The sequence below is a fragment of the Podarcis liolepis genome (assembly GCF_965112155.1).
Source record: "Podarcis liolepis genome assembly, chromosome: 9".
In the NCBI taxonomy this organism is placed as follows: domain Eukaryota; kingdom Metazoa; phylum Chordata; class Lepidosauria; order Squamata; family Lacertidae; genus Podarcis; species Podarcis liolepis.
In genome coordinates this window covers 43,839,056-43,900,003 of record NC_139564.1, presented here as the reverse complement: position 1 = coordinate 43,900,003, position 60,948 = coordinate 43,839,056, and the positions used below count along the sequence as shown (strand labels likewise).

Genomic DNA, 60,948 nt, shown 5'->3' with positions numbered 1-60,948 from the left:
TGTTCACTTGTGTTCCTTTGGTGGTGAGAGAGGTTGGGGGTTGGCCTAGGGTGTGATTGTTCGCTTGTGATTGGCTGTGGTGATCTTTGTTTTCGTGTGTGAGTGAGGTGGGTGGGTGTTTTGGATCAGGTTAGCCATATTGATTTGTATGCTTTTGGTGGATTATTATCATTGGCCTGTTGGGCTGTGTATGTGATAAAGGGGAGCCATACCGGGGTGAAGGCGTCTTCTGTTTGTCCCCGTGTCAGTTTCAGTTTATTAGTTAATTTTTCTAGTAGGGCTGTTTCCCATACTATTTGGTACCAGTGGTCCATGCTTACTCCTGACAGGTCTCTCCAGTGTTTGGTTATGGTGTTTCTGGCTGCTGAAAGTAGGTGGGTTATGAGTTCTTTGTGGTGTAAATGTAGGGGGCAATTATAAATGAGAAATAAATGAGAAATACTGCACGGCGGCTGCATGCTCACCTGCTTCTCCTAATATCGAAGGATCGCAGCCTCTGCTCACGGGGTTTACTACCAAGGAAAGCTGGGCATAAGACGGCAGCTTTCTGATGCAGCTTAGCTCCCCTGCCTCGCGCTCCAAAATAAACCTAGAAGTAATGTTTGGTATTGTTTTCGGTTCATACAACTCCCCCTTCCTTTTGCTGGAGAAAAATTCAGATTATTTTTTTAATGGTACATGCGGAATCGCTTTCACATTTCCCTTTTTTTTAACTGCCCATTTCATTGCTGTAACCCAGCTTGGGACCTTATGGTAGGGGGCAATTATAAATGATAAATAAATGAGAAAATCCCGAATCCCATAGGTGGTTTGGTTCCTCTTGGCAGTGCTGGATTTATGTACAAGCTACAGCTTAAGGCCTCACTCTCTTGGGTCCCCCCAAAAAAAATTTAAAGGAAAAAACACCTGGATGTACATTTCCAAAATATAATATATAAAACAAATAAAATTAAACCAGCAAGAGTATTTTGTGTTGTGTAAGCTCCTATGATGTAAGTAATGGGCTTCGCCTGCTAGCCTGCTCCCTAAAGTATCACATATAAAGGGCCCTATCATCAAACCTAAATCTGGCCTTGCCTCTTGGGGCTTGGTCCTAAGTACTGGCAAGTGCTTCAGATTGCAGCTTTTCTTGTTCAACAACAAACACAAGTTTGGTTACCTTATTCTCTGCTTTATGCCAGGAATCTACTGCTATCTTCCACATGCAATCAGTGAGGCCAGCAACTGGCATTTATATATTATAAATATAGCAATCATTCAGTAGTTTGCAAATATTTATTTATGAACATTAACTATATTGACACAGTTAATTTAGTAAAAGAATAGAAAGGCTCATCCCAGCAGATTAAGAAGAAGGGGAGAAAAAAAGCTTCCTCTCTCAGATCTAATTTTTTTCTAACACCAGACTAAGAAAGGACTTTTTAAAGGAAACAACTATTAACATGTGCAAATACTCTTCCACCAGTATTTTTGCTCCCAAGGAAGTTCTACTCAGCAGCTTATTAAACCAATTTTTATGGGTATGCTTCAGAAGAAACAACTTCATATATCCAAATACTTTACAAACAGTTCTATCCAACTCTAATGGAAACTTTATTCTTTTACAAACTTTGAATTCTAAATGGATACATTGTTCTTTACAAACATTCAAATTTGTGGCCTTCATCTTTAACCTTTACTTAAATATATATGCTTCACTTGCGTATAAAATAGAAAATGCATTCATTTTAGGAAGATAGGGCCATTTCCTCTAGCACACAGCGACGGCCCAGCAGGCTTGTTCTTGGGCTCCAGTTAAAAGCATCATATAGCTTTGAATTTGCAGAGGGTGTTAAATCTTCTAGGCTTAATCAAATGTATATGGTAGTTATGTGCATTTGTCAAGTGCTCCTCCTTATATTTCTGCTGGGAAATTTATTTGGTTTTCTTTTCCACCATGCACTCTTGTTTCTCCAATTTCTCTCTGTAAGAATTGTACTGCGAGTCGGTACCAAACAGTTTATCCCACCACGTGAAGATTGAAGCATAGTTGTCAGTTGAGTTCATATGGTGGAAGTCATGGAATCGAGCCCCGGTATAGAAAGGCACCAAATGCAATGGATTCAGAGGAATGTCGTAGCCGCTAAGGAGAGAGAGAGAGAGAGAGAGAGAGAGAGAGAGGAGAATTTACAATACAGATACGGAAGAGACTGCTCGCATTTCCATTCAAGTGAAGCATTGCTAAAATCAGAAGCAAGTCCCACTGAGTTTAGTGGGGCTTACTCTCTTGTAAGTGGGTATAGGACTACAACCATAGACATTTACCAGTTTCCATATTAACTTGGTTGAAAAACCCCTGAAGTTCCTGGACTATTCAACTGGACAACATACTTCTGAAGCTGTAGAAGTAACATCCGTCACGTGGTATTTAAAATGTGTTTCTTACTTCTGTACTGATGATACATGCTTTATATATAGTTCCTGCAAGGAGGTCATGTAAATATCTCAGCACAACATGTCCACAACACTATGCCAAACAGAGGAATGAAAAAGTTGAAAAATGTGGGCTCTCTCTCTCCCCCCCCCCCCACACAGTCTGGATTCATAGCTAGATTTTGCTGGGAAAGTATTCAGTGAATTGGGGTGGCCAACCTATGGCTCTCCAAATGTTGTTGGACAACAACTCCCATCAACCAAAAATTATGGTTAAATGTTCTCTCTAACCCTAATTTGTTTCACTTGTTCGACATCACAAGGAATTCTAGTTAGCTTAACATTAAAAAGCTTTCTATCTGTAATAAATAAATAAATAAATAAAATAAAATATTTCATTTATATCCTTCCCATCTGGCTGGGTTGCCCCAGCCACTCTGTACAGTGGTGCCCCGCAAGACGAAAAACCCGCTAGACAAACGGGTTCTCCGTTTTTCGATGCCCTTCGCAAGACGAATTTCCCTATGGGCTTGCTTCTCTAGACGAAAAAGTCTTGCGATTTTTTTCGCTCCCCCCCCCCTTTTTCTAAGCCGCTAATAGCCTTTTAGCCGCTAAGCCCTTAATAGCCGCTAATAGCGCTAATCCGCTAAGCGGGTTGCTTCGCAAGACGAAAAAACCGCTAGACGAAGAGACTCGCAGAACGGATTATTTTCGTCTTGCGAGGCACCACTGTATCTATCTTTGACATGTGAAAATAGAGGGGAAGAGGGAGCATGTGAGCCTAAGGCTCATTTAGGTAGCATAGTTTCCAGTTATATTTTATCATTTCTAGTTACATCTTAAGCATACTTAATAGAGCAGCTTTTATGTGGAACTTAAGGTGACCCTACTTGCTCAAAGAGTATCAAATTAGTTTGTAAGCTTGTCATCTAAAGAATCATGTGCAGTAGAATCCTCTGAATGTTTATGCAAGCTCTGCTAAAGTCACTGAAACTTACTCTAAGGTAGGAATGCACAGGATTTCAGTCTTAAATACATGCACTTAGAATAAGGACATTTAGAGGAAATCCCGAATAGTTAATACATTTTTTTAAAAAAATGGTCACTTGTCTAGATTTTACCTGGTGACTTGGGTGGTATTCAACAAAGTGTGACTTAAGAGTACACCTAGATGACTAATTTAGGTCTAATAATTTTACTATGTCTACCCCAAGTAACACTTTGTTGAATACAACCCTCTATATTTCTGATGAATATGACCAGACTGAACAGCGAAAGTAGATTACCTGTGGACGTCAACGATCTCCAACAAGCGACAGATCATACATGCCCACAGAAGAATCACGTGATTGCAAAACACCATTATCCCAATGAAAAACCCAGTTCCAATGATAAGGGTTTCCAGAGGGTGTACATATTCAGCTTGCATTCCAAACGGAGCCTATGAAAGGAGGAAGAGGGGAAAAAAGAACGCTCTTTTGTATGCCAAGACATAAATATACCAGTACTTTACGGCTAATCTGAAATGTATACAGTGGGTTGCGAACTTAATTCGTTCCGGAGGTCCGTTCTTAACCTGAAACTGTTCTTAACCTGAGGTACCACTTTAGCTAATGGGGCCTCCTGCCGCTGCTGCACGATTTCTGTTCTCATCCTGAGGTATAGTTCTTAACCCGAAGTACTACTTCCGGGTTAGTGGAGTTTGTAACCCGAAGCGTTTGTAACCCGAGATGCGACAGTACTTCCTGCATGGCCAGGTTGTTCTAGCAGAATTCTCCCCCTCTCGCACTCAGATCCTGGTTTTAATGTTACATACAGCTAACAGAGGAATGAGTGAACTGCATTTAGCTCCACTCCAACTCTTTATGACTACAAATTCTGGACTGCCCCTGAAACACTATAATCTCAACTGGTAGCATAGAACGATGATTACTTAAGACGACAGAATAAGAACCCCTTGTAAAATATTCAGAATGGAAGCAAATCATAGCTTATATGAAAACTTTACAGTGATGCTTTCCTCACCTTCAGATCCCCCTGAAGGTTTTCCTGAGTCTTTAGTCTATGCTCCCTACTGAGTATTATTTCAGTAATAGAACTAGCTATTCAAAAAAGCAATTGGAGGGTGGTTGTTAGGGAAACCATCCAATGTAGGTTACAGGTGGGCTTTAGCTCAGTAGTATAGCACAGTGATGCAGAAAGACTAAAGTTCAGTCACTGGTCTCTCTGTTTAATAGGACCTCAGTAAGTCAGGAGACTGGAGAATTGCTGCTGGTCAGACTTCACTACAAATATACTAGGTCAAAGTGGGTTATGTTCCTAACCTACATAATCATTATCAGAATAACAGACAGAGATCATTTGTAGGGGAAACCAGCTGAAGGGATTTTTGTATTTTATAGCCAGTCATTGGTGGGTAAGAAGTTAGACATATTCAGAGCACAGCATTTAAAATGGCGAACTACAGTTGTACCTTGGGTTAGGTACTTAATTCCTTCCGGAGGTCGTTCTTAACCTGAAACTGTTCTTAACCTGAAGCACCACTTTAGCTAATGGGGCCTCCCACTGCCGCCGCGCCGCTGGAGCATGATTTCTGTTCTCATCCTGAAGCAAAGTTCTTAACCCAAAGTACTATTTCTGGGTTAGCGGGGTCTGTAACCTGAAGCGCATGTAACCCAAGGTACCACTGTATTTTGAGTAATCAGTTTCAAAGTCTGTCCAGCTATAGCAATATTATACTCTTGATGAAAACAGTTTGGTAAGCATGCTGTTTTCTCTTCTCCGTTTTTAAAAAAGAATAGCTAATGTACACCTAGTGCTTTTATATGCTCACAGCATTACCTAGGTAACGTTCACCAAGAATTTAAGGCAATACATACCACAAACTCATGATGCACTTTGTGGATATACTTATATATTCTCTTGTGATGCAGCAGCCTATGCAGAAAATAATGCCAGGCATCATCAATCACAGCACATCCAAAACATTGAGAAAGTAGCACATACCTGGGGGGGGGGGCAGGGAAAGAGAAGCATTTGTTAAGACAAGTATAATAGATTAGGATACCCTGTCTCCCAACACAATTTTTGCTTTTGCAGTTCTATACTGACTATAAAACCAGTTTTTTTGTGTTGGAGAAACATGTTATCCAATAGCTTGCAAGGCAGCAGCAGTCTACAAAGAATTGGCAAAAGTATATTTTACCATACACATAACCTTTGTACACAACAACTTTATTATATAGGGAGGATAAGAGTGGCTTAAGAGACACCGCTGTTGTGTATAATGCAATACACAAGGTTGTATTGTTTGTCAAGCAACATTAATCTTAGAATGTAATTTAAATTGCTATAGCTGTGACCTACTTGGTATTGAGCATAAGATTAGTAAGATTGATAATTTATTATCAATACAAAGTAGGTCACAACTATAGCAATTTAAATTATTCTAAGATTATTGGTGCTTGACACACAACACAGCCTTGTGTATTGCATCATACGCAACAGCGTATTGCTGACAACCAAAGTAGGTCACAACTATAGCAATTTTTAAAAACCTATAAAGAAGGCATGCAAGTAGAAACCAAGCTACCATGTACAATAGATATGGGGATAAAAATATAGCCTAAGTTGTAACATATGGGAAGATTCATAGTTGCTGGTGAGATATTTTGCTACTTTCCCCCCTAAAGAATTAGTGAGAAATGTTTCAAATACAATATAGATGGGGGAAAGGTGTATGCTGTATTCTGTTTGCTAATGAATGAAAAAAATTAAAGTTGGAATTGTCAACTCTGGTGACATTGCTGGAAGCAAATGAGTTGTAATTTGTTGTTGTTTTTCCAAAAAGTTTTATTAGTTTTCCAAATTTATAACAAACATATCAACAAACAAAAAAGAAAAACATCAAAAAACAAGCAAACAAACAAACATATATCCTAACTGTAGAAATTCCTCTTTTGTTATCATTGTTAGGTGACTTTCTCTTTTTTTATATAAAATTTTTATTAGGGTTTTCAAAAAATTTTTGACAAACACAAAAACATACAAACACAAAGACACACATAACAGATATAATTTTAAAACCTTAATTTCTTAGCCACTTTCCCCGACTTCCCCCACCTCCCCTTCTTGCATCCCTATTCTAATAATTAACTCAGCAAGTTCCTATCCCCAAATTATCCCTTATTAACATTTTACTTAAATCTTCTTAGTTAACCAAATTTAAACTTCTAAACCTCATTTTAATACATACCATTTACCCCTTTTTCTAAGGTCGACCCAAGTTCCCTTTCACGAGTTTTCCAATTTTTATAATTATTACCAAACAACTTATCCAATAAAAACATATAATTATACCCCTTTGGATTCCAAAATTTCCCCCCCTTCTCCGGTTTTAAACCCCGAAAATTGTCTTTCAGACTATCCATTCTCAGCCTGGGTCTATCACGTCCGAGGCCCTTAAGTCTCTTTCAGTCCCTTTCAGCCAGTTTTGTTGACAATCCTTCATGTTGAACATCAAGTCTCGGAGCAGCTTTGACCCACTTGGGTCAATATTTTTTCCAACCAGGTGTTGTTAGGTGACTTTCTCAAATCCCCCTGGCTGAGTTTCTATATAAATCATTGTAGCAGTTTTCTAAAACTAATTTCACATAAAATTTACTTAATCCATTAACATCTTTCTTTCTTGCAAATCAGTTGTAATTTGTAATGATAAGAACGCTTTATAGGGAAAGCTCAGCTTGAAAATGACTGACTATTAGAAACTTAGTATTATTTTTCTGTGCAGAACTTTTAGAAATCTTCCATATGCTGAAGTGCAGTGCTTGGTCATAACAGGATTTGAGAAACACTGCATTTATTGAAGTACTTAACTGCACAGAGCTGTTTAAGTGAAATCCATCTATTTACCATCTTGGCATGCTTTCCCAGTCATAAGGAATATTAAAATATTCTGTGAAGTAATAGGTACCAAATATCAGAGGAAACTGAATAAAAAAGTGATTGAACATAAGTGCCTTGAAACACTTCCATTGTCTTTCCCAGGTTTCTGGCTTATCCTGTAAACAAGAAATAAAAGTATTTTATAAATAGATATTACTGAAGATGTGATACATGGGAATAAGTACTAAATTAACAGTACTTCATACTATAATAGAAGAATACCTAAATTAAAGGTAATGGAATATCAGCTTTGTCTTATCTGACACTGTTTCAACTGATATTGCCCCAAAATGCAGCAACACTGCTGCCTGCGATGATCAATGTTTCCATTAATATCAGATATACATTTCAATGTTGATTCCCTGTCAATTATCATCCTACTCCAGGTGTACTTGGGGTAAGGCGAGAGATAAATATTAAAGTAGTGTTAGAATGCTCAGATTTTGTCTTTCAGCCTGGGAACAGTACTGCCATTTGGTCTGAATTTATTGTGAATGAATCAAGATTACAAATGCTATTTTCAAGTCAAAAGGAAACAGTTATGGTATGCATAGATCACAGCATCTATGGCATCAGAGCAGGGATGAGTAACCTGTGACCTTCCAAACATTGTTGAACTCCAGATTCTGTCAGCCCCAGCCGGCAGAGCCCACGGTCAGGAATGAGCGGAGCTCATATATCTGGAAGGCCACAGGTTTCCCCACCCCTGAATTAGTTTGGAGCCTGTACATTGTTTGAAGAAGGCTGCAGGAAATCAGCACAGTAAAATAATCATGGTTTTATAACAGACTGGGCTCCGGATCTCATTAGGAAGCAGGATACTATGATCTATCTACCTTTTTAGTAGAAACTGGATTGAGAAGGCACCAGAATTATATACGATACAAATTTCACTGACTTATTATTCAATACTGTGGTACCTTGGGTTACAGACGCTTCAGGTTCTGCTAACCCAGAAATAGTACCTTGGGTTAAGAACTTTGCTTCAGGATGAGAACAGAAATCGTGCTCTGGCAGCGCAGCAGCAGCAGGAGGCCCCATTAGCTAAAGTGGTGCTTCAGGTTAAGAACGGACCTCCAGAACAAATTAAGTACTTAACCCGAGGTACCAGTGTATTGCAATACTCCAAGCTTTATGTTATTACATATATACCATTCAGGTATCAGGGTGTATGTCACTCAAGCGAATTTCACACACGGTTACTATTAAAAACAAGAGTGCCCAGGACTGATGCTATATACAGGGGCCATGTTCTAGCTTAGTGATGGATAGCCTGAAGCTTTGCAGACTGCTCCAACTCCCATCAGCCCTTGCCAGCATTGCCAATGGTCAGAGATGACAGGACAATTTGGGGGACCACTGGTTCCCACCTCTGTTCTAGCCACTCTACAGCTTCTGTGGGGGAAACTAGCATCTGTACAATGTTATCTCCGTTCTTCATTTACTGGCTGAACAATGCAATCCTATGCATTGCTTAAGATACAATCCTACACCAACTAACCTGTGAGTAAGCCACAGTGACAATCACATCTGAGCAACTGTCACTGTGGCTTACTCACAGGTAAGTCCGTGTAGCGTTCCAGCTTAAATACATTTTTAACATTACCTCTTGTCTTTTGGGGTAGCGTTCAGGATAACAGTAAATATCTAGCAAATAATACTGTTGGCAAACTTGTTCAGATGTTCCACTTGCTACAATAGCATATCAACACATACACAAACACCCTATTTACTTGAAAGCCTGCAAGTTAGAGGCCAGAAGTCAGCAATACGTACTCACAGATAGCTAAACTAAATATTTATATAAGAAATTAACCAAAATATGCATAATCATTATACAAGCACATAAATAAGTGTAAATGGTTCCATGTTTGTTATAAAGGCAGAGTAAAGCATAAGATCGGTTTTTTCCTATCCTCTGAAAGAGGCTGCTCACAAAAATGTCACCAGTCGCAAGCTGGCAGAATATGGGAAGTGAACTCATGATCTGGGGAGCTCCAAAGTTATGCCACTTGTTGGAGCCATGTATGACACCAGAGCTGGAATTTTTCATACTAGACAACACTCCATCTTACCTGTTGTATTTTATACTTTTGCATGTAAGGTATAAACTGAAAGATAAATCCAGGCAAACATATTAAAAAGTAGGAAAGTTCATGCATGAGAAGTGATCCCCAGGTTATAATCTGGTATTTGGTGTAGTTATTCAGCATATATGTCCAAGCATTTTTAAATGGCTGTTGTAGCGGATTCTCAGGCAAGAAAGAGTCTATATATTCTACAGCCAGGTAGGCAGAATTCAGTATGCCAACACTGTCGTTAGTTGCCATCGTTCAGTTCTGGAACATCACACCTGTAGATTCTCTGCAGGATTCTAGGAACAGTAAATAGACATCATGGTAAAGACACCATAACCAAAATGACATCGGCCAGCAACACAGCGTGCAGCTGTTGACTTGCATAAAAATAGTAGAGGACAAGATCTATCCATTTCCATAGTAGACAACAGAGTTAAACAGATGTCGCTGCTTGCCCTTTGTCCTTGTCCGGTAGGAGAAGAGATTAATTAATACCTACTTGCACTGTATACATTGACAGAATCTCCTCTACCGCCTGACAAGAAGGAAATGTGCTGCTGCTTAATTAGGATGCCTTGGCCATAAATTGATCGATCATGCTAGTTATCTGTTACATAATAAAAAGTAAATTGAAAGCCCTGCATGAAACTACTAGGATTTACCTCGAGAGAGCATCCAAGGATTAACTACAAAAACAATTACAGTGGTACCTCATGTTACGTACCGTCCCCCTTACGAATGCTGCGGGTTACGTGCTCCACTAACCCGGAAGTAGATCTCCTTTGTGCGACCCTTGCCCCTGGATGCAAGCGGAAGTCACGCTCTGGCGACTTGGCAGCAGCAGGAGGTACCATTAGGGAAAGTGTGCCTCATGCTATGAGCAGTTTCAGGTTACAAACGTACCTCTGGAACGGATTAAGTATGCAACACAAGGTACCACTGTATCATCTTTCCCTTCCTGATATGAACAAAGGACAGGTGCCAATGTTTACATACCAATTTCAGTCCAAACCAATTCTTACCTGTATGGCATTGCTAATGCATCAGATTGAACAAAGTTTTTATAAGCATTCAATATCGGAGGTATAAGATCAAATTACATGCTTCCGGGTCATGTGGCCAGTATGACTAAGCCGCTTCTGGCGAACCAGAGCAGTGCACGGAAATGCCGTTTACCTTCCTGCTGGAGCGGTACCTATTTATCTACTTGCACTTTGACATGCTTTCGAACTGTTATGTTGGCAGGAGCAGGGACTGAGCAACGGGAGCTCACCCCGTCATGGGGATTCGAACCACCGACCTTCTGATTGGCAAGTCCTAGGCTCTGTGGTTTAACCCACAGCGCCACCCGCATCCCTCAAGCATTCATATACATGCTTTCAAATGTATATGTGTAAGTTTGCTTAACCTGATGCAATAAAGTAACTCTTAATAAAGAGGAATTAAATGCTGTGCTCTTCTAATTATTCAGTCAGAGCAAGAATTCAGGCTTGCCAAATAGACCAATCCTGACCCTCCAGAGTGGCCAATGGTCAAAGATGACAGGAGTTGTAGTCCAGCAACATTTGAGAGCCAGAGGCTAGCCATCCCCAATATGTGTGAAAATCAGCTAACATTAAGAGTGCCACGACAAGAGAATCCCAATCCCACCTTGGCAATCAAACCTGACCAGGGGGGTGAAATCCTTATAATGGCCACTCTGCCTTTCTGTACCTCAAGCCTTACTTTGTGCTGCACTTGATATTCAGGTGAATCTATTTGGAGGAAGTTTATACCTCTCTCTTTGTCCAGCCAGGTATCAGATATACAGACCAGACTGGCAAGTTACTAAATCTGAAATGATTGAGGTCTATTATTTATTTATTGCACACTTTTTTTTTACATAAAAAGTAAACTCAAAGTGAATTGCAATGTAGCAAATAACTTACCCAATCTATCTGCTATAATTATGCAAATTTCAACCTCCTAACAGTATCAGTAATCTATTCTTCTACCCATATTACACGTTAAAGGGAGCAGGTGGTGTTGTGGTCTAAACCACTGAGCCTCTTGGGCTTGCCGATTGGAAGGTCGGCGGTTTGAATCCCCGCAACGGGGTGAGCTCCCATTGCTCTGTCCCAGCTTCTGCCAACATAGCAGTTCAAAAGCATGCCAGTGCAAGTAGATAAATAGGTACTGTGTGACAACAAAGTAAACGGCATTTCTGTCACGGTGTTCCATTGCACCAGAAGCAGTTTAGTTATGCTGGCCATATCACCCAGAAAAGCTGTCTGTGGACAAACGCCGATTCCCTCGGCCTGAAGCAAGATGAGTGCCACAACCCCATAGTCACCTTTGACTGTACTTAACTGTCCATGGGGCCCTTTACCTTTTTGTTATTACAAGTTAAATAAAAGATAAGACAGCTCTGTTTGCAAGTTTGCTTTCCAACAGCGCAACTCAATAGGGAAAAGTAATGGGGAGGCATGAAAAGCAAGCACTGGAGCAGTTATTCCTTTACTGGCAGACTGAGGGGGCCAGGCTGGTCTTCCTCTTGGTCTTCCTAGTTGCCCTGTGTACCCCTGCTAGTGACAGAGGCCAGAGCATGCCACCCACTGGCATGGGTGTACTGGTTCCTGTACAACGCAAGACTATGACTGAAAGCAGATAGACCCTAGCTCTGTGAAGCAAGACATAAGCATGCAAAATGATGAAACCTTATAGCACAATCTCAAGGATGTTTACTCCGCAGCACATTTATCTAATTAAACTGGGCTAATATTGTAGGATACAGTGGCTCGAGCATCAGACTAGGCCAACTCCCTGCTCAGCCACAAAGTACATTTGATGTTCTTGGTCTAGTCATTGTATTTTACTTATTATACCATAAATCTTCTATACTGCTTAATTATAGGTGGGAACCACTAAAGTGGTTTCCCACTATCCATCCTAACCCACCTATCCCAAAGTTTGGTTAGGAACAAGTTGCAGGAGGAGAATGCCTTCAGCTTCTTGGAGAAGAGCCGGTAAATAACACTGGTCAACAACAAATTTGTTGTCTGGGTTTTTTCTGTTGATTTAGGACGAATCTGATGAGCTGAATCCAAAAATCACATTGGTTTTGCTCAATCAGGTCAAGTTTTTGAGCTATGGCCACATGTCTTTTTTTACATTTTTGTTCACATGTACGCTTGTGTGGAGCATTTTAGAAGACGTTGGTGGGGGTAAAATGCCATGTCGAATAATTGTTTTGATTGGAAATGATTATTTTAATGACAAGAAGTATTCAGGTCCAATAGTTCTGGGTGATTATGTCAAAAAGGGATCAGTTTGAAGTCATAAAACCTCAAAATCTTCCATAAATTGGTGCGGCAAAGCATAAAGTTGGGGGATCAAAACTAAGTTAATGGGGCAGCTACCCCACGAAGAATTGTCAAAGGACTCTGCCAAACTGTTGGCATCCAGGTTGAAGGAAAAAAACCTCCTCTCTGACAGTGCTTGCATCAGCTTCTTGCACAACAGGCATCAAGAGTACCTCTGTTTTTTCTCGGAAGAGAAGGACTTGGTGTACTATGCAGATATTGCGCAGCTTCTGCTCAAGCTTGGAGTGCCACAGTACAAACCCAAAGATTGGAGACTGTTCATTGACAGTAGCAAGCGATCACTGAAATGTGTTCTGCTACACAACGGCAACCAGTTTGCCTCTATACCCCTGGCTCACTCGACTACACTGAAGGAGAACTATGAAGCGCTGAAGTATGTGCTGGAAAAAATTGGTTATGATAAGCATAAGTGGTTTATTTGTGTTGACCTAAAGATGGTGAACTTTTTGTTGGGACAATAGTCTGGCTTCACCAAGTACCCATGTTTTCTGTGCATGTGGGATAGTAGGGACCGTGCTCAGCATTACAGGAAGGAGGACTGGCCCATGCGGGAGGAATTGGTGCCTTGCAGAGAAAGGAACGTCATCAACGACCCTCTGGTGGACAGAGACAGAATACTCTTCCCACCGCTGCACATCAAGCTCGGTTTAATCAAGCAGTTCACCAAGGCTCTGGACAAGGATGGTGACTGCTTCACTTACTTGTGCCAGGCTTTTCCAGGATTGACCATGGAGAAGTTGAAAGCTGGCATCTTTGACGGTTCTCAGATCCGTCAGCTCATCAGAGATCCAGAGTTCGGAAACTCAATGAACGAAGTGGAACTGGAAGCGTGGAAGGCATTTGTTCTGGTAGTGAAGAACTTTCTTGGCAACAATAAGGCCAGAAACTACGCAGAACTTGTCAACAACATGCTGACTGCTTTCAGAAACCTGGGCTGTAACATGAGTGTCAAGATGCACTAGCTATTTTCACATATGGACTGGTTTCCTGAGAACCTGGGTTCAATGAGTGACAAGCAGGGGGAGAGAGTCCATCAGGACATGATAGAGATGGAGACCAGGTATCAGGGTCGCTGGGACACAGTCATGATGGCTGACTACTGTTGGACTCTGAAGAGAGACCTCCCTGCCGCTGAGCATTCCAGAGGTTCCAAGAAACGGACGTTCAAGCCCTGAAGTTTGAAAAATGGTGAAGCAACATGCAATTTACGTGTACTTACTTTTATCAATGCCCACCATTCAGTATACAGTAATCGATGTTTCTATCAGGTAATCAATATATGTTGTTGGAAAAACATTTTTTTCTCTTAAAAACATATTTAGGATGATATGTGTTGACAAAAATCAGCTGATAATGCCACAAAAATGTAATTGATTTTGTCACAAAATCTGATTTTTTTTTCAAATACACAGCAGAAAAACCTGACCTGATGGAGAGAAACGGATGCCATTTCCTGATTCAGCAGTGCAAAAATACCCTAAATCAGTTGTAGAAATGTAGACAACATTCAAAAAGTAAAAAATTGTTGCCCAGTGTAATTCTTAAAACATGCTACCTCATCCATCTTTAAAAAGTTACATAAAAACTAGACAGTCCATCAGTCAGGCCTGGCCAAGCTCATCAACCACAACAAACTAATAATAAAAACTTTAGAATTTCAAGCTATGGTTTGCTTTCTTGTTCTACCAGGCAAGCAGCACTAGGCGTATCAAAACAGCGAAAATCGAAAACAGGCACCAGGAGAAAGAAGTGCCTTCTCCTATAACTCACAACTAATAACAACAACTAATAAAAAATAAAAATGCATCTCCCGAACCCTTAACTTCAGCTTTTGTCTCTGAGAGAGAAGTCGGTGAGGGGGGAGAGAAATAAAACGGAAAGTCACAAAATAACAGGCCTGAGCGGCCAAGAAATGAATATTTTGGTGCCCATAAACAAAATGTAAAGGGGTTGCGTTTGTCGCCTTTTTCGGGTGGGGGGTCTCCAAATGCAACCAATGAAAAGAGCACCCCCTAAAACAACCCGCCCCCCAAGGCGCCTCCGCTCTCCATCCTCTTACCTGCGCCGAGGGATGCAGCAGCTCTGCCCACCGACGCTCCGCGACAAGGGCCAGGCTTCTTCCGCGCCGGGTCCTCAAATACGCCTCCTTCATTGGCCTAGCAGGGCGGACTAGGCGGGCTCCCATTGGCTGGAGGGATTGAGTGAAATCGTCAGACCTTGTGGGCCGGCCAATGGGACGAGGCGCCAATTCCCTGACGAAGAGAAGGGAGAGGAGCGAGATGGGTGGATGGAAGGGACGCGGGGCGGAAGGTATCCATGCAAGCCGCACGGCGGCTGCATGCTCACCTGCTTCTCCTAATATCGAAGGATCGCAGCCTCTGCTCACGGGGTTTACTTCCAAGGAAAGCTGGGCATAAGACGGCAGCTTTCCGATGCAGCTTAGCTCCCCTGCCTCGCGCTCCAAAATAAACCCAAAAGTAATGTTTGGTATTGTTTTCGGTTCATACAACTCCCCCTTCCTTTTGCTGGAGAAAAATTCAGATTATTTTTTTAATGGTACATGCGGAATCGCTTTCACGTTTCCCTTTTTTTAAACTGCCCATTTCATTGCTGTAACCCAGCCTGGGACCTTATGGTAGGGGGCAATTATAAATGATAAATAAATGAGAAAATCCCGAATCCCATAGGTGGTTTGGTTCCTCTTGGCAGTGCCAGATTTATGTACAAGCTAAACAAGCTACAGCTTAAGGCCTCACTCTCATGGGTCCCCCCCAAAAAAAATTAAAGGAAAAAACACCTGGATGTACATTTCCAAAATATAATATATAAAACAAATAAAATTAAACCAGCAAGAGTGTTTTGTGTTGTGCAGGCTCCTATGATGTAAGTAATGGGCTTCACCTGCTAGCCTGCTCCCTAAAGTATCACATATAAAGGGCCCTATCATCAAACCTAAATCTGGCCTTGCCTCTTGGGGCTTGGTCCTAAGTACTGGCAAGTGCTTCAGATTGCAGCTGTTCTTGTTCAACAACAAACACAAGTTTGGTTACCTTATTCTCTGCTTTATGCCAGGAATCTACTGCTATCTTCCACATGCAAACAGTGAGGCCAGCAATTGGCATTTATATATTTATTAAAAGTTACAGCCTGCCCTTCATTATTGCCAGGGTTGGGTGTGGTGTAACAAATTGCAATCTTAAAAATCAATTTCCTGTCTGAGGCTGAGAACTAAAAACAGACGGGTAAAACACTCATTAAAACCCACAAAAGTCAGTAAAAAAAACTCTCCTCTCTCACAAAGTGTTTGTCCCTTTTATTGTTGTAGGGAGAAAGCACTCCACAAACAAGGATGCCATGCTGGGGAAGTTTGCACCACCACTTAATTAGTCTCTAACAGATAACATAAAAAGATTCCCTCTGCTGATCTTGGAACATAGATAGGTTCAGTATTTCATGTATTTGAGTCACAAGCTCTCAGAGAAGGTGCAGTGTTTTAGATATTTGAGTTGCAAGCTATTTACGGTAAGTGTGTAAAGATGCACAGCCATTTAAGGCTATAAAGGTGCAGCCTTGACTGGGAAATGGCTGGGAAATGAATAGATGGCCAATGCAGTTGTCTAAAGGTTGATGTACAGTGGTACCTCGGGTTACATACGCTTCAGGTTACAGACTCCGCTAACCCAGAAATATTACCTCGGGTTAAGAACTTTGCTTCAGGATGAGAACAGAAATCATGCGGCGTTGCAGCAGCAGCGGGAGGCCCCATTAGCTAAAGTGGTGCTTCAGGTTAAGAATGAACTTCCGGAACAAATTACCGGTAAGTACTTAACCAGAGGTACCACTGTACTATGAATCATATTGATTGTATAAGTCAAAACTCTGGCAGCCACATTTTGCACTCATTGACATAACCTAGACAGACCACTGCTACTTTTAAGCTTTCCTGACAGAAACGTGTCCCAAGCGTGTTGTCACTGAAGGGTTAACACCATCCCATCCTCCCTTAACTGCCTACACCACAGCATAGAATAATGCAGTTCATTGATGTGGTAAACAGCTCAGAGGTATTTCACTTGAGAAACCAGTTTGACAGTGACAGAATGCTTCTTGATTGTGTCAGAATGCTTCTTGATTTTAAAAGGAAAGAACACACTCATTTGGAGTGCTCTTAAGGAACTAGCCTTTTCTCTGACATCTGGTTTTCTCTGAAGGGTGGGCCTGCACGTGGATAAGGAGAAACATTCAAACATGAGCTTGTAAGTGGCACAGCCCAGACACAGTTTACCTCCCTCTAAGAATCAGGCTAAAGAGGAGCCATTATTTCATATAACATATGCTTAAGTTACAGACTGCAATAACTAGTATATCAAGTAGTGAGCACTTTTCCTTTTAACACAACATTTCTTCCAAAAATTTTTTTGTCTGGTGTGGAATGTGGTTATCACTAGTCATCAGGCATGGTAGCAACCCAGAACCTTCAGGTGCAGCTGTTTCACATGGCCAAGATTTCAGATGGAGCAGCTCTCATAGCAAGCTACACATACTGACATGTCCATTTCTACACAACTTAAAGGTCTAGGAGTCCTGTTATATTTTGCATTTCGTCTCCCAATTTCACCCTTTCCTGTTTGTGAGGTCCCCATATACATGTGGCTGACCATTGTAGGAAAGAGTGCAGTAAGGGCTAGACACCTTTGGATCTGATCAAGTAATAAACATTGGAATGTACAAAAATCTACCATACTGCTTCAACATTCTTCCCTACCATCTTATATAAAAACATCTTAATCAAATACCAATTTTATCCTTTCCCCCCGATATATACACAACATTCCTAGACAGCTTGTTGTAGCACTCCCTTGCTCTTAGTCAGAAGTTCCTAATGTTCAAAATACAGTGGTACCTTGGGTTAAGAACTTAATTCATTCTGGAGAGCTGTTCTTAACTGTCAGGACTGGTCGTTGTCCTCTTCAGATCACCACACAAACGCTTCTTGTTCTTTTATAACTTTTATTGTGTATCAACAAAACAATCTTATAAACAGTTCTTAACTATTCTTCCTCAGAGTCACTTCTTTCAGATACCTTCTGAGCTCTGCTTCTCCATGACCAGCCACTCTCAAAATGTCAAACACGCCCTTCCTTTCGTTTTTTCCTGGCTAGAGCTGGCTTGTATCTCCCCTCCTCCGAATCTGAGCTAGAACTTAACCCTTGCCTTTCCTGGGAACATCCCTGTTGTTCCTGTTGCTCTCTTCTATTTGATTCACTGCTCTCCTCCCCCCCTTGGGGAAAGCTTTCTCCCTCTGGGAAACTGGAAACTTCTAACTCTCTCTTCCCTGACATTAACCTGAAACTGTTCTTAACCTGAGATACCACTTTAGCTAATGGGGCCTCCTGCTGCCGCCATGCCGCCACTGCGCGATTTCTGTTCTCATCCTGAAGAATGGTCAGCATGGTTCTTTTGCTCCAAGCAAAACATACTCAGTTCATCCCATCTGTCTTCCCAGACAGTTATGAAACAAAAAATACCTGTCTTGTTGAAGAGGGACATTATTTCATCACTTTTACATTAAATAGAAGTCCCAAACTTTAGGAAAAACAAATATGCAAAGTTTTATTAAAAGAAAAGAAGTCAAAATGACAATAGTTTTGGTCATATTTAAAGCATCCAGGAATTGTTTGTTTACAAACATTTTCACATACAGGAAGTACATAATTAATAGCAGCTAGTTACACAGGAAAAGTTTTAAATGCCATGCAAGTAAAACAGAGCTCCATACATTCATTATAAACCTGCCATTATGCCCATACCAAGTATTAACCCTTATGACAGAGTTAAGAGAGATAAATCAAAACATAACAAAAGAGATCTTGGTAAATAGAGATCACCAATACATTAGTTTAAAACATTTTGGCATTACACTTGTTTCATGAGCATTGTATTGTATGTTTTCTGTGGCATTTGTTAAAGCATTGGTAAATATCAAAATATACACCTGTTTTACAACATAGTACTGGCAAACTTCAAAGTTCCGTGCAGAGTATAAATAGTATCATTAAGTTCCAAACAAGTATAAAGAAAGTCTACTTACACACACACTTAAATATGCACACAATAGTAATGTAACCAAAGATGATTTATAAAAGCATCCAGATTCTTGTGCCAGCTTGTAGTACTAAGCTGGGATTCAATATTCCTCCAAAAACCAGCAGTTAATGGATATTTTTTTTTCTTTGGAAAAAAGACACCAGGAAACACTATCTTTTACTTAAAAAAAAATATCCAGTCAACCATGAGACACATGATTGGTCCTTAAGGAATTTTGTCCAGAAACCCAGCAAATCCAAATTGTAGTCAACACAGCCAGCTACATCTCAGTCAGATGCTGCTTTACATCAAATAATGCTACACATTGCTTCAAACTGGAATAATCTTCATTTTCATCCTTAATTGTCGCAGGCCACAGCTTCCAACATGTCTCAATGTGCTACAAGTTAAGAAGTGACTTGATGCTCAATCACTTCGACATCACTTGTTAAAGCTTGCTTCTACTGCATAATCAAGGTAGGGAGAAATCTTTGCACCAACTCACAATGGCTTGTCAATAACTGTAACACCTACAGAAAGAGAGAGAAAGCAGGACTTGAACTCTTATTCAGAGAAACATCCCTATATGGTTGTTCTAAAACTACGTAATTCACTTTATCGTGTTAAAACAGCTGTGTAAAAATAAAGATGTGACCGGATTCTGTGGCTAGAAAGCAGGACTGATCCTAGAGTGGAGTTACGGAGTTTTGCTTCACATACATATTTCCCCCTGAAACTAAAATATTTTCCCTGAAGGGGGCTTTATTTGCTTTTTGCTGTAGTGGGTCTTGGGCTATAATTATGTTTTAGTTCTAGGCTGGATGTCTGCTTATTTGCTATCTGTATTTATTGAGCTTCATTCACCAAATAAAGAGTACAATTTACATTAAAACTGTAAAATAGCATCAGAAAACCACCAATGGCAAAGTTGCCAAAAAAACAACCCCAGCAACAACCAAAAGACAACAACAGCACAGAACATCAGATCATAGCAAAGTAGAAGGGAAGACATCTACTCGGTGTGATTTTCCAGAAAAAGAGGTGCCGGAACTCACCATGACCACCTCCCTCCTTCTCTTAGAATGGCAATAGCGCCCACCTGAGAGGTTCTGGACTTGGGTTCCGGTGAGTTCCAGCTGAAACAAAGCCTTGCATCTAGTCAACTAAAGACCTGGGTGAAGAGGTGTGTGAACTAACTCAGAGAGGAAGTCATTCGACAACCTGGAAGCCACCACAGAGAAAGTCTCCCCTGTCTCCCCGCTCCTCAAACCATATTTTGCCTGCACTGCCAAAATGACTTCCAACACTGATCGCAACACTTAGGCAAGCTGATGTGGTAGGAAGTGCTCCTTCAGGTATTTGGAGCCCAGGTCATTTAAGCCTTTAGCAAATTGGAAACCAGTGCAGATCTTTCAAAGCCAGCATAATACATGTCAGGCTAGACACTCAACAGTAGCCTTGCTGCTGCATTCTACATTAACTGCATCATCTAAACAGTCTTCAAGGGCAGCCCCACAAAGACCATATTGCTAGTCTAACCTGGAAGTTATCAAAGCATACATTGCTTTGGCCAAAGAATCCCCTTCCAAGTGGGACTGTAGCTGGCAAACCAGCCAGAACTGGAAATAGGTATTCCTAGCCATTGAAGCGAACTGTGTCTCAAGTGACAGTGATGGATCAAGGAGTCCTGCCCCCCCAAATGCACATTTTCCTTCCAGGGGAATGCAACACCTTCCAGAACTGACCATCTCCCTATATTCTACACTTGAGAACCTGCAGCACCCGAATTTTGCCTGGATTAAGTTTCAGTTTAGTACTCCCCATCCAGACTACTACCATCTCCATACAACTGACAAGCACCTGAACTGCTTATCCTGAGTCAGAGGCAACAGAGAGATAGATCTGGTTGCCAACTAACTCAACATCGCCTTAATACATCTCCCAGTGGATTTCTATAGGTGTTCAAAAGCATCTATAACTAATGCTCTTTATATGGATTTTGTTTCATTATTTCTGGTTTATTCACATTTTATCTATGATGAAATTGTCTTACATGTTGTTTTTTATGGACGCCGCCCTCAGAAAGCTTTGACCCTTAAAAAGGTGACATATACACAGTGGCGTCGCAATGGGGGTGTGGGGGTGGTGCGGTGCACCCCAGGTGCCATGTCTGGGGGGTGACAAGAAGGCAACCCGCTGTAGCCGCATGTGGAGGATCCTCCATTCGCAGCTGGAGCCGTGAGTAGAGGATCCCGGCGCCAGTGGCAAACTGCTATGTACAGCGTGTGTGCAGTGTCGCACGCATGCGCTTTACGCAATGACCCCGCACATGCACTGTACATAGCGGTTTCCGCCGGTTCGACTCAAGCGCCTTACAGATGGCGGTGGGATCCCTCCATCGCCACTACAGCCGCATGTAAAGGATCCTCCGTTCGAGGCTGCAGCTGCAAGCAGGGGATCCCGGCACTGTCCGTATAGCACTGGAGCACCGGCAAACCGCTATGTACAGTGCACATGCGGCGTTGCTACGTATGGCACATGCATTATATGTAGCGACACTGCACATGCGCCCTACGTAGCGATGCCCCGCCCTGGGTGTCACAACGCCTTCGTTCGCCCCTGCATATACCGTATTTTTTGCACCATAACACTCACTTTTTTCCTCCTAGAAAGTAAGGGGAAATGTCTGTGCGTGTTATGGAGCGAATGCCTGTGGGTGGCGGGGGGGGGATCTGCTGCAGTCGTGAGCAGAGGATCCATGGTTCCCCTTCCTTCCCTCCTCCGTGGTTACAAAGCATGGATTCACATGGATCCTCAGGATTTTTGCATTGGGCTACTCCAAACTCACTGTCAGATCACATGTCTGTGGCCACAGCATGAACCACAAAAATCATATATCCACTATTTCGTTTAGAATATTTTTTTCTTGTTTTCCTCCTCTAAAAACTACGTGCGTGTTATGGTCTGGTGCGTGTTATAGAGCGAAAAATACGGTACATATTTTAAATGAGCAAATATAAATATGAGAGCTTGGTTTTCACTGCATACAGATGCTATCTGTGTTTAACTCCATTTATATCCCATCCATCCTCCAATAGCTTCTAGACCCATTCACATAATACACGCTCACAGAGGGAGCATAATGCAGTCCACCTGCCCCTTCATTAACCTCCAGAAAAAGGGAGAAGACTCCTCCTTTTTAACTTATTCTTTATTACCTGCATAGCTTCTTCCTGTACTCATACATGACGATACCACCGTCCACTTATCCGTTGTAGGGTTATAATATTCCACTGTTGCCAAGTTACAGGAACCATCGTCTCCTCCAACTACATATAAAAGCCCATTGACAGCACAAACCCCTAATACAAAGCAGAAAAATAGAGTCAGCGCCTGGTTTCTTAGCTCACCAGGCCACATTTGGTGCCAGGAGGTTGTAAAAAAAGAAGCATTAAGGCTAAGTGCACAATTATTTATTTGATATGATGGACAACCATGTATTCCCCCCAATGTAACATTTGAGGCTAGTGGTTTATCAAAATTCAAAACTGCCATAATTTTTGTCTGTTGTTATTTAGTTCTATGGTGAAAGTGGCTGTGTTAGTGTCATATACTGAATTATGTTAGATTTCTCATTACTCAAAGCAAGGTCCTCATTAGATAAATAACCGGGGGGGGGGGCAGATGTGGAAGCAATTAAAGCCCAAGCGAGTGTCATTTCTATTTTCAATGCTATATTAAAAGTTCTTTGAAGGCTGTAATATTTACCTGCATTTCTCCTACACATGTTCATATCTGCAACCTGTTTCCATGTATTGATGGTGGGATCATACACCTCAACACTTTTTCTGACTAAAGGACCATCATGGCCACCTACTGCATACAATAAGTTGTTTAAGACACCAACACCTGAAAGGAGGGGGGGAAAGCAAAACGAGTTAACATTAAGAAAAAGCATAAATCCCCACTTCTGGGGTTTTAGCAAGTACCAACAAAGTACCAAGGGGTGGGAGGTGGGAATCAAAAAATTTCAGATGCAATGAAAGTCACATAAATACTGTATTACATGATACGTTCACAGGCACCAACACATTCACAGACACGAACACACACTTTGTATGTACCTAGAGCTTAAGAGTTTTGAAAAATGTCTTCACACTTTTCCCCAGCAACTCTTACAGCCACCTTTAGGTCAGTTTGTTTATCCCAATATTACATGGTTTGCTGGAGCTGTGTGTGGCTTTGCTGAAGGTTCTATTGAGTTCATCAAAGGGGCAAACTTTAAACTAATGAAATACTGGCCCACAGCTGACTCTCTTACAGTGCAATCCTTTGTCCAGTGCAATCCTATGCTAAATTACACCTAGACAAGTGTGCATAGGATTGCATCTTTAGCCAATATGCTATGGTAGTTCTTGGTCTTGCAAACCTTGATGCAGCTCACAGGAAGGAAATACTGTGGGGTCCTGCAACAGATTCTATAAGCTAAAAAACATAACACGCAAGAATAAAAGGGCAGCGTAAGCACTATACTAGCAAACTGGAGAGTTGAAGTGAGGCACATCCTTGCCTTCCTTCGCCACCAGTCAGGAAACCAATGGCCCCTGGGAGAAGCACTCTCTACCTCTCGGAAAGAGCATCATGGGAGAGCAATCTAGCCCCATCCATCTGCCAGAGGAGGAGAAGCAGCTCCTCCAATCATTACTTTCTCCTTCCCACCCCATTTCCCCCCTTTTCAATTTGTATATCACTTAGTTGTAGCAATCTCTCAGTGGCATACAGGAAACACAAAGCAGTAAGACTAAAAGTGAGTCAAAACTATAAAACCAGAATTCAGCTTAAAAGTCTGCAGGAATAAAACAATGTCTTCAGTAGGCACTGAAAGCTTAACAGGGAGGGGGGGGGGTCCTGTCTGATCTGGAAAAGAGTTCAATAAAACTGGGCCCACTATACTGAATGCATGGCTCCTTGGTAATAAGAGTCGTGCATCCAAGCCATGGGGGACCATTAACGGTGACTCCCTTGAAGACCTCAGTGACTGAGCAGGGATATAATGGATCAGGTGGCCCATTATGTACCTGGATCCACGTTGTTAAGGGCCTTATAAATTAATACAAGAACCCTGAACCTGGTCCAGTAGCATATAGGCGGCCAATGCAAGCTTGAAGGTTTATGTGCTGCCGATAGTCCAACCTTATCGACTGTCTAGCCACAGCATTCTGCATCAGCTGCAGCCTCTGCTCAAGGGATGAGTGCATTGCAATAATTGAGTTTTGAAGGTATCAGTACATGAATCTCAATACAAATTTAACCAATCATCATCATCATAATCATTGCCATTATTATCCAGGTCCAAGAACGGCCATAGTTGGAGGACTAACTGTAGCTGGCAAAAGACACTCCTAGCCACTGAGGCTTTGTTGCTTCCAGCAACAAAGACGGATCTGGGAGCACTCCACCCCCCAAGCTCTGAACCTATTCTTTCAGAGGGAGTGCAACCCCACACAGAACTGGTCAATCCTCAGAACACAGGAAATACCAACCCATCTTCCAAGAATTCAAGCTCAGCATACCGGCCCTTATCTACTCCACCACAGTGCCCAGTGGTGCAAATTGAACTGGACACCAAGTACTGAATGGGTGTAATCCAGACGTATGCAAACAAAATTATGTTTTCTCAAGTCATGCTGAACCAGAAATTGCTTTTCAAAGCCACTGGCATTTAAGAGTTTGCTGCTGGGAGCTTCCAACATAAATACTTAAATAGGGATTCAGAAAACAAAACAAAACAACCAAAGTCAGATTTTTCAGTGAGTAGCTGTTAGATCATACCAAAAACCTTTGAAAAACAAATAAATGGGGGCGTTAAACCAGCAATTTAAAAATTAGCTACAAAGAAAGATTATCTTGAGAACACTTCCTGATTGCAACTCACAATGTCAGTTCCTTCCAAAGAAACTGATAGCAATTGATCTTTGGAATGTACACCTACCCGTCACCCCACCTTGAGAATGGTAAAGCATGAATGGTGAGATGACCCTCTTCAATCCTGCAATTCAAGCTAAAGTCTGATCAGAGAGACATCTCATATTCCAATAAATGCAATTATTTCCTGGTTCAGGAATTATGTCCCATATATAGCAATAAGTGTGGGGGAGGTGCAGGAACAAGTTCAAGCAACAGTAAGACAGCTATTTGGATTTTGAAGATATGTGTACCTGCCATGACTATTTTAAAAAAAACCCCAAAAAACTTTGGGATTCCTTGCATTTTTTTCCATTTGACACATAGAGTTCTCATTTGTTTACTCACCTGCTCCGCTACGTCTAGTGCCCATCTCTGCAACATAGCTCCATTCATTTGAACTGTAGTTATAACACTCCACTGTACTAAGGCACTGACGTGATGCACCATCATAGCCACCGACGGCATACAGCATACCTGGAAAGAGGATTAACAAATTCTGCATATACAGATACACCAGTAGATGATAGGTCAACCTTCCCGAACCTGGTGTTGCCCAAGTGCTTTGGACCACAACTCTTGTCTTTCCTGACCACTGATCGTGCTCGGTGATAGAAGTAAAGAGCCCAAAAATATCTGGTGGGCACAAGGGTGGAGAAGGCTGCATTAGATTTGTATGATGTGCATTTCATAGAGGATTAAACCTAGAAGCCTTTGTGTTAAAAGGGGTGACTGATCTGAATGAGAAAGCTTCCACATAAAATAGGTAAGGTTTGTGCTCTGTGTAACTGAAACAATGCAAAACCATTTAGTGTGGACGTTTGCATTTGATGCTTTGTGCTAAATGGGCTTTTCTCAACAAGGGTCTATTCTGAAGAGAACTTGTCAGGTTCCACTCAAGTCCTTTTTTGTGAGGTTTGATGGACTCACACTATTGAAGAAGCTGAACGAAAGCAAGGCAGCCTTATCTGAGCTGTCTACTTCAGATAGGTTGTGGTTCAGTTTAAATCATTCGTACATTTCAGAAGAAACAAATACTTTCTCTTTAAATATTTTTTTTGACATTTCTCTTTCAATCATATTCATTTAATTCAAGATTTTTATTTTTATTTTAAAACATGAGCAGTCATTTTTAAAAAAGGACTATTCAGCTTCTCAGCTGGCCAATAAAATCTGACTACTATAGCTATTTCTTAATATAGCAGGCAGCACACTGCCACTTTCTCCTTGGCACAAGGAAAGCAAAAAATTAATAAAATAAAGATAAAAATACTGTACTAAGGTGGTTAGGAAAAATTCACAGAGAACACAGCAGAGGGCACTCCTGGGTCTAATAAATACTTCATCTGAAGATGGAGTTAGACTGAAAAGACTAGTCTGCTTTGCAAAGTGCTTGCTATGAACATATGGTGTATTTAGGAGTTAAGCTTGTGAACAGCTATTAGTCACATGGACACCAGAACCAATTTAGTCTTAAGAGGAGACCTTACCTCCAACTACACCTACACCAACACTACTTCTCCTTGTGTTCATTGGAGTTACATGAAACCATTCATTAGTCTTCATATTATAGGCTTCTACTGATGATAGACCTGTAACAAAGCAGTACACAAAGCTATGAAGAAAGAAGGTATTATTCATTCGTTTCTCCATGAACTATTAACAGGAATTAAGAACTTATGAACTCTTTTCTATCATAAGCTACGGAGATGACCGTGAGCTTGAGAGTGCTGGTCTCACTCAGATGAATTATTGCGTGTTGTGTTTTCATTTTTATAAGCACAATTTTAATAGTGCAAAACAACTTGCTGGGGCTGATGGGAATTGTACTGCCAAGCATCTGAACAGCGCCAAATTGGTGAGGTCTGATCTAGAAGACTGTCATCTCAAAGTAAGAATGCAAAGTACAATATGAATGAAATGCTCTATACCTGTACTTCCATCAAATCCTCCCACGGCATACAGAAGTCCGTTTAATACAGCAGCCCCCAAAGTGCTTCTTCTGTCTTGCATGCTAGCAACACTTGTCCATTGGTCCTTCACGGGATCATATGAATCCACCGTACGAACCCTCAAGGAGCCATTGAAACCACCAACGGCAAAGACAAGACCACTCATGTATACCACTCCTGAAAGAGAAGGTTCTACATTTCAGGCATTGGTCTCTGCAGACCATGTATGCTCTTTTGTTTAAAGACTGCACACATAAAAAAACCATCCTTCTTAAAAGGAAGTTGTTGGCATGGAGTTACCTAGCTATGTAAGCAACACTATCAATTTAAGCAGCTACCTGCTCTGCATCTTCTAGAAGGCAGCTCAGCAACTTGGTGCCACCGTTCTTCCTTAAAATCGTAACACTCCACACTGCGGATAGCTTTGGGTGCTTGTCCTCCGACCACCACCATCAGCTTCAAAGGAAGAAACACATCGTAAATAACCTTGTTGCTTAGTCACATAAATGGAGACAACAATGGAAAATTGATCATTTCTTACAAGTTGCTATTCCGTGTCTCAGAGTAGTTTGTCATGCTCTTTGGCTAGAGCAATAAACTTAGGAACTATTCACTTACTCATACCCATCATGTATCAGAATAGCATCTTTGAACTTCCTGTATTCCCCTTTTCTTTTGGAGACTACTTCTGCCAAGGCGATTGTCAGGAGAAAGAGTTCCACCACCAAAGGACACAGGGATCAATAAGGAGGAGATATAGTCCTACTCCTGCTGTCTAACTTTGCTCCCACCAGGGTTTTTTTTTGGGGGGGGGGAGGAGAGAAGAGTCTTGCTATAATCTATAACGCTGCTCCTTCTGTTAAGTGGTCACCTTGACAATTCATGGGACACATATGGAACCAAATACCTCCATTCTACTCACTAAAAAGGCAGATGCTCTTGACAGGCAAAACAAGAGTCTCTCTGCTGAACCACCATGACAGTCTTGCCAGTTACGTCATGGCACCCCAATATTCTTGAACAAGCAGAACCCTGCTAACAAATATGAAAGAAAGACATTCTAGATTGATTGTCTAAATTCACTTACTGGATTGTGGTGCGCCTCTTCCTACTGGTGTGTGTGTGTGTGTGTGTGTGTGTGTGTGTCCCATTTGACTGTCTTAAATTACTCCAAAATCACTATATTTTCAATAAGACCGTCACATAATTAAATCCATCTGTTACATCTCTGCTGAACGTTCCCTTCCCATAATGCAATACAATACTAAATGGCGAACCAGGTAGCCAAGAGTGACGGGTCTTACTTTTGGAAGGCAGGCTGGTGTTCGCAGCCTTGTTCGTGTGGTCTTCATCAGAGCCCTTTGCTCAAGTGGCAACAAATGGTACTTCATCGCTTCAATGAGGTAATCCTTACACGCACTGCTGTTTTTAACAAGCGGTTCCTCTTCGACTCTCTGCGCATTAAACGTGGACAAAGGTCTTAACAAGTACTACTACACAACAGGTGCACACCAATATGCTGGCATGTTCATCTCAAGATTACCCCTATGCCAGCCCTCTTAAGAAAGAAAATACAAGCCCTTTGGATCTGTTCAATAAGAGATGTAAGCACGGTGCTTCCAAAATTTTTGGAACCCTATAAAGAAAAGGCATTTCAAGAGGGTGGATGCCTACAGGCTAGAAACCAGAATATAGAGACAAGCACAGAAGCTGTATACCCTGGCAAAAAAAAAAAAAAGCAATTTGAGTATCACTTGTTATGTGTGCTTTGGAATTCTGTCCTATGCAAAGACATTTCAGTACTTTTCTGAACAAGATCAAGGTAACTTATTCAAACAAATGAAAACAAATGGGCTCAAGGAAAAATGAGGTGAATATTGCCAACTTCCTTCTGCATGTCATGCAGGTTCAAAACTCACTCCCTGGCACCTCCAGGTAAAGATGGGATTGTCCCTTATTAAACTCTGGAGAGCCCTGCCAGCTGGACCAAAGTGACTTCATTTAAGCTGGTTTCCTACATTCCTAGGGCAACAGCAAATATTAATTCCCTTTGACAGAATATCAAGGAAAACATAAACCAGTACGCAACTGTTCTAGTATAGCTGCAGATTCAGATTCTTAGCGATACACCATTTAAGGCAGGTCACTTCAAATTTAGGTGTAGGTTTTTTGGGTTGGGTTTTTTTTTTTTTTGCTTGTTAGGTTGATGAAGTGATTCCTCCAAATTAACGGAGCCTTACCCTTTCCACTATTAAATATTTTCAAAAGTTACACACTCGCCAAAAAGCACGACACAAACAAGATAAAAAAAAAGACCCGGTTGTAACTACCAAGATCAGAACGTTGAGCAGATTGGTAGAACCTTACAAGAAGTGCTACCTGTAGTTAAGCGATTCTGTCTCCTTAATGGTAAATATTCTGTTCTTATGGCTAAGTCTGTACGCTTAAGGTTGTACAGAATAAGAGAGAGGGCGTGCACATTAAATGCTTACTTTTTACTTACCTGAACCAAATACTCTCGGGAGAGCAATGGCAGGCGGACATGTTCCATCAGGCGTGCCATGAGCTCTTGTCGCACATCTTTGTCGTGGTTGACCCATGCGATCACCGCTTCAAACACCTTGCGTAACAAAAGGACACACTATGAGTTTTGAACATTTTTGGGGGGGTGGGGCAACAGGGCAGAGTCACATATTATTCTCTCTTAAGAAGCCCTTCTCTGCGAGTGCTGTAATTGAGAATGGAAAACAGAGACCCTTCCATCAGGGGTCAGTAGCACAGGAAAGGAGCCACAGCTCCCGCCCATACTCTGTGAGTTATCCTCAGCAGGTCCTATCCTTTTAAAGATGTCAGTAGCCTTCTCACTCTCTAAATGGTTAAAAAGGGGTACCAAGCCCAAGCTGCTTCCCTCTCTCACCCCAAGCATCTTGCTCCTTTTGAAAATGGCTGCTCTCTTCTGTCGTCTCTTCCCCAATCACCTTCAGCTTCTCATCAGCCATCAGGTGGATGGAGTATATTCTCACCTCCCTAAAGGAATACTGTGACTACTGAGGATCCTCAGTCCTTGGACACAGCTACATTGGCAAAGAAAAAGCGCTTCGTATGCGTTGTACAGTGGTACCTCTGGTTACGAACTTAATTCGTTCCAGAGGTCCCTTCTTAACCTGAAACCATTCTTAACCTGAGGTGCGCTTTCACTAATGGGGCCTCCCGCTGCCGCCGCACGATTTCTGTCCTCATCCTGAGGTAAAGTTCTTAACCCAAGGTACTACTTCCGGGTTAGCAGAGTCTGTAACCCGAAGTGTTTGCAACCTGAGGTACCACTGTATATGCATTATAACACTGTGACACCTGACGGCGCTTTGGAGTTCCGTTTTTGCCAACCCGATTTCTCATATAAAGTTTACAACGCGTTTCACTGAAACGCTTCTTTGATGTGTCTGGATCCAGCCCTTACTGAGGTTCAGCTTTTCGATTAAAATGTTTGTGTTTTCACAAGCCGCCGGAGTGGAATTCAGCATCGTGCTAAGCTGATCCTTTCACCGGCACAGGCATTTCTCCTTGTCAGGTGAAATGATTAATCCTCTGCTCTCCCTGCGAGTTGTTCGGGGGGTGGGCATAGGGCATGTGTGCGGAAGAAGAGAATTCCCCCAAGGATGCCAACAACTTGGTGTTGTTGTTTTTTAGTGGTCTCCGGTTACAAATCTTGTCAGCGCTTACCCACTTGAGTTAGAAGGATTATCTATAAAATTCCCATACTGTGCTAAATATATCTGCAGTCTATGAGGATGCTTAATAGAAGTTCAGTTCAGTTTGCAGCTAGGGTACCAAAAGATCTGCTGAGGATTTAATTAAAGGATAAGAGTCATGCAGCTCTAAAAGCAGGCCGAGATGTGGGCTGCAAGCACTGCGCCACTGCCAAGACTCAGAGAGTTGGACAGTGATGCTGCAGTAGCGTGTCAGCCCTCACCGAGGGAAGAAACCCACACAGGACATGGGCATGTGGCAAAAACAAAACAATCAGAACAGCTTCTCCATATGCCGAAACTCAGCACATGCTCTACTTAACCTACATCTCGGCCCACATTCAGTATCATATGATCTTGCTTTGTAGGCCTATGTGTATTCCAATATCTGTGCTATCACTGTATAATACTCATTTTTAGGTAGGATGCTTTAGCTGTACTTCAAGGAAAGCCTTGAATTTGGCTAACTATAATGCATTGCGCATAGGGCAACCTTTCAAGATGGCCCCAAACCTGCTACTGGTCCATTTCCAAAGTGCTGGCACATAAGCATATAATTTGAAGCCCTACCTACTCAACTTTGGACCTTGTTACCTGAAGGCTTGTCTGCTTCCATATGAAACAGCCCAGGAACTAGGTTTTTGGGTTTTCCCCCTTCCCACCCTCATTTTAGGAAACCCTTCTCTGGGTGCAGCTACCACCTGTGGTGAAGGAAACGCCATTTTCTATTATAGCAACTTGCTTTTGTAGTTCCTGCACTCCTGGGAGGTTCACCTAATGCCCACGTAAATGTCTTTCCAGGGGCAGGTGTTTTCCAGTTATCATCATCTGAAGACTTCTTATCCAATAAAATGTATTATTACTATTATTAAAATTTATATACCACCTTTATCTTTCAAAGATCTCAAGGTGGTGTACATGGTTCTCTCCCCCCCCCCCCCATTTCACCCTCACAATAACCCTGTGAGATAGGTTGTTGTAGATGCGGCACATGAATGAAGGTTCCATCGTATCTGATTAGACCTTAAGATTCTTAAAAGCAGCTTTCAAACTGGGAGAAAGGGACCTTACCTTTTCCTCGGACGCTATTGTAAGTTTGTCACTGGATATTAAGCTGCACACCTGTTCTACATCGAGGTTCAGAAATTCCTCACAAAGTACAACTTCAGTAAAGTGCTGCTCTGTTTAGAGAGGGGAAAAATATCTTTGAATGCACACGCACACACCTGTGCGATGCAAGTTAAGAGGTACCGACTCTATAGAAGCAAGTGGTTTCCACTGCAGTGACTACTTGCTGGGGCACACGACTGCAAAATGAGGAAAGCACATAGCTCATATATAATAAATGCACATATATGAAGCATCCTAAGACAATAACTCACCACAGTATTCTTACAGCATTTGGGATAATATTATTTGATATTCAGGTGAATGGGTGGATAGAGCTGTAGCTGTAATGGCACACACCAGAGGGGAGGAAGCAGGCCTGGCAGAGCCCTGAGCTTTGCAGACGTACAGAAGTTCTGGTAAAAATACCCAAAGGGCAGAAACAGCCCAATGAGCACCGAGTATGTTCAGTGGACAAAGAATGCTGACTGTTTGGGGAGGAAGACTTTTGCCTTGTTCATAAATAAAAAGTTGATTTAAATGGACTCTGGCCCCTGAATGGCCAAGGTAGGGCAGCAGGAGTTGGGCTCTTTGGATAGGGGAGGTATTTTCCTTCTGTCCATCATTGGAGGATTTTTGCTTATTTTTTTTAAGTTGAAAGGGCGGCAGAGGCAAGTTAGTATAACAGGGCATTGTGCACCTCCGGGGTGGCTTGATCAAGGCTGAGAGGAATGAGACAGAATGTTGGGAGGTGGAGGAAATGGCTGATCAAGTTCTTTGAGAGCCAGTGTGGTGTAGTGGTTAAGAGCAGTAGACTCGTAATCTGGGGAACCGGGTTCGCGTCTCCGCTCCTCCACATGCAGCTGCTGGGTGACCTTGGGCCAGTCACACTTCTCTGAAGTCTCTCAGCCCCACTCACCTCACAGAGTGTTTGTTGTGGGGGGGAAGGGAAAGGAGAATGTTAGCTGCTTTGAGACTCCTTCGGGTAGTGATAAAGTGGGATATCAAATCTAAACTCTTCTTTGGGGTGGTTTGTGGTATACAGAAGACTGGAGGCCTCTCTTTTGTAGGCTTCATGATTTGGATGCTGTAAATCTACCTGTGGGGGCTGCCCTCCAGGGTAAGACTCTCTGGGGTTTGGTGTTGGGACAGTTTGTGAAGACTATGAGGTTCTACGAAAGGCTGCAACTGAAATGTGATTGCAGTATTGCCAGTAGGTGGTGGTGACAGGCCCTTTTCCTTGGCCTTGCTGCCACTGAACCCTGAGAAGGAAACCAGATGGAAGGGGAATAGAATACCTGGAAGGGGATCCTGGCTGGCTGAATGACATACTAAACAGGAGCACTCCACACTGCCAACCTTACGTTGAAGGCCCCACTTGCCACATGGTAATTCAACAGTTTAAAGGGACCCAATCTGATTAATGTGCTATTCAAACACAGTAGCCGCGTTCTCAACAGATTCTGCAGCAATTCAGCCTAGGTGATTGGCAAGTTGCCCCTTTCGTAACATCTATGCTCTCTCACACTCAGGTTCTCAGAAACGAGAAAAATAGGAAAAATAAGGAATCTGAAGCAGCATTGTTATGATCAGCCGTCTGTTTAGAATGTAGTTCGTTGCCTAGGAAATCTTGTTAACTCTTTGAGGCACCTCCTTTTGTCACGAAAGAGGAACAGATAAATGAATTATTTTGAATAATATGTTCTGAAATTATATAAATTATATAAGCCCTACAGCTGAGCGGAGGAAAAGAAAAATGTGTGCTGTTGAGATGGAGGGAGAAGCCTTCCCCAAAGACCAAGATGGGGAAGCACCTGCGGCCATTCAGATATACATGGGCTTCATCCTCTACCAATAATGAGCAGGGATTGTGGCAACTGTAGCCTAGCAACATCTGGAGAGCCATGTGTTCTCCAACCCTGGTCTATAATCATTGGCAGCAGCCAGGAATTGAATTTGAGATGTTCATGGGTACAAAGCACGTTCGCTAATTCTCAGCTATGCCTCCAGTCTTGTCTGAATGTTCTAAGCGGACCTAGACAGCTTTCCTATGGTTTCTTGGGGGTTACCTACAGGAAGGAGGGGAACCCAGAGAGCTGGAGAGCCCTAAAGGAAAAGGAGATCTTTCCCTCCTCGCTACCTTGTGTCAGCAGTTCAGGCAAGCCACTGCCTCGGATCCAAACAAGTAGCAGAGCCCGTCAAGCAGTTCAGAGCTCAACTACTCATTTGCACTGCCTTAGAACCTGACTTGACTAAATACAAGGGATCTTCTCTCACATCCTCAAACTTCAGCTCTGCCATTGATCTGCTGCCCCCAAATGCTAGAACAACTGTTTGGGTAAAATGCTGAGGAGCAGAGTTGCAGTAAGAGAGACCTTTCCCCAGCTTCCAGCCCTTTACCCAAGATACTGCTGCATGCAAGTGTGCACAGGCTATATAGGTCACAGGAAGAAGCCCACTGAGACTGCTCCTCACCCTAGGCTATGGTGGGGACCCTCTCACCCATGGGCCAATCTTACCCTGCTAGGGTATCCAAATTGCCCTGCAAGGCCATGTCCCTCCCAAGCCTCATTCACCTACCCATCAGCTAGAATGACTTGGGACATCATCTAATGAATGATGGTTGAGGTTATGCATTTACCACACACCCCTATTGTCAGGAAGAGAGTTGCTAAAAAGGAGGGGGGATGGACACTTGTTTTAACAGTTCCTTGCAAGGCACTTTGTACTCCCAACTTTGGGTCTTCAAAGCACCTTGTGTCAAAACGACTGTGAGGTCAAACTTGACCTGCAAAGCCTAGCATGATAAGGAGATAGGGGCTAATGGAGCCAAAAAGGTTCCCTATAGCATTGGGGCTTGGCTACAGAGCATCTGGAAGAATTTTTCTGGATAAGGCTAGAAAGCCCTAGAAGGCTTCGGCTGCATAGACTCATTTTTTTTATACTGGTGCCTAAAATTTTAATGTGGTTTTAATTGCTGGTTTTAAAATCCACTCGTTTCCTAGCTGCTTCGTGATTTTTTTTCTTGCATGTGCAAAAAGTCAAGGCAGTCAGTTCTAAGACTTTCACACTCCCCAACATTGTAGCTCAAATTCCCTCTTGTGCGAGTAATGTTAAAAGGCTGCCACATTAGACAGCGTTAGAAACAAAACCACAATCCAGCCAAGTCTGTTTTTTTAGAATTGGTGTTGCACTTGCCTGCATAAGTGTTGGCCTTGTTCAGAAGATCTGTGCATGCATGCATGTCAGCAAAAGCGCGAAAGCCTAAACAGTTCACAGGATGAAGCTGGGTTTCCAGAAAATCACAGCAGCTCTTCTTTACATCCTGCAACTGCAACAAACTAGCTGCCGGGAGAAGTACCTACAATAACCAAAACCAAATTCATGCACACATTGCCAACAACAACAAAAAGAAAAACTTACGGCACACGTATTAGGAGAAACATTAGAATGGTAGAGAATACAGTGGTGCCCCGCAAGACGAATGCCTTGCAAGATGAAAAACCTGCTAGACGAAAGGGTTTTCCGTTTTTCGATGCGCTTCGCAAGACGAATTTCCCTATGGGCTTGCTTCGCAAGACGAAAATGTCTTGTGAGTCTTGCGTTTTTTTTCGCTCCCCCCCTTTTCTAAGCCGCTAATAGCCTTTTAGCCGCTAAGCCGCTAAGCCTTTAATAGCCGCTAAACCGCTAATAGCGCTAATCCGCTAATAGGGTTGCTTCGCAAGACGAAAAAACCGCTAGAGGAAGAGACTCGCGGAACGGATTATTTTCGTCTTGCGAGGCACCACTGTATGACCAACAGAGGTCTGCATTTTAAAGTCACCACCTTAAATTTACGGTACTAGTGTTGATTGTGATGCTTGCTGTTAGAAAGTTTTAAAAACCCTGTATTCTAGATCAGTTATGGCTGATATTTCTATTCATTTTTTATCATTCCGACTCACTGGCCTTTGAATCCAGATGAGTTGCCAAGGATTGGGTCACTGTAGAAATGCAGTTGCCCCTTTTGTCGCATGAACTACGATGGGACAACGTTCCTTCTATTTTCAAAGGTTTATTCATTCTTCTCCTACTGCTCACTGTAGGACTTAATCATATTAGCACAACAGGGCTGGCATTAAAAAAAAAAAAAGGTTAGTGTTTAAGAGGTTGACATTGATCAGCTTCATTCCAAAGCACTATCCAATTCTGTATTCCCAACGCCTTTATTTGATTGACTCAATGAAATCTAAGTAAGCTCACAAAATGGGCTTCTTTGTAAACACTGCATTTGCTGTTAGCAGTTGTATACGGTATTCACTTTTAAATACAGAAGCCACGGAATGCTAGCTTCAACTGGAACACATTCAAGAGGACAGACACCACTGACTTTACTTTACTGCACTTAATTCATCTGCCCTACACAGAGGATGCTTCCGGGTTCCCAAGGGCTCACTGAACCAGCAGAGAACTGCAGAAATGCCTCAAGCAGAGATCCTTTGCGTTTGCACTGCTTGTCTTTCAAGAAAAGCATGAGTCAAGATAAACAGCTGTAGTGGTGGGTGGGTGGCAGTGCAGAGGGCTAAAAATAAATTTTGACATCTGTAGCACAAAGCTAATGCTAACACTTTACATTTCACCCAAGAAAGCTATTAGCCCTCATTCATTTCAGATGTAGCATGTCGTTCCTAAAAATCATTTACAAGCCACATGCTTCCTGAAACAAGGCCTTTTTAAAGCGATCAACTTTTTTTATAGCTCTGCTTGAAGTCCAAGCACTGTTTACAGACCAAGCAGTGGCCTTGTCTAAAATGTTCCCAGCTGCCCAGCACACTCACCCTCCAAACAAATATTTACACTCAGTTCTGTTCCATGTTTTATGCTGTTCTCTGGCACCATATGCATAAAAAGTGAACTGTGCCAGAAAAAAAATACATAAGCACGAACCAGGAAAGGATCGAACCCCACCTAGGTGTAGTTTTCAAGGCAGAATTTGCCATTTATACACATGGGAGCTCTTAAAAGACTACCCTTTGGATCTTAACAAAAAAATTCCTTCCAGTAGCACCTTAAAGACCAACTAAGTTAGTTCTTGGTATGAGCTTTCATGTGCAAGCACACTTCTTCAGATACACACTGTGTAATCCGTATTCTTCTGTGTATCTGAAGAAGTGTGCTTGCACACGAAAGCTCATACCAAGAACTAACTTAGTTGGTCTTTAAGGTGCTACTGGAAGGAATTTTTTTGTTTTGACTATGGCAGACCAACACGGCTACCTATCTGTAACTGGAACCTTTGGATCTTGTTTAGGGAAGTTTTTAATATTTGATGCTTTATTGTATTTTTAACATTTTGTTGGGAGCTGCCCAGTCAGATGGGCGGGATATATATATATATATATATATATATATGACGCTTTTGAATTATGGTGCTGGAGGAGACTCTTGAGAGTCCCATGGACTGCAAGAAGATCAAACCTATCCATTCTTAAGGAAATCAGCCTTGAGTGCTCACTGGAAGGACAGATCGTGAAGCTGTATTTTGGCCACCTCCCTGGAAAAGACCCTGATGTTGGGAAAGATTGAGGGCACAAGGAGAAGGGGATGACAGAGGACGAGATGGTTGGATAGTGTTCTTGAAGCTACCAGCATGAGTTTGACCAAACTGAGGGAGGCAGTGGAAGACAGAAGTGCCTGGCGTGCTCTGGTCCATGGGGTCACAAAGAGTCGGACACGACTAAACGACTAAACAACAACAACAACAAATATATATATATATATATATGTATGTATATGTTTGTGTGTGTGTGTGTATATATGTGTGTGTGTGTATATATATATGTGCTTTCGTAGATTTTCACGGGTACAGGAATATATATATGTTACCCAGCAACTCCCTCCCCAGGCCCCTCAGGCTCTCCTGCTCCCTGACCTATCAGTGAGAGTTGTTAGGCAAGTGGATATGAGAGGTGCACTTTCTCCCAGTGAGGCCTCATATTTTTGGAGCTTCATTCCCAATAGCCTTTAAAAATCTTCAAAAGATGCATTTCTTTAAGCCTGTGCTTGGCTGAATTGTGCTATACCATGCAAGTTAATACATTAGCAGAATTTAAAAAAAAAACACTTGTAATGTGATAGATAATGTTTAAATTTGGAGGTAATTAGAGATAAAGATTTTATTGACATGCATGAATGAAGATAATACAAAGGAACCAAGGCAAGGAGTAGAGGGAAGTCGAGGGATTCAAGTAATCCCACAATGTGGATTTAATATTGATTGTGTATACAGTTGTTATAAATGTTTTATGTTTTTCTCTTTAATGTAATGATTTTGTTGTTTTTGTGGAAATCAATAAAAATATTATTAAAAAAAATAAATAAAATTGTGCTATACCGCACTTGGTAAAGAATTTTTTTAGCTGCTGCTGCTTTGAATCTGTGTGTGGCTTTGTAATTGTGTTTCATGTGTCTTGTAAGATGCCTTGCAAAGGCAGCATGCCCTGAAAAGTATTAAAAAATACTTTAAACAATATTCAACATTCCTTAGAGTGTTTTTAGTAGCTTTTAAGACAGATTTGTGTCTTTCTACAGGCAATCACACAGGCTTTCTTAAGTCCACTCACAAGGCACACACACACAGCTGTCTCCCTACTGTAAATTATTTTGTAAAATTACACTTCCCATTGTAGATATTACCTCAAAATAGCTTGTGCAGAGGAAACGTCAGACTTATTAGACATTTATATTTCATATACAGGCCCTATTCAGGTGTTCAATCTCCTCACAAGTAAGGAAAAGATGAGAGAAGCGGGGGTACAGTTTAAAGCCCTCCACAAGTTTGAGGGAAAAGGTCTGAAGTGGGAAGCCACCTTCTAAATCATCACACAGGGAGCCTCCAAGAATAAGAGGCAGCTCCTCACATCAGATCTTCCCCCTCAAATGCATGAAGGATTATAACCTGGGTAGCAATGACACGCCAGAGGGGGTGCGGGACGTGACAGCACATCCTGCTTTTCCTCACGTTTCCTCAGTCTTATAAGGAGACTGAACACTTGAATAGGATGACTGTGTACCTCTGGCAACTGCCTCCCAATCTCCCACAGCCTCACTCTTAATATCTGCCACAGCTCCAAGAATTTGGGATAACACGAAGTAATAATCTAGAACTAGAAACTGCATAGCAAAGTGCAAGGCACTGACTTAGCTGTCAAGGTTTAGGCTGCAAGCCTAAACACATTTATTCACTTCAAGAGTAAAGGTCCAGTGAAGTCAATGGGAGTTACATTTGAGAAAGCGTAGCCCGTTCCTTGCATTTGCTCTTTGACGGTCTGAATACAGTGGTGCCTTGCAAGACGAAATTAATCCGTTCCGCGAGTCTCTTCGTCTAGCGGTTTTTTCGTCTTGCGAAGCAACCCTATTAGCGGCTTAGCGCTATTAGCGGTTTAGCGGCTATTAAAGGCTTAGCGGATTAGCAGCTAAAAGGCTATTAGCGGCTTAGCGGCTTAGAAAAAGGGGGGAGCGGAAAAAAATCGGAACACTCACAAGACGTTTTCGTCTTGCAAAGCAAGCCCATAGGGAAAATCGTCTTGCGAAGCAGCTCAAAAACGGAAAACCCTTTAGTCTAGCGGGTTTTCCGTCTTGCGAGGCATTCGTCTTGCGGGGTACCACTGTACTGAAATCTTCAGATGTCCCCTCTTTACCAGAGAATGGTCCTTCTCAATTGTGGTGCATCAGTTGTGGGATTCCCTTCCCAGCACCTACTCCAAATTTGTTTTGGTACCATGTGAAGAGCCTTCTTGCTGCTTCTTGCTGCTATTGATTTTCCTGCTTTTAACACATTAGACTGCATCCAATGTTGCAGCTCTGCTGGTGCATGGGAATTCCATATGTTCAACAGACTTCCTCTTCCGTCCCTCCAGCTCCCTGAGCAACCTCAAAATCAGCTCCAGAGCAATTTATGGGGGGAGGGGAAGGAAGGGAAGAACAGAGAGGAAAAGGAAGTCCTGTTACCCCATTGGAATCCTGAAGGTGCAACACTGGATGCAACCCAGTATGTTTTAATGAGCTTGGAATTTTATCGGATGGGTGGGGAGAAAATCCCTAATAAACAACAACAACAACAACAGACTGAATCCAAACTGAGTTAGTTGGTGTGTAGTTCCACTCAAATGAACAAACTTAAGAGCAAATCTAGATCCACCCCAGTAAGTATAAGAAGAAATTAAATGAATGAATGAATGAATGGGATTGCAAGTATTATTATTACCTGTAAGTCACACTGAATTAATGGTATATTATAATTCAAAGGGAGCAGGTGGCGCTGTGATCTAAACCACTGAGCCTCTTGGGTTTGCTAATCAGATGTTTAGTGGTTCGAATCCGCGCGACGGGATGAGCTCCTTTTGCTCTGTCCCAGCTTCTTCCAACCTAGCAGTTCAAAAGCATGCCAGTGGATAAATAGGTACCACTGTGGAGGGAAGGTAAATGGCATTTCCGTGCACTATGGCACTCGCCACAGTGTCCCATTGTGCCAGTAGTGGTTTAGTCATGCTGGCCACATGACCCAGAAAGCTGTCTGTGGACAAACACCGGCTCCCTTGAACTGAAAAGCGAGTTGAGCACCACACCCCATAGTTGCCCTTGACTGGATTTAACCTTCCACGGGTCCTTTACCTTTTTAAACCTATATTATAGTTCAAACACACCCATAAATACATGCTATAAACTCTTCTATGATCTCAAAAGTAGATCCTGTCTTATCAGATCTCCCTTCTCCTCAACCTGCCTCCCATTTAGACTTTCCCATTACGCCTAACACCACAACAGTTCAACAGTCCTAACACCTCAAAGCAGCTACCGATTAAACTGAACCTGACTAGGCCTAGTAAAGAAGCTACAAATTTTATGAGGAAGATCACTTTCGGGGGTGGGGGGTAAAGCTGGTCTCAGTCAAAATAGTGTGATATTACTCACAGTAGTTTAATTCTATGTCAAACCGGTCAAACCCATCCCAACAATTAAGGAATTTTTTTAAGCCAGCAAGCTATTAGGTGTTAAAAATCCTTAATTGCTGCCGTTGAAAGTGTTGACTATGCAACAGCTTGAGACATTTTCTTGCGTTTAGTGAACATTTGGCCAAACAGTTTGTCAGAAATGCTACATGCTGTACCAGATAATGAGTTGAAAGATACTGGCAAGTCATACCTAACAGGAAATAGGACTCAAATTGCAAAGGACGAGATCATTAGATCACTAGTATTACACACGCCATTTATATACAAGATGGAGGGCATTACACACAGCATTTGCATACCGCAGGAATGCACAGCAGCTGTTTGGGGTTTTTTTTTAGAGAATTGTATATAATTCTCTACCATCAAGAAGGAGAACAGCCACCGTGTAGCCTGCTTGTTCAGGTTGCAAACAAGGGGAATGTGGCATATACATGAACATCTGAAGCGAAGGAGCATAAATTGATGCCCATAAAGGCTGCCAAATCTAATGCTTCTGGAATCAGTTGCAGAGACCCTCAATTTGGATTCTAGTTTCCATAATTGCAGCTATACCTCTTCTCTATCATCAAAGTCCAGCCTAGTGTCTAACAGAACACACTTTGAAGTATACACAGTGTAGCCTCCTTACACTAAAATTTTACTAAATTCCATGGAGACACCCAATGTGAGTTGCCTGTAGGGCTTACCCAGAGCTCAGCCGTCCTGAAAAACAAAGGCACTGCTTGATTCCAAAGTCCACAATGAAAAACAAGACAACCAACACCTGTCAGGATGAAATGCCAGGTAAGGAGCTTTCCACCTTATCTTGGGTGGGTCAAAACAGCTCTGCTGTACTGGCTCAGTCCTAAACATGGAAACCCACACATTTTATCTCCATTAACATAATCAAGTAAACAATTACTTTTAGCTGTAGATGGATATGAATGAAGAGTTTCATAAATGAATAAAATATAAGGTTTTAATTACCCTTCCTAATTCAGGGGAAATAGCCCCCCCCCCCCAATTTTCATCACTCTTTGCAGAGACTGCAAATCCCTTGGAGACTTATCTACTCTTTTGTGGAAGACAGGCTGTGAGTACAAATATAAGTAAAAGGAACTGCGTATAAAAGAGCTTTGGCGATGGGGGATCTCCATGTAATCAATGCATTAGGTACCAATCCCAATGACTTCGGAAAGACATTTTGTGGGGGCCAAAGTACTTCAAATATGTGAAAATGAAGAAGCATCTTGTAAGTGCAACAGAATACCAAATGATGGCTATATAACAGAAGTCATTCTTTTGCTGACCGTGTGTGTGTATGTGTGTGTGTGTGTGTGCGCATGTGTATATTATATATGCAAAAACAGCTGTGTCAACACTCAGGGCCATATTAATATGATGCTGGCAGTTCTGCATGCTTTACATGTGACTCTCCCCTATTCACATAGGGAGTGGCAATCAAATTTAACAGAAAAAGAGGAGCACAAGTGAGAGGCGCTGTACTCTCGCTGCACCCAATATTCACTTCCCTGCAGCTCTTAACAAGCACTTTTCCCTTTCCCAAACAGACTTCCAGCATCAAAGCTTAGCTAAAAGGAAGTGGTTTGTAAGCACTTGAGGGCTACAGGAAGACAAGTCATGCACCCCTTCTGCGGTTAAAAACGAGACCTACACCTTCCCTCCTTTCAGTGCAACTGGCCAGTTGAACTAGATGACCCTCGGGATTCCTTCCAACTCTACAATTCTATGATCCTACATTATTCTCAAAGCGCCACATCACAACTCTAACCGAAAAACATGCACAGAGGCCTTCCCGGCAGAAGAATCTTTAGGCAGATTTGGAAACAAGCTTGAGTTAAAGGTTGACTACACCAGCTGCCATCATTAATACTGTGTTAGATACTGCAATCCAGATGGAGACTCAGGAAATGTAATAACAGTACATTGGACGGCTTATTATTGCAGCATGTAGGCTGGAATCAGAAACAGTATATAAAGCTGAATGAAGCGTGTCCATAAATAATGGTTGATGTTGCTGCACCAAGATCTCTGCTACTCTTACATGCCACAGTTTGCCCTAATAGTTCAAGCAATGACATTTACCACCTCAGCAGAGCCCGAGTACTGTAAACGCTTAACACTGTACACTGAAAGATTAGTAAGGTAAGAAACCAGAGCTCACAAAGTGAAACCTAAATCCCTCAAATCACTAAAGAGATGGGTATCTGATTTCTGGTAAGCGAACAATCATTTTTTCTAATCTGTAGGGATGGCTATTGCAGCAGTCATAGCTCATAGAAGTTCTGCAGCAAGTAAGGATGTGGCAGTACCAACCCAAATGGGGGATATTATTCTGTTTAAGACTGCACTAGGGTCTTAAGTACATTGTTGCTACAATTAGGCAATGCTATTGTGACATTTTAAGTCTCATCATTATCTGCTGAACTAAGGAAATCAGATTTCAGGTCAGTAAGTTTTGCCAGGAACCAGGCTGGCCGAAGACATTTTGCAGCCCAAGGGGATAGACCCCCCTCTCTATTCCAGATACAGAAGCTGACCAGACTGGTGGCTGAATCTTATTTCACGACTGGTGAAGGGACAGTATCTTCTACTGCAGTCAGATAGCAGGCTAGCTTAGGAGGCACAAAGCAGGCTGCATAACACACACACACACACACACACACACACACACACACACACGTACCTGTTCCCTGACCCTCAGCAGAGGGTATTTACTGGAAAAAAGCTGTATTACAGGTCAACATACGGAATGTACCCCAAGTTTGGATTAATCATTTCTAAAGAAGGGCAATCTGACCTCTGTTATAAAGAACCAATTAATTTTCTTTTAGTAGCAGCATGCCCAGTAGTGGCACAGAATTGGAAGAGACTGGAACATCTGTGTATTTCTCATTGGAAACAACGTATAGTTGACTGCTGCATCAGATAAATTAACAAAGAGATGACATGCACTGAATGATACAAATTATGTAGATGATTTTGCTGAAATATGGCCTCCTTTAATAAAATGCTTTACTGATAATCCTGAAGAATGGCACGGACTGGACTTTAAATTAAACAGACTGATCCGTCCTGGAAGGGGGAAGCTGGGGGAAATTGAGTCTTGTTTTTGTTTTGTAATTGTTGTTATATAACAATCTATATCAATAAAACAACAACAACCGTAACCACAACCACAACTGAGTTCATTTAGAAAGTTGGCTGATTATGCCTATTTAGTTAACAACCTGGACAACTAGTAAACCTGTTCCTCTGTGTGTGTTTTTGACCTTCTCCAGAATGCAGAACAAATATTTGCTATTTATTTAGCGGTTGCTGGCCACTTCAGCAACAAGTGCAATGAATGCATGGCAATTTAAATATGATAGATCCCAATATGTATATTTGACATCCATATTCATACTTTGCCCCTTTTTGCTACACCTGAGCTTCTGACATGCATCAGCAAAGATGTATACCCAAATGCAGAGTACAGTGGTGCCCCGCAAGACGAATGCCTCGCAAGGCAAAAAACTCGCTAGACGAAAGGTTTTTCCGTTCGCGATTTGCCTCGCAAGACGAATTTCCCCTATGGGCTTGCTTCGCAAGACGAAAACGTCTCGCGACTTTTTTTTCTTTGACTAAAAACAAAGACATGTTTTGTTTATAAAGTTAATTTATTTTCCCTTAAATTTTTGAACTGCTCTTTACAGTATGTGTGACTTTAAAGAGCAGTTAATAAACTGTTGTTGTACCAATTTTGGCTTTGTTTGGACTTTTTTTGACCATAGGAACGCATTAATTGATTTTCAATGCATTCCTATGGGATTTCGTGCTTCGCAAGACGAAAAATTCGCTAGACGACAAAAATTGCGGAACGAATTAATTTCGTCTTGCGGGGCACCACTGTATTTAGCATTACCCTTTCAAGCCACTGCTTTCTCAACTGCTTCCAAGGCTGGCCATTATATTTGATCTACAATTACTAAACGGCTTGTTGAGGACTGTAAAACAGCAGGTGACTTTAAAGTGCAAGTTCTGTATCAGTTATTTTGAACAAGAAAAAGAAGTGCTATAAGATCACATAAATGCTATTAAAAAGCACACATCCTTCTTATGACTAAGATGCTAAAAATAAATGTCATTACCCTCATAGGGGTGGGGGAGTGCCTTACTTTTTGTGTCATTATGCATACCATTAAAGGATGAGTTGACAGTATCCTCCTACTCACCTGTACATTTTCCTCTGTAAGCTGAATTTCAGCAGTGTAAACATATTCAATGAGCATCTTAAGGGTCCATCCATCAACTTCCTTTATTCGAACTCTCTTTGCCTGACTCTCGCTCATTTCACCTATAATACATGGTTGTATAGCTCTGTTAATTTAATCAGATACTGGCAACTGGCATCAACATGTTGCAGTTCCAGGTGGCTTCCTCAGCACAAAAACTTTCCTCTAAGAGAAGAGAAAGGAAAAGCTTATTCTCCAGAACGAAGCTATATAGATCAGTGTGTCTCTTTTTGGAAGACACCCCCTCATCCCCAATAAAAACCACAAAGTGCTGGAAAAATATTTTGAATTTATGGAGCAACTATCAGGTTTAGCTACGCTTCCTGCTATGATCTGCACAAAACTGTGAAAACCTTGGATGCCAGTCTAAAATGTCTCTATCTATTTGTAATTTCAGGGCTAAAAACTTCATGGGTTCATAAAACTCAGCACATGACAACTATGCAGAAAGGGCACCAAAGCACTCATACGAACTGGAATAACGGCTTGATACAATCAGCTTTCAATATATTTAAATGATACCAGTAGAAACTGCCTTAGAAAATTCTAGCAGCCCACAAGGAGGATTATTCGCAGCAGCATTTGATTCACTGTCTCTCAAAACAATTTCACCTCTAGCCAGAAAATAGGGAAATATGGTGTCAGCTTGTGGAGGCTGAAAGGCTGGTCATGAAGACCATCTGCAGTGCCAGCACAAATATTTGCAAGAGAAGAGGATTCAGAACAAGACTCCAAGACCAGAAAAAGCCAGTGCCTCTAATAGCAATGAAGTTTGTCCAAGGTATATTTAACTGCTTCTGCTCTGGCCTGTGACCACAATAAAGATAATGATTGACTGCTTCTGCTCAACAGCAGGAAAAAGCCTACTGTAACCTGTAGTACAGCCCCAATGTAATTGGGCTGTACCCAACATTAATCATACTTAGTTGGATACAGCCCATTGTGCCTGGCAGGTGTAGCCAACATGGTGTTGCTAGACTCCAGCTCCCATCAGCTCTGCCTGCTGGCATAGGCTAATGGGAACTGGAGTTGAACAACATCTGGTGTATACCACATTGGCTACCCCTGCAGTATGGGATAGAATTACAAAACAAGACAGATGAGATAGGAAGGAAATAGTCTCCGAACTAGAATTCTAGCTGGATAGTCAATAGTTTGGTCCTTTTGGAATATGTTTTCTGAGTGGAACAAAAAACTCCCAGACTCTACACATACATAGGCAACAGAGATGCTAAAACTCCTGCCTGTGAAGCCAGAGCACATAACCCAATTGCAATGGAAGATGGGACAGACAGAGGTGAATTTTTAAACTGAGGGGTTTTTTTTTTTGCTGTTCTCTTGCTGCCATTGTTAATTATCCCATTGCACATACATTTTTTACTTGTATTACAACTGAAAGCCACCATGGTGGCCCCTCTGAAGACCCAAAGATGGATCATAATTTTCTAAATAAAAATGGCGTGTAAGGGGAGACAAGAGCCATCAGGGAATGTGTTCAGACACAGCCACAGCCAGTCATAACAATGGACTACCTAGTATTTGATTACACACATCGAACAAAAGCATTTAAGCTGACAGAATAATTTCTAACTTGTATGAGAACTCCATATTTTTCTTTCATCTATCTTTTAAGAAGACACCTGAATCAAAATAATGCAGGTAGTTATTGACTTGGTCTGAAAATAAGAATTCCTAACATAAGAAAGTGTAGTATAAAGGGAAAGGAGGCTTAGTCAGAGCTTCAATACTAATACTTTCCTGATGACTGACTGAATATTTAGCCTAAACAACACTGAAGTCATCTAAATAAGAGACTGTGAATCTGTGGCCCTCTGTATGAGGTTGGGCTACAGTTCCCATCATTCCTGGCCACTGGTCTTGCTGGTTTGGAATTCAGAGCACAACAGCTGGAATGCCATCTGCACATCAACCCCAAAGACAAATGCAACCATTCTTGTGTCCTGAAAACCCACTAACATTTCAGCCTTAAACACACATCATAAGCAGTGCAAGGAGAGAGAGAGAAAAGGAGAAAAACCCCAGCTGGCATATAATTTACGGCAAGATATACAGTCCAGCTGTCACTTAGAGTTATGCAAAGAATACTAAAACATGAACTCCAGCAATAAGACGGCAAAGTCATTAAGTCCTCCATGCCTGTTAATAGCTTGACATTTTCAAATATTGCAACTGATGTCTCAAAACTCTCTCACCCCCCCAACCCCTCCCAATTCCATTTCCGCTGCAGTGTTTTGACCTTGTATACTCATTTAGCTATGCTATAGTTTCAAGAAGTAAGAAACAAAGTAGTACAGTACCTGTAAACATGGCATGGAAGTATGGGCTGCAAGCTGCTAACACAACTCTATGAGCTGCAATTTCCATGTCTTCAGCTACTATTGTCACATCACACAACAAGTTTTGACTATGTAGAAAACGAGAAAAGAAGAGGATGAGTTGTGAACAATGCAGAATCTGGAAGAAAGCAAACATCTACTGTCTGTTTTGGAAAGCTGCTTGTGTGCTCTGTATTCAGACCCCTCTTGAGATATCATAACCAAATTCTGTATGATGGTGCCTAAGATCAAGGAGCACATTTTTATCTATGTTTGGATACAATCATATGCCATTCTGAATTAAGATGGAAGGCTTTTTAAAACTGCACTGGTTTTAACTTCTAATTTAAAAACTGCATTAATTTTTTTGGTTTCTTAGAATTCCCAAACAGCACCTGCTACGAAGCTGCTAATATTATATACTCTCCCCAATAAGCTTTTAAGATATATTTAATTTCCAGGTGCATTTCAAAAAGTATAACCATTACCCACGTTTATGAAAGTTGCCAATTGGGAACAGGGAGTTTTCAAACCCCACCAATATCAGTCCCCACCCCCCTGCATTTTAAAAAACAAAATGAGGAGAGTGCAGCCAAAGTCCAGAAGCTTACCGCTCCTCTTGGTAGTGATGATGCCACTATTAACATGCCTCTCTCGGCTTATTTTTATTGCATCACATCTGCAGCTCTCCACTAATCACACCTTCATCTTATTAAGAACTATTAACTTCATTGGTATTCCGATTTTACAGATGGAGAACCAAGGGCAAAAGACAGCTGCCTGTCCAACATCACACAATGAACCTCAAACTCAAAAATATTGACCCAATGTTCTAGTCACTGAATTAGGACCATGCGTGGTTTCACTACCTGGACCTTTTCCCTAGATCCCTCATTCATCCATTTTGTTTGTATGCCACTTTTTCCACACACATACACACACACACCCCAAGCTCAAAGCAGCTTACAACAAAGAAGCGGGACGCATTTTAAACATACACTACAAAAAAAACACAAAAAACAATTTCATAACAACACAGCAAAACAATAACATAACAACACTTTCAATATAACATAGCAAAACACAAGCTGAATTCAAGCCATTCAAAGGAAGGAAAATTTGTTATTGGGGTGTGTTCAAAGCAGGAAGAGGCAAGACAGATGGCAGAATCACTTGCAGGATGGGTGAAGCTCAGAGAGGCAAAACAACAATTTATTAATATACAGATAGTTTCATACTATTTGCCAAGATTCAATTTGCCTACAAATGGAAGAAGTTGAACATTAAGGGTGTCCCTCCAAACTGAATTTTAAAGAGGCAAATGAACTCAAGGACATTTCGTTTAAAAACATGAAGGCAAGGAATTTCTGGTTGTGAGGAATGAAATGTATGCAGAACACAATACAGCGACCCTTATTTCTGCTGGGAGAAGACCTAGCAGACAGCACACTGTAGACTGCAGTCTGTGCACAGAGTAGCTGTGCTCATTCGTGGATGTCAGACTAGTTTACCCTCTTGTCCATGCAAGATGGCAGGTCCTAATCAAGCTTATTCACAAAACCCTGAGACTTACAAAGCAGGTTTGCATGTTATATGTGGTACAGCGTCCTCTTGCAACAACTAAGGAGAGGCAAGTCACCTGCCCTAGCTCTGAAGAGCAGCACCTGCTCATGAGCAGACTTCATCCCTGCAGATATCCACACTGGCACAAAGTTCCAAAGTGGGGACAACACCATTCCCAACTCCAGGGCTGGCCCCAGTCATTGTATGAGGATCTCTCCATGCATATAATGGGTGAAGAAGTCTCATAATGCAAACAGGCTAGAAGTTACCAACTAATTGTATTACTTCCGAACAAAATCAAGGTGCCATGAGCCAAAAAAGGGGGAGACACTTGTGCCATTCCAGGCATGGGTGCACAAGACTTTGAACAAAGGATGTGGGAACTATACACAAAAAGAGTAAACAAAATACTTTCGAAGTGGGGGACAGGGGCAATATCAAGTAGAAAAGTGACAGGTGATGCTGTCACTATGCCCCCGAAGTGCCCCTGCACCAACACCACCAACTAGGCTCAAAAACAAAACCATTTCTTACAATTCTGTCCCATCTTTCGTCTACACTTTATTGTCACAGCGACTATCCTAATAGGAATTATGGGATTTATCTCACGGCCCAAGACAGTTCTCATAACTTTCTTTCCTATGGGGAAGGTTATGTGGGCTCCCACTGCTTGAAACCAGCCCACCAGTTTTGCAGAGTTTGTAGCAACCCACATTTAAGATGCAGAACTACCACCATGAATGGATGAAGAAGTGTAGGCTTCTACATGTGGAAAAGTTTATCTAGATGCAACTCACCTTATCCCCCCCCCCCGCCTTGCAAAAAAGAAAACCAACTTTCTAAGGGAGCTGCTTTTGAGGGGATGTGCATGCAGAAGAGAATCTCCCGATCCCATCTTAGGACATGATGCTAGCCTGTACATCCCATCAATGGCAAAGCTCAGTGAATGACCAGACAAGCAATCAGACTATGTGTATATCAAGAAGTAGTACCTTCTTAATTCATTCATAACTTTGAAAGCGTTCTTCATATGCCAAGGGTTCACTGTAACAGGACAGTGCTTTTCAGTATTATCATCTTTCAGATCCAGAGGTTTCTGCTGGCACAGTTTGGTACATCTGCAAGTAAGAAAGGCTGGTTCATTAACTGTCTGCTGGAGAGTTTGTCACAAACATGGGCTAAAAGGTTTTACCGCCTACATTTCTGCAGCTTCCGAATCATCACCACCTGAAGAAAGGAAGCCAGGTGCAGAACTTTGCTTTGACCAGGCCCTCAACACTCAGGACAAACAACCCAAACCTCTGAACTATTTAGATCCATGCATATAAATGCTCCAAGACAAAAAACCCCCGATATTTAATCAGATTAAATTACTGATAGCAGATCAAAACAGTGCCAGTTAAAAGGAGTCACTCTGATGGATACTTACTCAAGATGTACTAACAGATTGCAAGGAAAGAGGCCAAAATGATGTGCTCTTTAGCCAAATCTAGAAAAAAGCCCTAGTGCCATGACTTACCTGCACCTGCAAATGACACACTATAGTCCAAACATGAACGTCAATGTCCTTCCCAAACCTGCTTGCCTTCCGATGTTTTGGATTGCAATTCCATCATCTCTAACCATGCTGGCTCGGCCTGATGGGAACTGTAGTCCCACAACATCTGGAGGGCTGTGCTAGTATGACGACACATGGGCCTGATATCTCACACTACTTCATTCGAGGAGACTTCCCCCTGCCTGCCAATCAAGGCAGCAAGAATGGCCACTGACAATATCTCATTATGTTCAAATGGAGCTGCTCTGTAACCCAAGTCATCACATATTAGCAATTGCTCCAAAGGTCAGAGTAGAGAGGCAAGCACAGGGCTTATTCCACAGGTTCGAGCCACTAGGTACCGTGCAAATGCATCAGGATCAGATTGTCCTTCCAACAAATCAGTCCTAAAGGTCACAGTGAATGTCTGTGACAAAGTGAGTCAATCAATCAGTGAATGCAGAGCCTTCTCGTCAAATGTCTGTATCCAAGCACCAAAGAGATCAAGGGGAAGACAAACTTGGCCTTTCAAAGAAAATAGATCAGCTCAAACCATCATTCTTATTAACTTTTTTAAGACATTGTTTTCTAGTCATTGCACCTCTAGTTACCTAAAGTCTCTCATGCTACGGAAATTGCCTCTATATATCACCAAGTCTGTTACATTAAGGGAACATGCATGGTATTTTATTTTTTATTTTTGCAGTTGCTCAATATCCTTTTCTCTTCCTGTCCTTTTTGAGGCTTGTCTGCCTGGATAGCTCAGTTGGTTAGTGTGTGGTGCTGATAATGCCAAGGTTGCAGGTTTGATTCCCATACGGGGCAGCTGCGTATTCCTGCATTGCAATGACTAGAACTGCCCTGAGACCTATGAGCATAGGGCAGTATATAAATTCAATAAATAATAACAGATGATCCTCAGGGTCCCTTCCAGTTCTATGACTACTCTTCTATTACTTCTTTTAGCTTAGTGCCAGTTCTGGAAGAGAACCCATCCACTTTAAGAACTTTTACAGTGGATCAATCCAGCAAGTACCACTGCTTGCCCAACTGGCGCTTCCAGCTACAGGTCCTCCCAGTGCAGCTCAACTTCTGAAAGTTCAACAGTTCTTCAACAAACTGCAAGGAAGTGCAATGGACAAGATCGAGGACAAGATCGAGCACATAGAATACCTTCGAGCAGCAAGCGACTAATAAGTCTAATAAATCAAATGAAAGATGCTAGCACAGTGTGGGTAAGGTCCCAGCAACTATCTTAATTTGCTAAGAGACCTAAATCTACATCTACGCACATTAGTTAGTATGCCTTGTGACACTGCCCCTTGTTGATATATGGTTCTTCAAGCATGCCAAAATTATATTCTAATGCAAATTAATATACTGTATTTAGCTTTCAACAATAAAAGTTAATACAGTGGTACCTCCAGTCACAAACACCTCATGTTACAAACGCTTCAGGTTACAAACTCCACCAACCTGGAAGAGTTACCTCGAGTTGAGAACTTTGCCCTTGGATGAGAACGGAAATCGTGTGCCAGTGGCGCAGCGGCAACAAGAGGCCCCATTAGCGAAAGCACGCCTCTAGTTAAGAACAGTTTCATGTTAAGAACGGACCTCCGGAACAAATTAAGTTCGTAACTAGAGGTACCACTGTAATGTAAACGAAGTGTATGCTACTGAGCTGTCATGTCTTAAAAGTATTTTAAAGTAAAAACATTTCAGAAGTATCGAAATACGAATTTCCACGTAAAGTTTTTAATATGTTTGAATATAGCATGTAAACAACATGAAGTGTGCCTTGTTTTCCTGAACAAAGCACTTCATTTCAAATAATTCTGGCTACTGAGTGGAAAATTAAATACTTCAAACAGCACATAAAACCAACAATGACATGGTTATTTTTTAAAAATAGCTTTGCTAACTGAATATAACTTCAACATGCTAAAGTAGATCTTAGCTAATTTAGGACAGAAAATTTAGGACAGAAAAGGTTTCCAGAAAATCCACATCACTGTGAAACTCTCAAAGAAAAGTTACAGGTAGTTAGCTTGTGTACATATGGACCCCCCCCTTCTGCTTCAATAAACCATTTTAAGAATCAAGGAAGTGCCCCTGCTCTTAACTACTTAGTGGCTCTGTTTGTATGACAAAAGGCCAGGAGTCAAACTTTATGAGACACCAAAGAACATGAGCCCCAGCTAATTATCTTTGCCAGTTTTCCCCTCCTTTCCAGTAGGGCTTATCTTTTATTACATGGGGATTACACTGTGTTGCATCCTATTCTCAAAAAACGGTCCAATAACTTATTATAAAGAGGTGGTAACATACAATTGGCACCCACCTCTACCTCATTCCATCCACTATTCCAAGAATCAAGCCTGATAAACAACTTAACATTTATCAGTGTTGCTTGCATGGTTGATTATAAGACAACAGCCAGCGGGATGCTCCCCGCTTCCCGCCAAGATGCTCAGTCTGCCGTGCAGGAAACGGAAGGGATCTGTTGCCATTTAGACTAGAAGACAGACACTTAACTCTTAGTCTGGGGACACGGCACGTGCATCTGCTTTCACATTCCTTACAACACATATATACAGTGGTACCTCGGGTTACATACACTTCAGGTTACAGACGCTTCAGGTTACAGACTCCGCTAACCCAGAACTAGTGCTTCAGGTTAAGAACTTTGCTTCAGGAAAAGAACAGAAATCGTGCTCCGGTGGTGTGGCAGCAGCAGGAAGCCCCATTAGCTAAAGTGGTGCTTCAGGTTAAGAACAGTTTCAGGTTAAGTACGGACCTCCGGAACGAATTAAGTACTTAACCCGAGGTACCACTGTATATGGGTAGCAATATGTCTTTCTGTAGCTCCACTGACCTCAGAAATCTTTGAATATCATTCTTAGAAGCCTACCCACTAAGAGGCACCTGGCAGGCCACTATGGAAAACAGGGTGTTATTCTAGATAAGGTGTGAGGGACCTTTGGCCCTCCAGGTATTGCCGAACTCCAACTCCCATCAGACCTAGCATGCATGCCTAGAGGCCGAGGACAATGCGCACTGCAGTTCAGCAACAACTGGAGAGCCAACAGCTCTCCAAACTTGGACCTGATGAACCACTGGTCTTAATATGCACCTCATCCATCCATCCCTTTTCTATCATCATGCACAAAACTGTCTGTCCCAGAAGAGCTTCTTCAATCTAATGTGACAAACAACAGGCTCGCTTCCCCTTGGATTAATTGCTTCAGCGGATTCTTAAACTTGTTCCAATACATCTCACCTTCCTAGCTTCAAGAAACAGGACTTTGGAGGAACCTTAACAAAACTCTTCTTAGAATCTTTGGGGATCACACAACCCTCTAACCTATGGCAATTTTTTTTGCTGATACCCACCATTACCTGAAGCAATTTACATCCATTATTTGGATATGTAATTCTTGAACAATTTAGGCTGGTTATTTATTCATACATATAGCAGGATGCAGATGTAGTAAGTTGAACTGAGGTCCTACTGAAATCGATGGAACGGAACAAATTAGTCATATTTGGTTGTCACTGAAATTAGGCAGCTTAAGTGCAACTAACTTCACCTGGATCCAACCCATCGTCTCTTCTCCTGTGTTCTCCATTCCCTCCAAATCATGCAGGAGCAAATGAGCAGCCTTGTCTGCTTCATTCCCAGCTCCCCTTCCTCTCCAAACTGCCCCCCCCTTGTTATTGAGATTTCCACTACCCCCAAAAACCTTACTCTTCTGTAACTCAGGCTAGGCCAAAAACCTACGTGGAAAGTGGCAGACAAGTGGGAAATACAGTGGTGCCCCGCAAGACGAATGCCTCGCAAGACGAAAAACTCGCTAGACGAAAGGGTTTTTCGGTTTTGCGTTGCTTCGCTAGACGAGTTTCCCTATGGGCTTGCTTCGCAAGACGAAAACGTCTTGCGCTTTTTTCTTAAAGCCGCTTGAAGAGGCGCAGTTGCGACGGACCGTGCTTCGCAAGATGAAAAACACCGCAAAACGAAAAGACTTGCAGAACGAATTATTTTCGTCTTGCAAGGCACCACTGTATGGCATTTTACTTTATTATCTATTTACAAAGCAGGAAGATCCAGTTAATGCAGTAATGAACATTAATATGCAACCCCCAAAAATAAAAACAAGGAAATAAATATAGCCACCCACAGACCCTTGCTGGCTCTGGCTCGAGTTAACTTTTCTTTGAGGGAGGTCAGTAGAGTAAATAATGAAGACTCCAGGTCGGGTCCGAAATCCTGAAAACTGTTGCCCATCAGTGTATATGCATTTCTGAGCTGGCCAGACCGGATGGTCTAACTCAGTATATTTCTATGTTAGGACAGCAACAATCACAAAGTTTCAGAAAGCAGCGTCAGTAATTGTTTGAAGCCTGGGATAATAAGGTTTTGACACATAAAGCTCGAACAAGGCACCAGGTGAGAGCATTCCAGAGTAAAGGCACCATCACAGAGAAAGCCCTTTCTCTGCTTACTGTCATCTAACATCTGACAGCAGGGGCATGCTTCAGTAGAAGGGCCTCTGAGGATGCTCTAGCCTGCCTGCTGAGTCTTTTAGCTATGGGCAACAGGTCTCCACTTCTAGCACCTCACTGTGAGGGGCACTGACTTAAACTGCAAACTCACAATGCTATCAGGACCTCTTTCAAAGCAGCAGTTGAAACATATTAGGGTGCATTTTCCTAAGCTTTCAATACATGGGTGTTAGAAGTAGTGAACAAAAACCAGAGGGGCAGGGGGGACAGAATAGTTATTTGAAGCTAAAGAATTAAAGTGATTGTGCAGAACAAAACTACAGCCCTCACAGGCAGAAACCATCATTCCTGTGCATTACCCAGCACATTGCAAGCGCCAAATACACTACTATTCAATAGGAAATTATTACTAATTCAAACAAAAGAACAAACGAAGATAAACTGGTTCTTCTCTTGCTAGCTTGTCCCCACCCCACATTAGGATTTAAAAAGAGCACATACAGACCCGGTAAGTGTGAAGGGCAGACAAGCAAGAAATGCCTGCCTGAAAGCTGCTCCCTTTCACTTAGAATGAATGGAAGTGTTCCACAAAATTAGACTACAGGCTACCTCAAAGAAGCCCATACTTACATTAAGGCCAGGGTCCGGTTTCCAGAAAGTGTTTTGGCCTGGAACTTACAGATTCTACAGTTTCTACGGGCAGTGCTTCTGAGCACGTCCAGAGTGCATTTCTGTTTCCAGACACTCGGCCAGCACCCAAAGGTGTGGGACCAGGGAGCATCCCTTCCACGCCCGAGAGCATCGCCCCAAAGGCGACCCTTCTATACCAACCCCACTCCCTTTGCTCTGGGGCGCCTGCGGGCTGGCCTCTGGGGAACAGGAAACAAACTCTGCCCGTGCTCCGAAATAACTACTCCGTTCGTTCCAAAAAGCGGACCTTCGGTATCCCCAACCGGCGGCGGGGCCGAGGCCTGGTCCAAAGTACACTCTGCCGAGGTGGTGGTGGATGCCCTCTCCAGTAACCCTCGCACCGTTATTACGCGTGGCCCAGCCCAGCGACGCGCCTCTCCCCCCCCCCGGACCCCCATGCGCGCCCGCCCGCCGGCGCCGCTCACCCCAACGGCTGCAGCAGCAGCATCTCCATCGCGGCGGCTCCTCCGCTCGGTCTGCTCTCTCCGGGGAACGCGGGCACCGCGCGCCGGCGCCAGCACCATTCCAGCCGCGAGCGCTGGGACACCCCCGGCAGGTCGCCCAGAGGGAGGCAGGCGAGGCGAGCGCGGCGCCCCCACCCACGGCGGCAGCAGCAGCGCCTCCGCCGCCTCGTCGTCCTCCTCCTCCGGCGCTGCCCCGCACCGAAGTGCAGACGGGGTTGCAGCTCCTGCGCCTGCCGCCGCCGCCGCCTTGGCTGTCCACGCTTTCTCCCCAGATTCCGCCAAGCCGGCACTTCCGGGGTCCTAGCCCGACTATCCTAACAGGAGGAGGGGGAGGATTGGGGGCGGGGGGTGACGCGACGTCAGCGCGCGACTTGGTGCGGGGTGGCGGGGAGAGAAGGGAATGGCTCCTACGCGCTCTCCTCCTCCCTGCGCGGTCCTGGAGGCGCGGCGCGGGCGCAGTTCGCGACGGCGGCAGCTGGCGCTGGGGTGGGAGCGGGGCAGCGAGGGGAAAGGCGAGGCTGAGGGGAGCTCGCAGTGGAAGGCGACTCTCTCCTCCCCAGGGGTGCGAACTTCAATAAAATGTCAGGCTTGGGGAGGGAAATAAGCCCCGCCTTGCATAATCCCCTCATCTTGCGGCGCACCCCCTCACCTGAATGGCAATGCCCATCAACTGGCGGGGGAGGGGGCTTGGCCCCTTCAGATACAGTATTTTATTGGGGGTGGCAAAGGGACCACGACCCCTAGGAGTTGGCTCCTATGCTCCTCCCGTTTGGAAAACTAGGAGGTTGTGGGGTGTGGTCTCTCTCCAACCCCCTTTTCTTTATGCTTCAAAGTTTAGATGCAGCCATGAATAGCCTTGTCCAGCTTTGAATCAGGTTGGTGGGCCCTGTACAATCATAGAATTGTAGAGATGGAAAGGGACTCAAAAGGGTCAGCTAGTCCTACCCCCTGCAGTGCAGGAATGACAGCTAAAGAGTCAGCGTTGATCAAAACTGAACCAAATGCTGGTTCAGGAAAGTTAGGAGCGCAGGAAGCTGCCTCATAGCAAGTCAGACTAATGGTCTGTCAAGCTCAGTACTGTCTCCATTGCATCTTCCAAGGGGCCAGAAGGGATTCTCTCCCAGTCCTACCATGAGATGCTGCGGATTGAGCAGGGACCATGTGCATGCAAGACAGATGCTCTTGTTGGTTGTCCACATCTGTTTGTCTCAGGAGACAATGGAAGAGCGTGCCTGTAACCATTGGAGAGTTACAGTGCCTGCTGTGGCTGTAGAGACCAATAAGGGAGAGAGATGTTTTGTTGCAGCTGGGGCAGATGAAGGTTTCTTTTCTCTGCTCTCTCAGTGGTCATTCCTCCTCTGGTCACTGCTACGGATGCATGACCTGACTGTCTGTCTTCAGCCCCTGCAGTTTTCTGTAGGGGATTCCCACAAGACAGGCTTGATGTTGCCAGCCTTCGTGTCATGTTTGCAGACATCTGTGTAAGACAGAGCTGGTCTGCCAATGAGCCCAGTGCTTGAAGCCAACTCCTCCTAGAGCACATCCCTGGGGATCCTGCCATCTTCCTTTCTGTGGACATGAGCACGCCAGCATAGACGTCACTGGAGGGTGAATATGCTAGGAATACAGGCTTGGCACTCTTTGTTTGAGACTGTCCTGCCATGTGATTCAAGACAGATGCTCTGCCACTAAACTATAGGGCCCTTCTCCAAACAAACAGGGCAACTTGGTGGTCAGACGTGGACTTGATGGTGGAAATAACACATCCACGTTATCCACATCTGTCTCCTTGCCTGCCCTTCTTTTATGTTTACCCTATGTTATGTTTCATACCGCATGCTCTTTAGGGCAGGACCTGCCCTTCTGCATGCATGTCGCATACATAAATAAAATCAGGAGAGTACAAATGGATTTTTCCTTTGATTTTTAACCACCTCAGGTAGGTTCAATTGCAATAGTAGCTTGATGATGTGTCATGGCAGAATACAGATATGAACCTTGGATTGCAGTAATAAACTTGGTAAGGGATAAGGCCGTTGTGGGGAACCTTTGGCACTCTAGATGTTGCTGAACCACAACTCCCATCAGCCTCAACAAGCACAGATTGCAAGGCCATCTATAGAGATAGAGACTACATCACATTGCAAGGCCATCTATAAAGAGAGAGAGAGAGAGAGAGAGAGAGAGAGAGAGAGAGAGAGAGGAGTCCCTAAGATGGTTGGATTGTGCCTTGTATGCCTCCTGGCAACTCCTGCAGCCAAGCTGGTGCCAAACATTGCTCTGCTTTCCTTTGAACCACATCAGTGAAGACAAGAGTGGTGGTCTTGTCATCTAGGCAGCCTAGGACCTCCATACACACTGCCCAGACTTGTGACCCCTGTTCTTTCAAGACAGATGGCTGCCAACAACTTTACATACAGAGAAAGAGTCCCACTTATTTCTCCGATTGCAGCTTGTTTTAAACAGTTGCTAATACAGTGGTACCTCCGGTTGCAGACGGGATCCATTCCGGAGGCAGCTATCTCCATGCATGGCCTGGGTCAGCAAGTTAGTGGAACCGGGCTCGTGAGCAGTCACCTCAGTTTTTGACTAGTCTCAGTCTGTCTCTATGTAGTTAGGCAAGAAGGATTATGATAGTAATCCCATATCAGTGTCCACCTCTTCATCATTGCTGTAAATTCTTGGGCAACACTATTACAGGGCCAAATATAGTACCACAATAGCAAAGGTTCATTCGCCTGGTTGTCTTCCAATATGGTATCATCTGTCAGCAACACCCTTCTGCAGACTGCATTGGGCAAACCAGACAATCTTTAGACAGAAATTTGACATCAGAAATGGAAATATTCAGAACCCAGTAGGAGAATATCTTAATGTTACAGTTACTTACCTTAAAGTGACCATTCTTGCACAGATAAACTTGAAAGGAAAACCCCAGCGTGAACTGTTGAATTACAAGTTGGTTTTCTGTCACCTACGGCTTGAAGCAAAGATGACACAATGAATATTTTACAGGTGTTAATTAGTTCACAAATGTCAGGATATTTAAGTTATCAGTAGTGTTTTGCGATTGCTTACTGTAACAATTTTTAGAATTAAGCTTTGAGATGATTATCACAGTCTCCTGCATTTCATATCCCTTCGGCTTAGTCATGCTGGCCACATGACCTGGAAGTTGTCGGCGGACAAACTCCGGTTCCCTCGGCCTATAGAGTGAGATGAGCGCGCAACCCCAGAGTCGTCCACAACAGGACCTAACAGTCAGGGGTAGCTTTACCTTCTACCCGCTAACTTAAGATCATATGTCATGTGTCTTTGTCTATGAAGACAGAAGCCATAATACATTTGATAGTAAAGACTATGAAAATCAGATCACTCTGTGTTTTAACTACTAAATTGTTAATGCCCTTTTAACTTTATACAAATATGCTACCAGTGAGAATATTTGCTTTTTCTTTCTGTGCCTTGTGGGAAATCAATTGCATGTCTTTTTAGAAGTAACTCCCACTGAGTTCAGTGGGACTTATTTGCAAGTACATAATATTTAGGATTGCAACCTCACAGGTAACATTCAGGTGTATGGATCACAATACTTTGTCCACTAGTTAACTGGGTTGCGCTTTTTAAAATAAATAAAAATAAATAAATAATAACTAAGTCGACAGTAGGAATATGCACCACTCTTCAGTTCACAGAGCACTCAGTAGCAGCTTACTCCAATAAGAAATGTAATACTGTTAAAATAATAAAATTATAAAATACTAACCAATTAAGCTGTATACTCTAGAAGAGTAACAGAGTCATACACTAAAAATTCTGTTGGGTGGTGGTGGTTTTAATCTGTCCAACAGACAGGAGTGAGAGAGCCAGTTGGGTAAGTGCAGGGGTCGGCAACCCGCGGCTCCGGAGCCGCATGTGGCTCTTTTACACCTTTGCCACGGCTCCGGGGCGGATACTAGCGAGGGGAGGAGGTGCATTGTGCGCCCCGACACTCCCCACTGTGGCGGGCACTGTACTGGCTGTGACGTCGCATGGGGGCGGTGCGTGCGTTAGTCACGCACTGTCCCAATGTCACCTTCCCGCCCGCCAGCCCGCTACATTGTAAGGGGCATGTATGCTGGTCACTGCATTGAAAGGGGGCATGTACGCTGGTCACTGTTTTGAAGGGGAGTGAAGAACACACACACAAAAAAGGTAACTTGTTAATTTAAGTTTACTTCTATGAGGAGGACTAATTCTGAGGGGTCAAACAAAGAAATAATAAAAAAGTGACAAAAAAGTTATTTTTATAATGACGAGGATGACATTGGGCCCTCGTTATTAATTATTATTTACATCAGGCACTGATTATGATTTATGGTACACTGGAAACAATATATGCAGTGTTATATGTGTTTTAAATGTCGCAATGGTTTTGCAGCTCCCAGTTTTTTTTTTCTTCGGAAACGGGTCCAAGTGGCTCTTTTTGTCTTAAAGGTTGCAGACCCCTGGGTTAGTGTATTTCACATGCTGCAGCTCCACCAATGACAAGCCCACCCACTTCACCCCACCAGGGGAAAGGACAGAGAGTGGGACCTCCAATGAAGATCTCGGACTTAACAGTGCAATCCTGTGCATGTGCTCTTGGAAGTAAGTTTCATTAAGTTCAATGGGGCTTACTCCTAGGTAAGTGGGTAGAGGAGTCCTTTTTTAACTAATGTGACAAATTAGTTTATGACTTACAGTAAATTCCATTGGTTTCAATGGGAACTAAGTACAACTGACTTAGTCTGGATTTCACCTATAAGATATAACACAGCATCCAAATAATTGTAAACAAAGTTCCTTAACCTTTGGTGTACAGTCCTCCAGAAGGAAAGGGATACATAATTTTCATGTGTGTCAGTTTTTTGATACCCTGTCCTATAAGTATTTATAAACAGCAGTTGACGCTAGG

The 60,948-nt window shown here is 42.6% G+C and overlaps 2 protein-coding genes and 1 long non-coding RNA gene across 6 annotated transcripts; 1 reads left to right on the top strand and 2 right to left on the bottom strand.

Annotated features, from left to right (window-relative positions):
- Positions 1 to 1,439: 1,439 nt before the first annotated feature.
- Positions 1,440 to 14,979, bottom strand: LOC310714739 (methylsterol monooxygenase 1-like). The gene is made up of 6 exons (XM_083520348.1): positions 14,856 to 14,979; positions 9,432 to 9,730; positions 7,324 to 7,472; positions 5,292 to 5,418; positions 3,699 to 3,853; positions 1,440 to 2,122 (listed from the first exon to the last, which is right to left on the bottom strand). The coding sequence occupies exons 2-6, from the start codon at positions 9,684 to 9,686 to the stop codon at positions 1,915 to 1,917; spliced, it is 894 nt and encodes a 297-aa protein (XP_083376474.1). The 5' UTR covers positions 9,687 to 9,730; positions 14,856 to 14,979; the 3' UTR covers positions 1,440 to 1,914.
- Positions 5,826 to 7,317, top strand: LOC310714764. The gene is made up of 3 exons (XR_014530052.1): positions 5,826 to 6,073; positions 6,137 to 6,387; positions 6,993 to 7,317. It is a non-coding gene; the product is annotated as an uncharacterized lncRNA (long non-coding RNA).
- Positions 14,980 to 18,383: 3,404 nt separating the features above from the next.
- On the bottom strand, positions 18,384 to 56,318 carry KLHL2 (kelch like family member 2). Of its 4 annotated transcripts, XM_083520291.1 has the most exons (16): positions 54,534 to 54,690; positions 50,248 to 50,307; positions 49,811 to 49,936; positions 47,238 to 47,344; positions 44,860 to 44,981; positions 34,851 to 35,013; positions 31,617 to 31,726; positions 29,303 to 29,419; positions 28,104 to 28,253; positions 27,138 to 27,255; positions 26,779 to 26,976; positions 26,338 to 26,439; positions 25,196 to 25,324; positions 22,652 to 22,792; positions 22,102 to 22,245; positions 18,384 to 19,413 (listed from the first exon to the last, which is right to left on the bottom strand). In XM_083520291.1, exons 3-16 carry the CDS (start codon positions 49,846 to 49,848, stop codon positions 19,385 to 19,387), a joined length of 1,668 nt encoding a protein of 555 aa, XP_083376417.1. In that variant the 5' UTR covers positions 49,849 to 49,936; positions 50,248 to 50,307; positions 54,534 to 54,690; the 3' UTR covers positions 18,384 to 19,384. The 4 variants fall into 4 exon arrangements, with proteins under 4 accessions (XP_083376417.1, XP_083376416.1, XP_083376415.1 ...); XM_083520290.1 differs by lacking the exons at positions 50,248 to 50,307; positions 54,534 to 54,690 and adding an exon at positions 55,974 to 56,318; XM_083520289.1 differs by lacking the exons at positions 50,248 to 50,307; positions 54,534 to 54,690 and adding an exon at positions 55,974 to 56,317 and having other exon boundaries at positions 26,779 to 26,991.
- Between the last annotated feature and the right edge of the window lie 4,630 nt (positions 56,319 to 60,948).

Excerpts from the sequence above, each read along its gene's own strand:
- LOC310714739 (XM_083520348.1), bottom strand. The coding sequence starts at position 9,686 with ATGGCAACTAACGACAGTGTTGGCATACTGAATTCTGCCTACCTGGCT. Across the intron at positions 5,419-7,323 it reads TGGGAAAGCATGCCAAGATG|GTATGTGCTACTTTCTCAAT; the intron begins GTAAATAGATGG and ends CCCCCCCCCCAG. Across the intron at positions 2,123-3,698 it reads GAGATCGTTGACGTCCACAG|CGGCTACGACATTCCTCTGA; the intron begins GTAATCTACTTT and ends CTCTCTCCTTAG.
- KLHL2 (XM_083520289.1), bottom strand. The coding sequence starts at position 56,002 with ATGGAGATGCTGCTGCTGCAGCCGTTGGG. Across the intron at positions 31,727-34,850 it reads CAAGGCCAACACTTATGCAG|AGCAGCACTTTACTGAAGTT; the intron begins GCAAGTGCAACA and ends CTCTCTAAACAG. Across the intron at positions 22,246-22,651 it reads CATGTGTAGGAGAAATGCAG|GGGTTTGTGCTGTCAATGGG; the intron begins GTAAATATTACA and ends GCTTTGTATTAG.